The sequence below is a fragment of the Lissotriton helveticus genome, chromosome 3_1 (assembly GCF_964261635.1).
Source record: "Lissotriton helveticus chromosome 3_1, aLisHel1.1, whole genome shotgun sequence".
NCBI classification, from domain to species: Eukaryota; Metazoa; Chordata; class Amphibia; order Caudata; family Salamandridae; genus Lissotriton; species Lissotriton helveticus.
The window spans coordinates 678,462,668-678,534,756 of NC_136061.1; positions in this window are offsets into that span (position 1 = coordinate 678,462,668).

Sequence of the window (72,089 nt, forward strand, 5' to 3'; positions counted from 1 at the left end):
GATGGCGGAGTGAGACGTAAGAGAGGCGAACTGCGGAGCGCTAAGCGACACCGTGAGAAGGAACCGCTAGTAAACAGCGCGCTAACTGTAACCACCGGGAAGCTTTGGAGAGGCAGTGTACTGCCGGCGCCAAGGGGAGCGAAGCGCGGAGCCACCGATAACAATAACAACAAACGAAACTGAAACAGGACTAAAGCTGCAAGAGTAAACAGAGCGGCCATTTTGAGTAAGATAACGCCGAACGGAGAAGAAAGGGAAAAAGAGCCTCCGCGACGCACCCCTGAATGCAGAGCAGGCATAGGCGGGTACGTGCGAGCAAGGGAGGAATGACTGGCTGATGCGAGTTGGAAGCATCGGGGAAGGAGCCGGCAACCGCCACTAAGAGGCAGCCGCCCTGAATGTGCGCCGACCCAGAAACAGAACAGAACAGACCAGACCAACGATAGCAATAACAACAACGCGTCCCTCTGGAAAAACAGGCGAAACTGAAACAGGACTACGCTGCAAGAGTAAACGGAGCGGCCATTTTGAGTAGGACAACGCCGAACGGAGGAAGAAAGGGAGGAAAGCGTAGCCTCCGCAACACACCTCTGAGTGCAGAGCAGGCACAGGCGGGTACGTGCAAGCAAGGGTGGCGAGAGTGGCTGATGCAGGCGGCAAGCGACGTGCAAGAAGCCAGCGACCGCTACTAAGCGGCAGCCGTCCTGAAACAGACCGGCCATCTTGAGCAGGGCTGATCGAGAGCAGAGATTAAAGGTGCACACACCGGAGCCCACGCCGAGACAACCCCGAGCGCAGCACGAATACATGCAAGTACATGCTAGTAAGCGGCTTGAGTGACTTAAGGCGAGAGGAGATCTAAGGCGCGGCGTGCTAGCCACCATTAAGGACACAACCATACTGAGTAATAAAGCATACTGCACCAAACAAAGCAGTACCAGTATAGGCAAGCACAGGCCAGTAAGAGCGGCTTAAGTGATTGGGGGGGAGGTGTAAGGCGACAGGCGTACGGTGCGAAGGCCACCGGAAGCAGGCCTACATCACCATCCTACGAATATCAGGAGAGAACCCGCGCCCAGATGAGCAACCGACAACGCAAACAGAGAATCACGAGCCCTCTGACGCACAATCGAAACCAGAGTCCTGGAGCCTGGTAAAACTAGGACAATGACAATAAGGTGGCCAAGCAGATTCTCCCCAGGCGTACAACCCAAGACCAGACACAAGGCCTCAAGAAGCAGCGAAACAACCCTAACAAACCAGCGAACAGACCAACGGCCAAAGGGTAATTGGAAGACACAAATACAGAGGAGAAGCCTAGACAAGATGGCAGGCAGAGACGATAAAATAACCAGTGAGAGCAAAAAAATCAGGAAAGACACAACGGAATCACCAGTCAAAACTAAGAATACTACCTCAAACGAAGCAGCAATGGAAACCGTGCTCAAAAAGATCACTGAAGCCAATGACCTAGCCAAAGCCACTAAGATATCCATGGACAACGTCCAGTTGGAACTAACAGCCATAAGGGCAGATCAAAACAGAGTGGTCAACAGAGTGGGAGAAGCGGAAAGGAGAATAGGGAATGTGGAGGACAGAACAACGGACAACCAACGGGAAATACACCGCGTAACCAAAGCAACTAACGACCTACAGAGAATGTTCGCGGAACAAGAAGACAGAAGCAGGAAGGGCAACATCAGGATCCTGAGGATGCCGGAGGACGAGGAACAGTCCGCGGGGTCCTGCGCCGTGATGCTGGAAACTTTGATTTCGAAATTGACAGGACTGAATTTCGAAAGGAAGGCCTTTTGAGATTGACAAAGCCTACAGAGTCCCAGCAACGAAGCAACAACACGCCAAAGAGCCGAGGCCGATCATATGCAAACCAACAAGATCCGGACACACGGACGCCATCTTTGCGTTCGCCAGAAAGGGCCAAATGGTGAAATGGAACGGGCATAAGATCATACTAACGCAAGACTTCTCAAAGGGCACAGTTGAAACAAGGAAAGGCTTCCTAGCCCTCAGAGAAAAGCTCAAGAACGCAAACATCACATTTCGGTTCGCAGGCCCAGCCAAGATGCGCATAACAGACAGGAGAGGTACGCGTATTTTCGACGACCCAGCTGATCTGCGAAGATACCTCCAGGAACCGGAACCGGAGGAAATGGAGGCCCTAAGCCCAGGAACGGCGAAGGGGAAGACGTCCTCAGATGGCTCAGAACTAGGTGCGGCAGGAGGCCGCTAAAGAGAAGAAAAAGACAAAGAGACACGCCAACCTCAGTGAACTAGAACTAAACTGATCGTACAACACAGCTACCTCATGCATCTAACCCACCGCGGTGACACCACCAACACTGTGTTCACCTGAGGCACTCGCTACCTCAGTCACCACGGTCAGGGGCAGAACACCGGCGACACTGACTGGTCTACCATCTCAGTATTTCACATCCTCTAGAACCAGAACTCTATGAAGATACCTATGCACAACGTGAATACAGACATATCCTTTAACATACGAGAACTACGTCGAAGGAAAGGGGCAACAAGGACTCAGGGGGGGCGGGGCGGTGGGCAGGGAGTAATGTTGCTGTCACACGTCAACAGTATTTTGGCAGAGGGGAGGGGGAGGGGAGGGCGGGCCGGGGGGAGTTTGGAGGGGGGGCAAACAGCAGAAATGTATGCAAATCCGTGGAGGCTTTCTTTTTCTTTCTTCTTTCTATCCTATCACCATTCCCACACACCCACTAGGGACCAAAGGGGGGGTCAAGCCAGCACACCAAGTAGGAGACAAGGCTACACTACGCACTGGATACGAGGCAGAGACTACATAATAAGCGCGAATGCAGGCGAGGAACACACCACACCATGACTTCACAGCCAACACCCGCACAACCACAACTAACATCTGACATTAAGATAGTCTCCATGAACGTCAAGGGCCTCAACCACCCCATAAAATGCCGCAAGACACTAGACCACCTAAACAAACTCAAGGGAGACATTTTTGTCCTCCAAGAAACGAGGGTAAATGAAGAAGACGCAAAACGACTCAAGGCACGGTGGATAAGCGAAGTGGTCTGCTCAACAGCAGTAAACAAGAAGGGAGTGGTCATCACCATCATTAGCAAGAAAGTGAAACTCAAAATACAGAACTATAAGACAGACACAGAAGGAAGGAGACTAATCACAAGCATTAGGAAAGGCGACGACAACATACACCTGGCCAATATCTATGGCCCGACCTCAGCGAACAAACAGTTCTGGGAGGAGGTAGAAGGCGAACTCAGGGAAATACCTCTTGGGGAGATGCTGATAGTTGCCGGAGACATGAACCTGGCGATGGACAACGCCACAGACAGACACCCGCACAGAGCCAGTCACACAGTAATAGAACAAACCACCCTGAAAAATCTGTGCGCCAAACTTGCACTATCGGACCCATGGAGACTACAGCACCCGAGCACAAGGGAATACACCTTCTATTCACACCCACCCAACTCATATAGCAGAATTGACTACATACTCATGTCCTTCACACACACCCACCTCACAAATGAAATGGAGATCGGACCAATAACAATATCAGACCACGCACACATAACCCTCTCACTGAGCGGGAAACACAACAAGAAACCAACCCGCAACTGGCGCCTAAACAGCGACATCTTAGAGACCCCCGCAAACATAGCTGAAATAGAAGAGGCAATCAGGGAATACTTATCGTTTAACGATACCCCAGATACCGACACCACGACCCTATGGGAGGCACTAAAAGCCACGGTAAGAGGGAAACTCCTTTATATCAAGGGCAGGATGAACAGGAAAAGAAACAAGACAATACAATACAGGAGCTAGAGGATCAAATCAAGGAACTAGAGAGCAACCATGTCGCGAACATAACAGATAGGAATACGCTCACCACACTCACAAAGAAAAAATACGAACTAAACAGGATACTCAGCGAAAGAGCAGGCAACTGGATCAGCAAATACAAGGCAATCAACCTATGCGCTGCAAACAAAGCAGGCAGAGCACTGGCAGGATACCTCAAAGCCAAACAGAGGCAACACTCAGTGGTAGCGATCACGGACAATAGCGGCAGAACACACACGAACAACAAAGGAATCCTAGACACTTTTAGGGCCTTCTATAAGGAACTATACACAGCAGACAACTTGCTAGCAAGTGACGGTGGCGCCAGCATGCTAGACAAACTAGACCTGCCCAAGCTAACGGAAGAACAAAAAACAGCACTAGAGCAGAACATATCCAGTACAGAGGTGGAGATGGCAATAAAATCCTTAAAACAAAACAAGGCGCCAGGGCCAGATGGCTTTACGGCAACCTTCTACAAAAAATTCCAACCCCTCCTAAAAGACACCATGGTCAGGGTCTTCCAAGCATGCGCCACCAGGGGAAGCACGACAGACTCAATGACAGAGGCAAACATCATCGTCATCCCTAAGGCAGGGAAAGACCCGCAATATGCAAAGAACTACAGGCCTATCTCACTAATCAACGTAGACTGCAAGATATACGCCAAGGTTATGGCATCAAGACTAAACACTTACCTCCCCCACCTAATACACAAATCACAAGTAGGCTACCTCAAGAACAGTCTCTCATAAGATAACACCAGACTCCTCTGCCATCTCATAAACCGCACAGCCAACAGCACGGAAAAAGCAGTAATCATTGCACTGGACGCCGAAAAGGCTTTTGACAGAGTCTCATGGCCATTCCTCAATAAGTGCATGTGCAAGTTCGGTCTAGGGGACAAATATAGAGGGATGGTCATGTCACTCTACCAAGACCCCCGTGCACGAGTAGTGGTCAACGCATCCACATCAACAACGTTTACCCTACAAAGAGGGACTAGGCAAGGTTGCCCCCTCTCACCTGGACTGTTCTTACTAGCCCTAGAACCACTCCTCCACATGATCAGAACCAACCCGCTACTAACTGGAGCTCGCGTAGGAGTTCATGCTTTCAAGCTAGCAGCATACGCGGACGACATCCTTATCACTACCCACAACCCTAAATCGTCAATAGAAGCTTTAATGTCCACCATTGAGGAGTATGCCCAAGTCTCGGGCTACAAACTAAACCGAGACAAATCGGAATGTAAACCGATGAACTGCCACACCACCAGGGAGGTGTTGGGAGAGTCAGGCCTGGCATGGCAGACAAAACCGCTGAAATACCTAGGCGTCCTCTTCGACAGAGACTTAATTACAACGCTAGCCAACAACGAGGAAGCTATGCTTAAAAAACTGAAAGGCAAACTGGAGGAGTGGACCCCGAGACATATAAGCTGGTGGGGTCGCGTAGAAACGATAAAAATGATGATCACACCCATGCTAAACTATCTGCTGTGCATGCTACCGCTCACGCTAACTGCGGACTTCCACTGCAAGTTAAACAAGGCACTCAATGCATTCCTATGGGAGGGAAAAAGCCAGAATCAGCCTCTCAAAACGAAGACTGAAGAAGGAACTGGGAGGGCTCAACCTAACTAATTATAAGGCATTCCAAACGGCTTGCCTTGCGAAACAAGGTATACACTGGATCTCCCCCACACCAGACTACTCGCCAGTAAGGATGGAGGTGGAGAGGAACATCCTGGGGGGGGGCAAACCCACTAATGGCGCTAACGGCCAGCAAACACACAGAAACAAAAAACGCCATCATCAGGAACACCAAGACAGCCCTTCTCAGAGTAGACAAATAATTGGAGGTCAGCATCAAAAACTCCAAGTGGGAATCCTTGTGGCACAACCCCAAAATAACATACAGAGGGACAGTACTAATGAATGAGGGGTGGTGTAGCAAAGGAATCACAACACCGTCACAACTAGAGCTTAACAACAACCCACTCACTTTTGAGACGTTGCGGGAAACACACTCACTGCACAACGGAGACTTCTACACCTTTCTTAGCACCAAAGCAGCAATCACCAGAGCCAACCTTTCGAAACAAAAACCCTCAATATTACAGTACACACAGAACTTAAACAAAGTGGGACACCAGACAGCGCATATCTACAAACTCATCACCCCACGCACTACAACGCTCAACAACAAGACGCTAGCATTCTGGGAGCAGGCATACAGCAACCCACTCACCGAAGCAGCTAAAGCCAGACTATGGTCATCGGCCTCAAAAAACAAGGTGACACCCCAACTTGCCCAAACGAAATACTGGTTGTTGCACAGGTTACATTGGACACCAGCCAAACTAGAGACAGTGGGAGCTAGGGATAATGACACCTGCTGGAATTGCCAGAAAGCAAGGGGAGACCTGGCTCACATTCTATACGACTTCCCCAAGGTCAGAGCATTCTGGGGCAAGGTCCATGACTTTATAGACACACTCACGGGCAGCCACTCCACAGGCGGCCTACCAGGCATTACCATGGCCTTCCTGGATACAACACTCGATTTGAAAGAAAATAGCGACCTGGTAGATGTCCTGCTCACTGCCGCGGCCAAAACTGTCCTAGGCAACTGGAAGGACACGGGGAAAGCCACTTTCAAACGCTGGTTTAACTGGGTAACCTTCCTGAGAGGGGCAGACAATATAACAGCAAATTACCAACCAGCCAACCATACAGCAAGAAGGGGGATGTGGTCGGCCCTAGACGCCCACCTGAAACAATAACCCCCCCCTCTTCTTCTTTTCTTTTCTTAGTATCCACGGTCACTAAGCCAAGCAAACGGATCAACTGCATTATTTTGTATATGCAAATTACATTTTCAATAAAAACCTCGCTACCTCAGTCACCACGGTCAGGGGCAGAACACCGGCGACACTGACTGGTCTACCATCTCAGTATTTCACATCCTCTAGAACGAGAACTCTATGAAGATACCTATGCACAACGTGAATACAGACATATCCTTTAACATACGAGAACTACGTCGAAGGAAAGGGGCAACAAGGACTCAGGGGGGCGGGGCGGTGGGCGGGGAGTAATGTTGCCGTCACACGTCAACAGTATTTTGGCAGAGGGGAGGGGGAGGGGAGGGCGGGCCGGGGGGAGTTTGGAAGGGGGGCAAACAGCAGAAATGTATGCAAATCCGTGGAGGCATTCTTTTTCTTTCTTCTTTCTATCCTATCACCATTCCCACACACCCACTAGGGACCAAAGGGGGGGTCAAGCCAGCACACCAAGTAGGAGACAAGGCTACACTACGCACTGGATACGAGGCAGAGACTACATAATAAGCGCGAATGCAGGCGAGGAACACACCACACCATGACTTCACAGCCAACACCCGCACAACCACAACTAACATCTGACATTAAGATAGTCTCCATGAACGTCAAGGGCCTCAACCACCCCATAAAACGCCGCAAGACACTAGACCACCTAAACAAACTCAAGGGAGACATTTTTGTCCTCCAAGAAACGAGGGTAAATGAAGAAGACGCAAAACGACTCAAGGCACGGTGGATAAGCGAAGTGGTCTGCTCAACAGCAGTAAACAAGAAGGGAGTGGTCATCACCATCATTAGCAAGAAAGTGAAACTCAAAATACAGAACTATAAGACAGACACAGAAGGAAGGAGACTAATCACAAGCATTAGGAAAGGCGACGACACCATACACGTGGCCAATATCTATGGCCCGACCTCAGCGAACAAACAGTTCTGGGAGGAGGTAGAAGGCGAACTCAGGGAAATACCTCTTGGGGAGATGCTGATAGTTGCCGGAGACATGAACCTGGCGATGGACAACGCCACAGACAGACACCCGCACAGAGCCAGTCACACAGTAATAGAACAAACCACCCTGAAAAATCTGTGCGCCAAACTTGCACTATCGGACCCATGGAGACTACAGCACCCGAGCACAAGGGAATACACCTTCTATTCACACCCACCCAACTCATATAGCAGAATTGACTACATACTCATGTCCTTCACACACACCCACCTCACAAATGAAATGGAGATCGGACCAATAACAATATCAGACCACGCACACATAACCCTCTCACTGAGCGGGAAACACAACAAGAAACCAACACGCAACTGGCGCCTAAACAGCGACATCTTAGAGACCCCCGCAAACATAGCTGAAATAGAAGAGGCAATCAGGGAATACTTATCGTTTAACGATACCCCAGATACCGACACCACGACCCTATGGGAGGCACTAAAAGCCACGGTAAGAGGGAAACTCCTTTATATCAAGGGCAGGATGAACAGGAAAAGAAACAAGACAATACAATACAGGAGCTAGAGGATCAAATCAAGGAACTAGAGAGCAACCATGTCGCGAACATAACAGATAGGAATACGCTCACCACACTCACAAAGAAAAAATACGAACTAAACAGGATACTCAGCGAAAGAGCAGGCAACTGGATCAGCAAATACAAGGCAATCAACCTATGCGCTGCAAACAAAGCAGGCAGAGCACTGGCAGGATACCTCAAAGCCAAACAGAGGCAACACTCAGTGGTAGCGATCACGGACAATAGCGGCAGAACACACACGAACAACAAAGGAATCCTAGAAACTTTTAGGGCCTTCTATAAGGAACTATACACAGCAGACAACTTGCTAGCAAGTGACGGTGGCGCCAGCATGCTAGACAAACTAGACCTGCCCAAGCTAACGGAAGAACAAAAAACAGCACTAGAGCAGAACATATCCAGTACAGAGGTGGAGATGGCAATAAAATCCTTAAAACAAAACAAGGCGCCAGGGCCAGATGGCTTTACGGCAACCTTCTACAAAAAATTCCAACCCCTCCTAAAAGACACCATGGTCAGGGTCTTCCAAGCATGCGCCACCAGGGGAAGCACGACAGACTCAATGACAGAGGCAAACATCATCGTCATCCCTAAGGAAGGGAAAGACCCGCAATATGCAAAGAACTACAGGCCTATCTCACTAATCAACGTAGACTGCAAGATATACGCCAAGGTTATGGCATCAAGACTAAACACTTACCTCCCCCACCTAATACACAAATCACAAGTAGGCTACCTCAAGAACAGTCTCTCATAAGATAACACCAGACTCCTCTGCCATCTCATAAACCGCACAGCCAACAGCACGGAAAAAGCAGTAATCATTGCACTGGACGCCGAAAAGGCTTTTGACAGAGTCTCATGGCCATTCCTCAATAAGTGCATGCGCAAGTTCGGTCTAGGGGACAAATATAGAGGGATGGTCATGTCACTCTACCAAGACCCCCGTGCACGAGTAGTGGTCAACGCATCCACATCAACAACGTTTACCCTACAAAGAGGGACTAGGCAAGGTTGCCCCCTCTCACCTGGACTGTTCTTACTAGCCCTAGAACCACTCCTCCACATGATCAGAACCAACCCGCTACTAACTGGAGCTCGCGTAGGAGTTCATGCTTTCAAGCTAGCAGCATACGCGGACAACATCCTTATCACTACCCACAACCCTAAATCGTCAATAGAAGCTTTAATGTCCACCATTGAGGAGTATGCCCAAGTCTCGGGCTACAAACTAAACCGAGACAAATCGGAATGTAAACCGATGAACTGCCACACCACCAGGGAGGTGTTGGGAGAGTCAGGCCTGGCATGGCAGACAAAACCGCTGAAATACCTAGGCGTCCTCTTCGACAGAGACTTAATTACAACGCTAGCGAACAACGAGGAAGCTATGCTTAAAAAACTGAAAGGCAAACTGGAGGAGTGGACCCCGAGACATATAAGCTGGTGGGGTCGCGTAGAAACGATAAAAATGATGATCACACCCTTGCTAAACTATCTGCTGTGCATGCTACCGCTCACGCTAACTGCGGACTTCCACTGCAAGTTAAACAAGGCACTCAATGCATTCCTATGGGAGGGAAAAAGCCAGAATCAGCCTCTCAAAACGAAGACTGAAGAAGGAACTGGGAGGGCTCAACCTAACTAATTATAAGGCATTCCAAACGGCTTGCCTTGCGAAACAAGGTATACACTGGATCTCCCCCACACCAGACTACTCGCCAGTAAGGATGGAGGTGGAGAGGAACATCCTGGGGGGGGGCAAACCCACTAATGGCGCTAACGGCCAGCAAACACACAGAAACAAAAAACGCCATCATCAGGAACACCAAGACAGCCCTTCTCAGAGTAGACAAATAATTGGAGGTCAGCATCAAAAACTCCAAGTGGGAATCCTTGTGGCACAACCCCAAAATAACATACAGAGGGACAGTACTAATGAATGAGGGGTGGTGTAGCAAAGGGATCACAACACCGTCACAACTAGAGCTTAACAACAACCCACTCACTTTTGAGACGTTGCGGGAAACACACTCACTGCACAACGGAGACTTCTACACCTTTCTTAGCACCAAAGCAGCAATCACCAGAGCCAACCTTTCGAAACAAAAACCCTCAATATTACAGTACACACAGAACTTAAACAAAGTGGGACACCAGACAGCGCATATCTACAAACTCATCACCCCACGCACTACAACGCTCAACAACAAGACGCTAGCATTCTGGGAGCAGGCATACAGCAACCCACTCACCGAAGCAGCTAAAGCCAGACTATGGTCATCGGCCTCAAAAAACAAGGTGACACCCCAGCTTGCCCAAACGAAATACTGGTTGTTGCACAGGTTACATTGGACACCAGCCAAACTAGAGACAGTGGGAGCTAGGGATAATGACACCTGCTGGGATTGCCAGAAAGCAAGGGGAGACCTGGCTCACATTCTATACGACTTCCCCAAGGTCAGAGCATTCTGGGGCAAGGTCCATGACTTTATAGACACACTCACGGGCAGCCACTCCCCTCACGGCCTACCAGGCATTACCATGGCCTTCCTGGATACAACACTCGATTTGAAAGAAAATAGCGACCTGGTAGATGTCCTGCTCACTGCCGCGGCCAAAACTGTCCTAGGCAACTGGAAGGACACGGGGAAAGCCACTTTCAAACCCTGGTTTAACTGGGTAACCTCCCTGAGAGGGGCAGACAATATAACAGCAAATTACCAACCAGCCAACCATACAGCAAGAAGGGGGATGTGGTCGGCCCTAGACGCCCACCTGAAACAATAACCCCCCCCTCTTCTTCTTTTCTTTTCTTAGTATCCACGGTCACTAAGCCAAGCAAACGGATCAACTGCATTATTTTGTATATGCAAATTACATTTTCAATAAAAACACTTTGAAATTTAAAAAAAAAGAACTCCATGAAAGTGCATACATTTTCCAGCAGGAGACTCCCTTGTAGGGTAGCATTTGTTTGTCTCCCATTTCTTTTGTCGGTGCTTCTGTTTGTTTGTCTCTCCCTCGCTCTAATTGGGAAACGAAGGAGTTGACACTGGTCATAATCAGACAAGCACTCAGAAGAGCCCCAGGACCAGTTAACCTGGGGTTGCTGTTGATTTGCATCAGGTGAGTCGTAGCAGGGAATTCTTTCATTGCTGTTTGTTTTGCTTCCAGTCTCCTTATCTCAGCTGATTGGCATCTGTGTGCATTTTCATGTGTGTCTGGCAGATCAACGGGTGACTGCCTGACTGTGTGCTTCACAATTAAGTCAAGGACTATTAACACAACATGACTGGATTCTCCGTTGTTCAAGATGTATAAAGTGACTCGTTTTGTTCTTCTCTTCAACAAAATACATGTATGGAAGTTTCAGCTCAATCGTAAATCTCCACAGTGCCAACAAGGTGACCTAAAGTTACCGAGCTCCAAGCATAGGCAAAACGTTGTGAATATTAACGTTTAGCTCAATAAACAGTAGTTACAACATATGTGCTTCTTGAACAACGCCCATAGCTACTTTGCTGTTATAGCACAACCATTGTCTGGAACAAAATGCTGTCTTTTCCCAATATGCCTTTGACAATAATCAATCAACCTATTCTTCAAAAACAAGACTCAAAGTTGGGAATCATTCTTTTGGAGGTAGGGGTTCAAACCTCTAGAACATCACTATTGAATTATTAAAAGGAAAAACAGAAAACAAATTGTAAAAACAAATAAATTAGCTTAAAGTACAACAACACTTGAAAGTATGAGCTTATAAATTACAACTTAAATCTAGATGTAATACTTTCCTTATACAGATATAATTTTCATGTACTTATGTATCTTTATATTTATTACTTTACTGCTAATTCAGCATCTCCACTGCACTACTCTATATCTCACCCTATACCTCTCTCAATATATCTTCTAAATATATAGTATATAGTATCCATGTACTTATGTAACTTTATATTTATTTATTTACCACTAATTCAGCATCTCCAAAGCACTACCCTATATCTCACCCTAAACCTATCTCATTATATATACTCTACCTCCACTCTCTGACTCATCCCAAAACCCCATTCTACTATCATGACCTCTAAACTTATCCCTCCTGTACTGCTCCTTGCATCATCTCAAACCTCTTTTATTAATCAGATCTCCCGAACAAGCCTTTCTAAACCCTTCCTCATGTATTCCCCGTAGACTCATCCAATACATCATCTCTCTCCCTAATCCACTTCTAGAGACTCTTCCCTCCTCCATCTCTCCTTTACTCATTCCAAACCTCCTTCTACTGCTATGATCTCCAAATAAACACTTTCCTGACCCTTCCTTCTTCTATCCCTCCACTATCCTTTTCAATCAAGCTAACAGACTCACATGTCCACCGCTCAAATTAATTTAATATTTTCCTATACTAATTCACCACTAATCCTTTTTGGGTTCCGGGGTAGTGTGTTACTCACCGAAAAGCGATTTGATGCCTCTTCAGGAGTAGTAAGCGCTATATAAATTCAACTATAGTTATCAGTTCTGAAAGTACTCGCCAAAGTGGTTACACCATTTACCACTTGGGTGTGATTTTTTACTGGGAAACATTTGGGAGTTATTATCTCTTCACTTGGGTATTTATCCGGACTGATTAGCTTATGTATTTTATTCTTTGGAGTTTATTTTAAATAATCATCAACAGCTTCAAAATATTTTATGCCAATATTATCATTCATAAAATCCTAAAATACAAAAACACTTCAAATGATAAAAATCAACAAGGCTATAGAAGTACCAAAGTTGCACATAAGGTGACTTGCGCTAAACAAAAGGAACTGAAAGAACAGGGATTAGTCTATAAGGTAAAACTCAAGCTACACATGTTCTATAGTATTGGAGGCATTTCATCGCAATGGAGCATCATCATCTCCCAATGACTTTCTTACGAGCAGAGATATGTTTAAAAAAGGTGTACCCGCAAAACATAAAGGTATAGGGGCAGATTTACAAGCCCCTTGCGCCACTTTTGCATCAATTTTCCCATGTTAAAATTGATGCAAAAGTGGCGCAAGGGGCTTGTAAATCTGCCCCATAGTTTTTAACATCAGTAGGATTACAAAAGCTGTTCTGAAAGTATTGTGACACAGGGGGGCATATTTACAAGCCCCTTCTACAAGACCATTTACATCTCTCCAGAACGTATTTATCAGATATACCTGGAACCCAGCTATGATAACATTCAATTGTAAGAGCTGTTCCATTAAAATATAGGCTCTGAAAGAATGATTTTATAATTCAATTGGCTCCTCTTCTGATCTGAAAGTATCCAAAATACAACGTGTTAGTGCTTTCTGTCTAAAAATTACCTTACTAAAATCTAACCTAATAACGATGTACCATCTAACTGGTATATCACACAGGGCCTCCTCACACACCAGTTTAATAGCTGTGGCATGTACACAATTCATCAAACGTATATTAGAACATTATGCCTCTTCAACAAATTTATAGGCATTGTCATTTGATTGTCGCAAATGCATTAGACCATACTGAGGTCCACAGGCCAATTATAACAAGTTAATTTTATCTGAAGTAAGAAAGTGCTATCTCTTCATGTAAAATTAAACAAAAAATGTTGTTTGGTAAGCTTAAGAGTAAGTTAACAAAATTGTGTTCCTGCTCTAGCAAACCTTGGGTGTCCATAAACCCCACAACTCCGTCCCATTAAAGATAGTGGGCATACTTTTTATATAATAAATCTTTATCTTGGAGGAGACAGGAACAACACCGTGCCTGCTAGTAAAAGTGAAAATGCATCCATTTATCTTAGTCTATTTAGTGGACAAAGATGCAATTAATGGATTCAGTGGTAAATGTTCATCAAAGGTGATGCCGAGGTAAGAGAAAGATTTTAGCCCCTCATAAGATATTGTCTGCTTCAATAGTCTTCATTTTTGTATTTTTGGCTCCAAAGACATAAGCTTTGCCAAAATTGTTCATGAATTCCACAAACCTGTAGACCAACCTCAGCAGCATGTGAAATTAAAACTGCATCATCTGCATGAAATAAAACCTGCAATGATCTTCTATCTACTATAGGGGGACATGAATACAGTAAATCCACACCCTTATTCAAACTATTAATGTACAAGTTAAACGGAAAAGGTGCTAAAACATATCCCTGTGTACTCGTCAGTATGAGATAAACAATGTGCTGCACTTGCGCTTTTGCCCACAGAAGAACAGAGGCTTTCCTGAATGCAACCTAGCGAATGTACACACTTCGGGTCTACCCCCCATCAAGAATATAATGCACCATACTGTTAATCATCCCCCATGCCAAAGGCCAAGGATAGGCCCGAAACACCAGATGAATCCCACATTTTCAGATTTACATTTTTAATAATAAGCAACAAGAAATTCACCCTCTCTTCCTGTAGATCAGGCCCTCTCAAAATCCATAATGGATTTTAGAGATAAAGTTGCCTTACATGACCCCCTCAATTTTTGTAGCAGAAATATTTGCAGTAGTTTTAGCAAAACATTAAGGATGGAAATGGCCATCTAGCAGCATGGATCTGTATAACTTCCCGAAAATATAAACAATCAGCAAAAGGTGCTAGGTTTCTGGAAAGATTAATATATTGCAGAAAGCAATGAGGACCCTCATCAGGTAAGAGGCCCAAATCTCCAAATAACCAATATATGGCTCTATGGAAATGCAATAAGGACCATATCTTTTATCAGCGAGGCTATTTGTCATTTCCAGATTAACTTCCTCGGATTACTGTATACCCCTCCAGTGATCCTTTTGAGTTTGTTGGAATAGTAATTAGTGGCAGTAGTGATGCTAGTGTGAATAACATTAAGAAATACTCAGCGTATTTCTTCTCTGATATGACCATATCCAAACCACATCTGTACCCCCTTGTCTCCCTCTTTCCAACCGCAACCTTCAACAAGCATTGGAAATGCAATAGGTCTCGCATTAGAAAAGTTGGAGCTATTGGTCTTGTAAATGACAAATATTTTATTTATTTGTTGGTTTTTAAAACAGCTAAATTGATAGCTTTGTCATTTACAATGCCAATAGTTATAACTTTCGCGAATGTGACACCTATAGCATTTGGAATGCAACACTGAAGAGAGGGTGCTGCCACAGCACTTAGTCATTCAAACTAAAACCTCCCTCCTCTAGATTTGCTTGGTGTGTTTGGACCATGGACGCTGCGAGCATTGGAGGTTCGGGCACTGTGGCGGTGGTGTGTGTGTGTGTGTGTGTGGGAGGGTCTCTGTTTACATTTAGGGAGGAATGGAGCGGGAAAGTAGAGACTGACAGCGAGGTATGAGAGTGAGAGAAGAGAGTGATTGGGAGAAATGGGCAAAGCTAGGAGAGAGAAATGAACAAGCATTGAAAATGCAATAGGTCTCGCAATAGAAGAGTTTGACATTTTTCGTTTTGCATATGGATGAGTGGCGTTGCGTGGATGAGTGGCGTTGCGTGGATGAGTGGCGTTGCGTGGGTGAGTGGCGTTGCGTGGGTGAGTGGCGTTGCGTGGGTGAGTGGCGTTGCGTGGGTGAGCGGCGTTGCGTGGATGAGCGGCGTTGCGTGGATGAGCGGCGTTGCGTGGCTGAGCGGCGTTGCGTGGCTGAGTGGCGTTGCGTGGCTGAGTGGCGTTGCGTGGGTGAGTGGCGTTGCGTGGGTGAGTGGCGTTGCATGGGTGAGTGGCGTTGCGTGTGTGTGTGGCGTTGCGTGTGTGTGTGGCGTTGCGTGTGTGTGTGGCGTTGCGTGTGTGTGTGGCGTTGCGTGTGTGTGTGGCGTTGCGTGTGTGTGTGGCGTTGCGTGTGTGTGTGGCGTTGCGTGGGTGAGTGGCGTTGCGTGGGTGAGTGGCGTTGCGTGGGTGAGTGGCGTTGCGTGGGTGAGTGGCGTTGCGTGGGTGAGTGGCGTTGCGTGGGTGAGTGGCATTGCGTGGGTGAGTGGCGTTGCGTGTGTGAGTGGCGTTGCGTGTGTGAGTGGCGTTGCGTGTGTGAGTGGCGTTGCGTGTGTGAGTGGCGTTGCGTGTGTGAGTGGCGTTGCATGTGTGAGTGGCGTTGCGTGTGTGTGTGGCGTTGCGTGTGTGTGTGGCGTTGCGTGTGTGTGTGGCGTTGCGTGTGTGTGTGGCGTTGCGTGGCTGAGTGGCGTTGCGTGGGTGAGTGGCGTTGCGTGGGTGAGTGGCGTTGCGTGGGTGAGTGGCGTTGCGTGGGTGAGTGGCGTTGCGTGGGTGAGTGGCGTTGCGTGGTTGAGTGGCGTTGCGTGTGTGAGTGGCGTTGCATGTGTGAGTGGCATTGCATGTGTGAGTGGCGTTGCATGTGTGAGTGGCGTTGCATGTGTGAGTGGCGTTGCATGTGTGTGTGGCGTTGCGTGTGTGTGTGGCGTTGCGTGTGTGTGTGGCGTTGCGTGTGTGAGTGGCGTTGCGTGTGTGAGTGGCGTTGCGTGTGTGAGTGGCGTTGCGTGTGTGAGTGGCGTTGCGTGGCTGAGTGGCGTTGCATGGCTGAGTGGCGTTGCGTGGCTGAGTGGCGTTGCGTGGCTGAGTGGCGTTGCGTGGGTGAGTGGCGTTGCGTGGTTGAGTGGCGTTGCGTGTGTGAGTGGCGTTGCGTGGTTGAGTGGCGTTGCATGTGTGAGTGGCGTTGCATGTGTGAGTGGCGTTGCATGTGTGAGTGGCGTTGCATGTGTGTGTGGCGTTGCGTGTGTGTGTGGCGTTGCGTGTGTGTGTGGCGTTGCGTGTGTGTGTGGCGTTGCGTGTGTGAGTGGCGTTGCGTGTGTGAGTGGCGTTGCGTGTGTGAGTGGCGTTGCGTGTGTGAGTGGCGTTGCGTGGCTGAGTGGCGTTGCGTGGCTGAGTGGCGTTGCGTTGTTGAGTGGCGTTGCGTGTGTGAGTGGCGTTGCGTGTGTGAGTGGCGTTGCGTGTGTGAGTGGCGTTGCATGTGTGAGTGGCGTTGCGTGTGTGAGTGGCGTTGCGTGTGTGAGTGGCGTTGCATGTGTGAGTGGCGTTGCATGTGTGAGTGGCGTTGCATGTGTGAGTGGCGTTGCATGTGTGAGTGGCGTTGCATGTGTGAGTGGCGTTGCATGTGTGAGTGGCGTTGCGTGTGTGTGTGGCGTTGCGTGTGTGTGTGGCGTTGCGTGTGTGTGTGGCGTTGCGTGTGTGTGTGGCGTTGCGTGTGTGAGTGGCGTTGCGTGTGTGAGTGGCGTTGCGTGGCTGAGTGGCGTTGCGTGGCTGAGTGGCGTTGCGTGGCTGAGTGGCGTTGCGTGGGTGAGTGGCGTTGCGTGGCTGAGTGGCGTTGCGTGGGTGAGTGGCGTTGCGTGGTTGAGTGGCGTTGCGTGTGTGAGTGGCGTTGCGTGGTTGAGTGGCGTTGCATGTGTGAGTGGCGTTGCATGTGTGAGTGGCGTTGCATGTGTGAGTGGCGTTGCATGTGTGTGTGGCGTTGCATGTGTGTGTGGCGTTGCGTGTGTGTGTGGCGTTGCGTGTGTGGCGTTGCGTGTGTGAGTGGCGTTGCGTGTGTGAGTGGCGTTGCGTGTGTGAGTGGCGTTGCGTGGGTGAGTGGTGTTGCGTGGGTGAGTGGCGTTGCGTGGGTGAGTGGCGTTGCGTGGGTGAGTGGCGTTGCATGGGTGAGTGGCGTTGCGTGGGTGAGTGAATGGTTAGCTGTTGCTTATGCGACGTATAGCACTTAATACTAAAGTAGGCAGACCTTCTTAGCCTTTGTGAGAATAATAGCAAAATAAAAATAAAAACCAGATCAAGTCAAGGACGCAAACGGCACCATGCTATTGTTTATTTACCCAGATGATATGCATAAAAATGTAACTTGTGAGCACGTTTCTCTAACTCTCCAATAATCCCATTACAACACTTTGTACAAATGAGATTGGGACTCATCCTTCCGAAGTCGAGAAAAATGTGCAACGCTGTGTTGAAGTTAATTTTTTTAATTAACAAAATGCAAATAATGTGGAGAGATTTCAAGTGATTCAGGAATGGGGGCCCTTGTAAAGAGAAAGTACGGCCGGCCTGGGCAGTGATAGGGGAGGAGGGAGGAGAAATGCGAGTCACGGCAGCAGCAGCCTTTGATGTGCCTGCCGGCCGGCCGTGAATAATTAGGGGGTGAGAAATGCGCTCGGAGGGCTGCCTTTGATGTGGTAATGCGAGGCAGGCAGGCAGGCGGCTGGTGGCATTGTGCACGCGCTTTTTAGGGCTTGCGCAAGCGCAATGACCTAAAAAGCACATGCACTTGAAGGAATCGCCAGTGGAATCGCCAGTGGATAAACACTGGATAAGCCCCTATAGAGCTTCGCCAGCTATGCGCTGAAGCGCATCAGCAGGCGAGCCCTAATGAAAAAGGGGAGGCAGAAAAAATAACACGGCCTGGCGGCCGTGAGAGAGAGGGGAGGTGCTGTCGGCTGGGGAGGGGGAGGAGAATGCGACGAGCATTTTCGGGCACTGTGGCAGTGGTGTGTGTAGCTGACTGACATCGAGGTATGAGAGTGAGAGAAGAGAGTGATTGGGAGAAATGGGCGAAGCTAGGAGAGAGAAATGAAAAAGGGGCGGCTGAAAAAATAACACGGCCTGGTGGCCGTGAGAGAAAGGGGAGGTGCTGACACCTTGTTCGGTACAATGCCTTCCCATCTCCCCCCTCTTTTGTTACGGGACATGCCATTTAAACCCCATTCACAGGTGTGAAATGGGGTTAACAGGCCATTAAAAAAAGCACAAAAAGCAGATCACGAGCAGCAGGAAAGGGGGTAGAGAAACCGTTTGCCACAGATTAGGTGGAAAGCGGCGGTTCTGCATACCAATACACCGGCCCTGTTTACTGAACACCGGAAATGGGAAGCGATAACTCGGCCGACCAGAATTAAATATGAAAGCGCGAGTGCTCCTGCCTGAAGCCAGGCGGGCAGAAACCCTCTCCCTGAACAGGGCGATCCGGCTGCCCGTCACCTGAGCGTTCGCACAAGATGGAATGTCACAGAAAAATGTACCGTGCAGGAAAACGACATTCTGTTGTATCCTGCAGGTAGTGGTTGATGTTTATTCAGTAAGGAAACCTGTATGGTCAAATCTGGGTACATAGTGGCGGGTGGTGTCACAATCAGAAATGATAAAGTGTTCTTGACACTTATAGCATTGACATCATACGAGTGCCACTTACACAAGTTATATGATTTGTATCCATAAGCTACGCAGAGAAATCACGCAGGATTGGAGACTGCTGAACCAGGGCACCTTGGGCCCTACATTATACACCCATCCCCTGACCCGGAAGTAAAACAGCTACTCATTTGGGGTGCAATGGGTCCCAGGGGCCCCGGGCCTACTATACCCGCTGCATTAGAGGAGAGGATGAGGCATAACGACCAGAGCTGCTGACCTTGGAACTGCGGAGCCAGGTTCGAGGCTGGCGTCAGCTCAACATCCTGTGATTCTGTGTAAATCACTTAATCGCCCCGTGTCTGCAAAAAAAGCAACATGTCTTTTTTGTAATGTACCTGGTGCTCACGTAAAGCGCTCCAATACATAGGGGTCGAGTTACCGCTGTATAACACGCTAACATTATATGTATATATATATATATTTGTAGCTGCGCCCATCGTTGGAAGGGCTTAAAGGTTTATGCCCACTGAGCTCCTAAAGAAGCCACGATACATTTTACTATATTCGCTTTTATTTACTATAGATGCATACATGATTTGCTGCAACGTACAGAAATACCGCTTCTAGGCACTGTGCCTACACCCGGGGGTGTTGGAATATTTCACGAGTTTCTCTTCAGCACTACCGGTAAGCAATACAATTTTCATCCATTATATGTCAGGAACCTTATACTGAACAAGGGGGCAGGGAGAGAACAGACGAGTGGAGGGAGGGAAGGGGTGTGCGGTGAGAGAAAGGGGAGAGCGGATAACTCAGAGGTAAGGGACAGAGAGAAGTAGAGAACGGAAAAAATATATAAAGGGGAGAAAGAAAGGAGTGAGACATATAGTGAAGAGAGTGAGGCGGGGGAAAGGAGGAAACACTGGGAATCGAGAGGGAAAGAAGATATGGCGAGGCAGAGGGAAGGGGAGAGAAAGAGGTGAAGTAAGAGGGATAGGGAGAGACAAAAGGAAGACAGACTGCAACAAACAAGATGGAGGGAAGAGATGGCGAGGAAGAGGGAGGGGGGAGGAGAAACACGAGAGACGGCCTGCGGCCGTCAAAGTGAAAGTACGAGGAGAAATGCGACACGGCGGGCAGGGGAGAGGGCGGAGCGGGGAGAGCGGCATGAGAACTCAGAGGTAAGGGACAGAGAGAAGTAGAGAACGGAAAAAATATATGTTATGTTATGTTACCGGGATTTATTGAGCACACAGATGCCCCAGCAAAGGGGCGTCCTGGCGCTGGTACAGAACAGAGATCCGGACAGGAGTGAGAACCACAACACAACAGAACTAAGGGACTAAGGGGAAAAGAAAGGTTTTTACAGCCTTCCTGAAAGCGAAAAGCCCATCGATAGCACGTATGTGGACAGGCAAGGAATTCCATAGCTTGGCGGCAAGAACTCTAAAAGAGTGTCCGCCAATCCTGGATCTCTTAAAACGAGGCACTATGGCTAAATGAAGACCAGAGGACCTCAAAGAGCGCGCTGGGACATAGGGGGAAATGAGATGCTCCAAAATCTGAGGGGATGAGTGTTTAAGAATTTTAAACGTCAGAGTGAGAGATTTAAACATTATTCTCTGAGCCACCGGAAGCCAATGGAGATTGTGGATGGTTTTCCTGGCTGAACAAAATTTGGGTAGGCCAACCAGAGCCCTGGCGGCCGCGTTTTGAACGCGTTGGAGACGGGAAAGCTCAGCCTGGTTGACTCCAAGAAAAAGGGAACTGACATAGTCTAGTTTAGACAAAATCATGGCTTGCACAATGAGTTGTCGGGTGGGAGCGTCGAAGAATTTGAAGGTGAATCGAAGTTGACGCAGAATCCCAAAACACGTTGCAGCCGTCCTTTTTGTGTGGACGGAAAAGCTCAGTTGGGAGTCAAACCAAACCCCAAGATTTTTTACTTCAGTGACGGGGGTAGGGGTAGGACCAAGCTCATGCGGCCACCAGTTATGGCCCCATAAATGAGTTTGTTTTCCTACAATGAGCACCTCGGTTTTCTTGGCATTCAATTGTAGGAAATTGTCATTCATCCAGTGAGCCACAGATATTAGTCCCTCACGGAACTTAATAGCCTCGAGATCGGAAGCCCCACTAATGGCAACCGCCAGCTGAGTGTCGTCATCGTAGGACACGATGGATAAGTTCCCACGCTTGGCGACATCAGCCAGCGGTTGAACATAGAGATTGAATAAAGTGGGGCTAAGAGCCGATCCCTGCGGAACACCCTGGGCAATCGCATGTGGTTTGGATTCGAACGGGGGGGTGGAGACCCTGAAGGAGCGATCAGATAAAAAAGATCTGAACCATTCAAGGGCCAACTTATCCACCCCGGCCTCAGCCAGACGTTGGAGTAAAATGACGTGGGAGACAGTGTCAAAGGCGGCACTTAGATCAAGTAGCACCAGTGCCGCCGTATGACCTGAATCCACCAACATGCGCAGATGTTCAGCCATATACAGGAGCGCTGTCTCGGTGCTATGACCGGGCCTGAAGCCATTCTGCGAGGGATCTAAAATATTTGCAGAGTGGAGATGGTTAACTAAGATGGTATTGACATGGGCCTCAGTCAATTTGGCAGCCCACGGGAGAAGGGAAATGGGGCGATAATTTTCAGATTTTAGAGGGTCAAGAGCAGGTTTTTTTAAGATAGGGATTACCTGAGCCTGTTTCCATGCACAGGGAACAGAGCCCGAGGACAGTGACAAATTAATAAGCTTACAGAGCGGGGGAAGACAAAGAGAAGCAGATTCTCTAAATTGTGCAGGCCGCAAAGGATCTTTAGGGGAACCCGACTTCACTCTAATGACAAGTTTGTTGAACTCCTCCATGGAAAGCTCAAGAAGATGGGATAGCGAAATAGTAGTGCTAGCAGTAGCGATGGTAATCTGCCGAGAACCAGTAGAACTAGGGAAGGCTCGATAGATACCCTCCACTTTACTAATGAAAAAGGCAGCTAAGTCCTCACAGTGGGAAGGAGAGCAAATCGCAGCGGCAGAGGTTCTACAAGTAGTGAGCTCTTTAAGTGCCTTAAAAATAAGTTTAACGGGATTGGTACTGGCACTGAACTCACGAGAAAAATAGGAGGCCCGGGCCCTACAGATAGCTCTGTGATACTGCTTGATGGTTGCAAGGTACAGAGTTTTACTGACCGGATTATATGACTTGCGCCAGGCTCTTTCGGCTTGTTTACAGGATTTTTTTAACAGCCGAAGAGAGTCGTCATACCAAGGACTGGAGTGAGAGCGCCGTTGTTTGGTCTGAGTAGCAGGAATAAGCTTGTCCAACACACTAGTCAGCCAATTACAATATGAGTCATAGCCAGATTCAACGTCAGTAAATGGGGCCAAAGGGGCATCGCCCAGGAGCTGATGGAAATCACTAAGTTTCAATTTTTTCCAAGGGCGCCTGAGAATGGCAGAAATAGGAGCAGCTACAGGAGGTCCTTCAAACGAGAGGTGACATGCAATTAGATAGTGGTCTGTCCAGGCCATAGGCCTAGGGGGCAGAACTTGGACCGATGAAAGGGAGGTAAAAAAAGGGTCCAAAGTGTGGCCACCAATGTGTGTACTATGTTCAACATTGAGATGGTAGATCTTAAATAATGCAGAATCTGGTGGCTTACAAGAGACAGAGCCGTGAGTAGGGATCGGGGCGGCTAAGGGAAGTGTGAAGGCACAGCCGGGGCACCTAAAAGGGCCACATAAAGGATGTAAAGAGGTCTCAGAGCAAGGAGGGAGGGTCGGGCGAAGACAAAGTAGGGCAGTTTTAGAATACATGCCAGACGGAAGCTAGAGGCAAAAAAAACGTACCAGACGAGGTGCAGAGCCCTGCCCTAACGCTTCCTCAGCGCTGACGGGCGCAGACGGGCAGGACTCTGGCACGACTCAGGCGCAGTGAAGGCGCGGGCCGCTGCGCGTCACCGCTGCGCGCTAGGGCAGAGTTTAAGAAGGGCGGGCGGAGGAGGGCCGCAAGGCTAGAGCGCTCGGTCCGGCGCCTCTAGAACGGCGCGTCCTCACCCAAGATGGCGCCTAGTAAGCTATCGGCAAGCTAAGAGCCCACAGAACCCGGACCCGCAAAGTAGCGGTGCAGGAGCCAATTATGGTGCAAGTGGGGGCCAGGAGTCCCTATTAAAATCAGGGAACAAAAGTCAAAAGAAGAAAACCAAAATAGCAAAAAGCGGTAAGTTTAAAAAGCGCAAAGCGCTATGCAGCGAGATGTTGCAGCGTGAGGGTCTCAACACACTGTATGTCCAACAAAGAGTTCTGGCGAGCCAGGCGATGACCAGCCTTAAGAAGGGCGGGCGGAGGAGGGCCGCAAGGCTAGAGCGCTCGGTCCGGCGCCTCTAGAACGGCGCGTCCTCACCCAAGATGGCGCCTAGTAAGCTATCGGCAAGCTAAGAGCCCACAGAACCCGGACCTGCAAAGTAGCGGTGCAGGAGCCAATTATGGTGCAAGTGGGGGCCAGGAGTCCCTATTAAAATCAGGGAACAAAAGTCAAAAGAAGAAAACCAAAATAGCAAAAAGCGTTAAGTTTAAAAAGCGCAAAGCGCTATGCAGCGAGATGTTGCAGCGTGAGGGTCTCAACACACTGTATGTCCAACAAAGAGTTAGACATATAGTGAAGAGAGTGAGGCGGGGGAAAGGAGGAAACACGGGGGATCGAGAGGGAAAGAAGAGATGGCGAGGCAGAGGGAAGGGGAGAGAAAGAGGTGAAGTAAGAGGGATAGGGAGAGACAAAAGGAAGACAGACTGCAACAAACAAGACGGAGGGAAGAGATGGCGAGGCAGAGGGAGGGGGGTGGAGAAACACGAGAGACGGCCTGCGGCCGTCAAAGTGAAAGTACGAGGAGAAATGCGACACGGCGGGCAGGGGAGGGGCGGAGTGGGCAGAGCGGCATGAGGGTGTGAAGCAGCAGGGGCCTGAGACGCGGCCGCCTTTGATGTGGTAATGTGAGGCAGGCAGGCAGGTGGCTGGTGGCATTGTGCACGCGCTTTCACATGCACTGCAACAAATCGCCAGTGGAATCGCCAGTTAGGTAAACTCTCGATAAGCCCCTATATATCGAGCTCCCGCTCAATGCGCATGCGCATTGAGATAGGTCGCTCGACCTAAAAAGGTAGTGAGTCATTGGAATAGCATGTAGCCACCAGTAAGTCAAATGTCAAGGCAAAAATAAAGTTTATTTAGACCATTTGATCTATAAACCACTGTTCATACTTTGTCATATAAAATCTACATATCACAAATTCATATTCTTAACAATAAAAAATCATTTTATCCTAAAAACTACATTTATAACACTTTAAAACACAAAATTCATTTGGATTATAGAGCTATTTGCTACTTTTAAGCCTCCAGCCAATCAGGGAACTTATAGATGCCCTGCATAAATGTCCCGATGGCTATCGCAATATCTAATTTTTCCATATCAACTAAGAGCTCCCGTGCTTGTGAACGCTCCTTAACATCATATTTTAAAAATATCGGGCGAAGGAACTGTTTACATAAGTTTAAAAATATAAAACAATCCAATAAAATGTGCTAAATATTACATTTCATTCCTAACTTACAAACAAATTTGCCATCAGGATGCGTTAAAACTGCTTTTATTGCACTATTTATAATAATTGGGTTAATACCTATACTTAACTTAAGTACTTCTATTCTTAACCAACGGTTTGGTAATAAATCTAAGTATGGAAAGCTTAAGTCTTTCTCCCAGCCTGAACTCATAAATTTTACGTCTCCCACAAACAGTCCCTATCCACCAAATCAAAAGCTGCGCGAAAGTCCACGAAGCAGAAAAACAATTTGCCCTGCAGCTCCATGGACTTCCTCGCTACGGCCCACAATGCGAAGCAGTGATCAATAGTAGAGTGTCCTTCCTTAAAGCCGCCCTGCTCTATTGGAACTATTGACTGCCGCTCCACCCACTCCTTTGATCTTCCAAGGATTATTTTTGAGAAGACCTTTTCGCCAATGTCCAGTAAGTTGATCAACCTATAATTCTTTGGGTCCTTCTTTTCCCCCTTTTTATGCAAGGGTCTAATTATGGCCGCTCTCCAGGATTTGGGGAAGTGGCCTGAATCCAGAATTGCTACAAACATATGAGATAAAAATCCTGCCCACCAATCTATCTGAGTTTTAATTAAGAGGGCGGGAAGATTATCGGGGCCTGCTGCACGTGATAAATTCAACTTCTTAATTGTTTCTATTACTTTCTCTACGGTGAAATATGATTTTAACCCTTCTACACACCCTGTCCAAGTTGATTTAATCTTCTCTATTTCCAAGGTCCTTCTTGCTTTATACAAATTACTTAAGTAATTTACCCATGCCGCCTCTTCCACAACACAGCTCATAGTTCCCGGCGTCCTTCCTACAGCATCCTGTATCAGCCTCCAGAACCCTTTTATGTTTTTATTTTCAATTGTCTCTAAAAGGTTTGCCCAACATTCTTCTTTAAAAATCCTTTTCTGCTTCCTTACTAACGACTTATATTCTTTCTTCAGACTGAGTAGGAGCTCCAAATTCCCAAGATCATAACTATTCCTCTGGCGTCGCTCTATTTTCCGAATAGCACTTTTTTTATTCTGACATTCTGGGTTAAACCACCTGGGCTTTCCTTTGCTAGGCTGTGTTTTTACCTTAGCCTGTTTTTTATCTTTTAGATACACTCTAAGACACTGCACCGCCTGTGCTATTATATCCTCATACCATGCTACCTGATGACCTTCAATACTATCCTTCAGTACATTTTGTTGAAAGCATGCCAATTTTTCAACATACTCTTCCGTCAGTCTTGTAGTCAGACGCTTAGGGCATTCCACATTTTGGGGGATCACCCTTTCACATGTACTTATTGACCCACCTACAACTTCACAAAACAAGGCATTATGATCGCTGTCCCTGCGCTTAATTACCCGGAACTTTTTTATTAATACATAGTTCCAGGCCTGGATAAAAATATAATCTATAGGACATTGTTGATTTCCTACTCTAAAGGTCTGTGTAGCTGGTCGATCTGGGTCCTTGCCATTTAAGCATATTAAACCCTTCGAACCCAAGAACTTCCCAAGGGCTTCATCCTGATTGGAGGTTAGACACAACGGGAATTCTGCTGATCCTATATTGTAGGCACTCAACATGTCCTCAAACCAGCAATCTATCCTTCCAAAATTTAATTTGTGGTTAAAATCTCCCATTATCACCAATGTATCCTTCCCGTACGTTTCTATTAGGTCAATTATATCCTTTTTAAAGAGCCCTAGTTCTGTTCGTTTTCTTTTTGGGAGCCCCATTGAATATATACATTTATGATAATCAAATGGGCATCCTTCCCTTCAGTGCCTGGATGACATACCTTACAAACCAACAGCCATTTGCATAGTGAGCTAATTAGTTTGGTCTCTTTCACGAACCTGGTTGAGGCTAGGGTCATAATACCCCCCGATGGGCGTCCACATTTTTTCTTTTTGCTGGCTGGTTTATGAATTTGAACAAACCCTTCAACTACCTGGGTGTTGCCGCATAGCCATGTCTCCTGTAAACAAATAATGTCAACATACTTTGCAACCTGGTTTAAACTATCCACCTTTGGTGTTCCTCCCAACTCGTTTATATTCCATGAGATTAATTTCAGGCTATGCGGCAACTCAGTAACCTAGTCGATCTCACTGAGACACCCTGACTCATTCAGTCCCCATGAGCAAGTACTATTGTCCAAGCCCCAGTTACCCCATTCTTTATTAGGCTTCGAATTCTCTACAGCTATGGTAATATTAACCTTCTCCCCCGACCCCCAGTTACCCATCTCACCTGCCTTCCCCCAAACCTGCATGAAACCTCAGAAAGCCTCCCTCTCGCTGTTTCCCTTCATCTACTTCTACTTCCGAAATTATCCTTATACCCTCTTTTAAGATTTCTTTTTCAGCTTTCTGAATTTCCGCTTTAACAAGCCCTGCGTAGACTAGGACCTTTGTATATTCAGCGCCATTGTTGTCACTGCAAAACCCTACCTGTCTTAGATCCTTTGTACCAATTTCTTTTAGGGTAGGGCATTTTGCGAACGCAAATAAGAGATGGGAACGATTTAGTGGAACTACCTTTCTTTGTTTTCTCCTTCCAATCGCTTGATCATTGGGTTTAAAGTAGATCCACATTTTATTATTATTGCTTTTGTCTGAGGTTTTTAAATCCCAATCTCCACTTCCCTCCTGTACGTTCTTTCTAGGGAGTGCGTCTACTATGCTTCCTCCAACTACTACGCTTCTTAGGGGTACTTTCCCTCTTAACTTGTTACTAATGATTTTGGAGCTCTCCACCTCCCTAGGGGGTTTACGCGTGTCTTTTCGTGGTGCCCTTTTCCTTACTACTTCGCCAACAGCACCTACAGGGGCGGATTGTCTCCCTATTTCCCTTCTTTCTCTTTTATTGTTTTTCCGCATGTCATTTTCTTTAGTTGTTGCCCTAGCCTGCATATCCTTGTCCTTCTCTTTTCTTAGCGCCTTCTGTCTTCCCTGTACATGAGATAAACTTTTATGGGAGTATCTGAAGTTCTGATGTCTAAACCAAGAAAAATCTCCCGCCTCCTTACCAACATTGGCCATCTAGAAATGTAAACGTCATTCTGGGAACCACCCTCCACTGTTGGCTCTATGTTCCCTTCAATATGGCCATCTATTAAAGGGTCGTGAACTGTTCTAACCATTGTAGGCATCTGTCCCCTTATCCCCTGTAGTTCTTCTATCATTTTCTTAAACTGTATTTCGTGATTATTTAACAGGGTATTATTTAGCACAGAAACCTCTAGCAGTCCTTGCAGCTTTTTTTGTAGCATCAGCATAATGTCCAGCATAGAGGCAGAGGATGAAGTTGTAATATCCAAGCCCAGCGTGCCATTCCGTAATATTTCATTTAGGGAGTCTAAAGGTTTTGGGCTTTGATTTTCTACATGATCCAAGCTTCTGTCCAATAAGGTTCTTGCCGCAGGGTTTGACATATTAGAGCAGTCCCCCACATCTTTGGACCCAATCTCTCTACCGACCGAACCTTCCTCCTCAGCCCTCAACAAGGAGAAGATGAGAGTCTTGGTTCTATAGGCAGGAACCTGTGACTTAGATCACTCTGTGTAAGGGAGGAGTCAACAATCTCCACAACCTCCTCTACACTTACTAGCTCCTTATTAATCTCTTGCGTTTGGGCTTGGCCTTTTCCCGGTGTGAGTGTTCTCTTAAAATGCTTCCCCACAAAGTCCTTTATTGATTTGGACACTAGGCCGCCATCTTTCTCACAACCTTGTAGTTTATTGCCAGTGGTGGATCTCCTAGCGATTTTTTCCTCTCCCTTTTTTCATTTAGCACGGGGGAATTCGCTGCCGCCTCTTCGGGGCCTTCTGCGACTGGTGCCGCGTCGAACGCATCAGCTTTTTCCAATTGGTCTAAGCATATTTCCCTTGGCTTTGCCTTTCTTGGTGCCATTTCCAAGATTCTCGCCTGTTCCGTAGATTTTGCCCAGGCCAAACAGGATAGCCTTGCAATATTCTACTGCAAATTCTCCAGCTCACTTTGACTTTACCTCCCTCCCTTTTTCTTATACTTCCTGAGTCTTTCCTACTCAAACACTGGTCCAAAATGAATTAAACAATTTTTAATATAAAATCTGTAGCCACTTACCTTCCTTATGTGCTGACTGGCTGGCCGTGGTTTCTTCTTTGTGCTGCCTTTATCACTGCCTTACTCACTGACTGGTTATTCCTGTTTACTATGGCAGAATAGGCTTATGCCTGCCCAGACCTCACAGGGGCCCCTGGCGCGGGCGTCACCCCAGGGATTTAGGCTTCCTTTTGCACGTTTCTATATTCGCTTTTCCTCCCCCGCTCCCCAGCCCCACCTGGCCCACTAGTACAAAATCAAAGGACCCAGGGTGGGGGGGCGGGACCCTCGGCTGCAGTGGTGCTTTCCTCTCGCAATGCCGCTGAGGCCCAAGTGCACTCTGTGCCCTCTCTCTGTCTGTCTCGCGTGCCGTTCGGCACCTTCCTCAGAGATTACCCGGGGGGGGGGATTTAATTAAAACGCGGACCGCGTTCCCTTCGCTTTGCAGCTCCGCGTCTCACTCGCTCCCTCGCTCTTGCTCCTGCTCTCCCCGTCGAGCGTCAAAGCATCCAGCGTCCAGCGTCACGTTGCCACGTCAGCCACAGCACAGCAAAGCACAGAAGGGTAGCCACCAGTACCTCCCAGACCTCCCTATTGGCATATATTTGCCTCCTTGTACTCTAGTCACTTCCCCACTACATGTGCTTGACCATGAGAGAACACATTAAGGCTTGAATTAACTCACACCTAGCCTTGGAGCAGATTAGAGTAAACCAATCATTAATCTGGCACTTGGGACAGCTTCTTGTTGTTAAAGTTCTAGAGATGTACTAGGTTCTCTAAACCCCTGATTGTATCATCACCTGTATCAACAGTCTGCTTTCTCAGATCATTCCTCTCTGACAGAGATCAGTCTGTTTCCTTACATGGTTCCATCTCTACCCCTTTCTCCCTACCTTGCGGTGTACCACAGGGATTATCCTTGAGCCCAATGCTTTTTAACATTTACATCACATCTCTCACATATTTGATCAGATTATTTGGTTTCTCCCTGGTGTCATATGCCGATGACACACAAATCACCATCTCAATCTACAATGATATGCTTGAAACAGCAGTGAGATTTCACAAATGTAGGATGGAGATAGAAAGATGGATGAAACAAAACTGTCTGGATTTAAATTCAAAACTGAGGTTCTCCTTTTCGGCAACAACCTACCTTTTGGTCCCAAACTGGTAGCTACAGAATCTAGGGACCCTCCCAACTCTGGTTGGGAAGTCAGGAACTTGGGCGTCCTAGTCGACTACAAACTGACTTTCATGCACAGGTGAACTTGCTCACTTCCGACGCTTTCAACAACTTAATAAAAATTAAAAAAATTCTTCACTTTATTATTCATGAACTCCAAAAAACAGTGGTCATTACCTTAATCCTATCAAAAATCGGCTACTGTAAAGCCCTCTATCTCAAAATGCAACAAAGATTGCTAAGAAAGCTGCAGACTGCAGAACACAGCTGCAGTAGCTGCACCTCCGTTAAGGCAGAGGGGCTTCACCCTACGCTCTCTGAGCAGTGTAAAAAGGAAAAATAAAATGCTAATAACACAACGTTATTATCATTTTATTTTTCAGTGGTGAGCCAGGGTGGGGTAAGGCTGTGCTATCCTGACGGACAGCAGCAAGCAGCAGAGAGGAGGAGAGATGTGCAGCATAAGCGCGCATGGTGGTTTGGCCAAACCGTCATGCACACTTAGCATTTCTCCACCCGGCTGTGTTACACAGCCAAGTGGAGCACAGTCCTAGGCTCCCAGACACAGTCGGAGCGGAAAACCAGGCCTGTGGTACTATTACTAGCATGATAGCAGCATCATGATTGGCTTAAGGGAGTCTGGGAGCCTGTGTGCTGCCAGGAGTCAAGAACAGAAGGGGACGGAGGAGAGGCAGCAGCTGTACACAGGTAAGTGATCATTCATTTTTTATTTAAACTTTTCAACACCCTCTCACACACCACCATCACTGCTGCCCCCACCTCTTCTGGCCGCCAGCAGCCGCCACTGCGCAGCTGACTGAATGCTTAGTAGGATTCCTAAGTGCCAGTCAGCCTCCCAGGCTCTACACTAATTTCACTGGCTCCCCCCCCCCAAAAAAAAAGTATCACCTTCAAAGCCCTACATGGCACCGGACCTGAATATTTTAAAAAGAAGCTTCAAATGTACACTCATGCAAGAGCACTATGCTCTGTCTCAAACAAAAATGTATTTTTTTTGTTTAAGAGAATTTCATTAAAGGTTTACAAGAAATAGTACAATGGAATACAAATACTAATTGAAAGCAAGAAATACAAAATAAAGTCAGAGATTAAGTAAATACTAAAGAGGACCAAAGGAATACTAAAATGATGAGGTGAAAAAAAGAAAGAAAAATATTTTGAAGAGAGGAGAGAGGGAGAAAGAGAAAAGAAGATAGAGAAGAGGGAAAAGGAAAGAAGAGAGGAGAAAAAAAGAAAAAAGAGAAGAGGAAACTTGAAGATAACAAAAGAAAGGCAGCTAGAAAACAGGGGTAGAATTAGAAAGATATGTAGTAAAAGGTAACCAAAGAAGGTCAGATTTAATTTTGTTAGAGAGGGAAAGAGAAGAGACAGTAGAAATCCTATGTTCATCACAAACAAAATTCCACCAAGTTACTATAGAAATTTTAGAAGTATCTTTCCAAGAAGATAGAATAACTTTAAAAGCAAGTGCAATAAAAAGGTCAAATAACAAGGAAATATGAGATGTGGCATTGATATCAGATGATAAAGATCCTAAAAAACATTTTGAAATGACAATGGAATAGCACAATGAAAAACTTTCATACAAATATCCCAAACTGATTTCCACAACGAGGCAACATTAGAACATTCATATAATTGATGCAGAAGTGTACCTTCAACAGTAGAACATGACCAACACAGCTGGGAAGAAGAAGGAGAACATTTAGAAATACAAACAGGAGTAATAATGGCTCTATTATAAATAAAATACATGGACTGCGTAATACGTGCAGCAGGAGAAATTTTGAACAATTTAGACCACAACTTATTCCAAGTGAAAATAGAAAAGGAAATAACTAAATCAGTTTCCCAGGCAAGTTCAATAAGGGATTTAGGTCGTTCATCAACATTAGACAGCAATAACTTATAAACAAGAGCAGCCTTAGGTCTATGAGTGGGGAAAAGCGAGAATAAAGGAGAAGAAGGAGTAAGAGAGGGTGTATCATCAGGTATAACAAAGGTGGCTAGATGAGAAAGTAAAGCATTGGAAATAATGGTATATTGAGCAAGGAAAGAGTCTGGTATATTATAGGTAGCCTGAAGGGTATGAAAAGGGATAACAGTACCAAGATGTACCAGTTGATGTACGTAGAGGATACCCTTTTCTTTCCAATACTTGAAATAGAAAGATTTACCCTTATATTTAAGGAATTTATTAAACCATAAAGATGAATATAGAAAAAATTGAAGTGGTGTAAAACCAACAGAAAAGGCATTATATAACAGGTATTTGGAGTATTTTAAGATAGGAGTTGTGGACAGAAAGGTACTGTTGGACATGAAGACTACATCCTGGAAAGAAAAATCCTTAAGGAGGGAGCGTTCATAAACAATCCAGGTTGGAATGGGAATATCACCAAAATCATAAGCTAATGCAAAAGATTGTTTAAGTAAAAAAGCAGAATGATACAATTTGAAATTAGGAAAACGTACCCCACCTTCTCCCTTAGGACGACTAAGCTTGGCAATGGCAATACGAGGGTGCTTGTTGTTCCACAAGAATTTTGAACATATCGAATTGAGTTGAGAAAAGTAAGAAAGGGGAATTTTAACAGGGAGCATGGAAAGTGTGTACAAAACATGAGGAGAGATCATCATTTTTTATGGTGTCTAACCTACCCCACCATGATAAAAATAAGGGAGACCAATTAAGTAAGAGTAACTTAAGTTTGGAGATTAGTGCAGTGAATGTGAGCTTAAGGGTATCATGTGTGGAGGGGCGAACCAGATGCCAAGATGTTTAATTTTGGAGGGACACCATGCAAATTCAGTATCATCAAACATAAACTGGTAACAAGAGGAGTTCAAGGGTAGCACTTCAGTTTTGGAGAGATTCAATGTATAACCTGAAATGCTGGAGTAAAGCCGTACTTCATTCAAAAAAGGAGGAAGGGAGTTAATGGGATTAGACATGTAAATTAATATATCATCAGCATAGGCAGAAATTTTTGTTTCATGGGATTTATGCTGAAAACCTTTAATTTGTGTATTAACACGAATACGTTCTAAAAAAGGTTCAAGGCAGAGGATAAAAAGTAAAGGGGAGAGAGGACAACCTTGTCTGGTACCTCTTGATAAAGGAAAGAATTTGGAAAAGTGAATATTAACAAAAATACTAGCTCTGGGACAAGAGTAGAATAGTTTAATAAAAGAGATAAATGAGGGCCCGAAACCAAACCACTGGAGAGTAGCAAACATGAATTGCCAGTTGATACGGTCAAAGGCCTTCTCGGCATCTAAAGAGAGGGCGGCAAGGGGAGATTTATATTTTTGGCAAAAGAAATAACAATAGCGAACATTCTTGCATTATCTGAGGCCAATCTACCTTTGACAAAGCCTACTTGATCAGTTTTAATTAATAGAGGAATTATATTCTCAAAACAGGTGACAAGAATTTTTGCAAAAATTTTACAATCATAATTTGTTAAAGAAATGGGACGATAATTCTTACAGTAAGAGTGGCCTTTGTCCGGTTTAGGGATGATAATGATCCATGCATCCATAAAGGATCCAGAAGCCTTAGCATCAGAAATAAAAGAATTAAACAACGCAAGAAGTTGTGGGACAAAAATGGAGGAAAAAGTAGTGTAAAACTCAGCGGTAAGTCCATCAGGACCCGAAGCCTTGTATTTTTTTAGTGATTTTATTGCATTGAGTATCTCTTGAGAAGGGATATCAACTTCTAAAGCATTAAATTCGTCTGGCAGAGAAGGTGGAGAAGGAAGGCCAGAAAAAAAATTATGTACATTTTGAGTAGAGGGGAAGGTATCATCCGAATAAAGAGATTGGTAGTACTTATGAAAAACATCAGCAATATCTTCATCCGATTAAACCATTTTATTAGAGGATTCATTTAGGATAGGACTGATCGTTTTACGTTCTGATTTGATCTCTAGATATTTGGCTAGCATACGACCGGCTTTATTTTGACCACCATAGTATTTTGATTTTATTTTGAGAAGAATGTTACAAGCTTCAGTCGTAGCTAATTTATTGAGATCCGACTTAGCTTTGATCAACTGATGTAGGGCAGATGACGATTTAGAAGTAAAATAAGTATGTTCCAAGTCCTTAATATGACTAAGTTGAACCTCGTATTTTTTCCGTGTTGCCTTCTTTTTATGAGAGACATAAGAGATGGTAAAAGCACGGAATGTAGCCTTGAAGGCATCCCAATTATTAGGAATATTAGTATCTATAGGGTTGTTGAAAGTAAAAAATTCATTAATATAGCCTCTTTAACAAAAACAGGGTCTGATAATAAAAACGTGTTTAATTTCCACCGACTAAATTGAGAGGAAGTAAGGGAAAAATCAAATACGACATGAACAGGGGCATGGTCAGAAATAAAAATAGAGCCTATATCAGAGGCTTGAATAGACGGCAACAAAGATTTACTAACAAGAATATAATCAATTCTAGACCTCGTATGATGCACATTGGAATAAAAGGTATATTCAAGCAAATCAGGATTACAGGTCCTCCAAACATCATATAAAGGACGAGAGGTGATGGCAGACTGAAAGGCTTTGTGTGTTTTGTCTGGGTTAAATTTAGATTTTGATAACCTGTCAGGAAAGGGGTCCAACCATTGTTTAAAATCACCAGCAACAATCACATTAGGACAATCAAGTGAGGAAAGTAACATTTTGATATTATTCCAAAATTGAGGATGAGGTTTAACCGGGCCATAAATATTCAATAAAACAAAAGTTTTATTGTGTAAGACAATCTTTGCCATCACCCATCGACCATTTTCATCAGCTTGAGTAGATAAAATTTGCACAGACAAGATTTATGAAATAATATGGCAACACCACCTTTTTTGTTGGAAGTAGAGGAGTGAACAACCTGACCAACCCATTGTCTCTTTAACTTAAGAGATTCAAATTCAGTACAATGCGTTTCATGAAGGAAAACAATATGGGAATTAATTTTGGATAGATGAGACATTACCTTTTGACGCTTAATCGGGTTCCCAATACCACGAACATTCCACGTAACAAGTTTACACATAATGGAGGGTAAGGAAGGTAGTACATGAAGGGATGTGAAACACTTCAGGAAACCATCTGAAAGAAAAAACAAACATGTAAAGAGAGGATAGACAAATATTGTTACAAAGAATACCAAAAATTCCAAAAATTCCATGAAATAGCTAAAAAAGAATGACATTGCAGGACATGAAAAACTACACTTAAGAAAAGCCCAACCAGTAAAGAGACACACCAATTGAGGAGAGGCACACAAAAAGAGAATAAGAATGATAGGAGAGGCAGAGAGGAAAGGGAGAGAGAAAAGAAAAAGAAGTAAGAAAGAATAGAAGAATAGTAAGATAAAAGTGAACAGATCAAGGCAAGAGAGCCTGGCCTGAGGAGAAGAGAAAAACCAAAGGAGCAGGAGCATGGATACACCGAGGAGGAAGCGAACCCCCACGAGCAACACAGAGGGTAAAAGGGGAATCAGAACCTCGAGAAAACAGAGAGTACATAAGGAGAAAAGAGTGTAGAGGAAAAATATAGAACACAGAACTCATGACTGTCCAGACCGGAAAGGTGACAACAAGGAAAAAGAAATATTAATCATTAGTGCCCATGCCAGAAGGAGATAAATTCAGCAAAAATGACTGGAGTTTCTGCGGGTCATCAAATGAGCGAGTACGACCATTATGCGTAATTTTACAAAAGCATGGATGAAGGATGCCATACTGGATATTCAATTGTCTCATCTGAGGACGAAGATTCAAAAATTCTTTGCGTCGAACATTCGTTGCTGTAGAGAGATCTTGAGAGATAAAAATATTGTGACCAGACCATATAAGACGCCGTTTAAGTTTAGCAGCCTTCAACACAGTCATTAATTCAGTAAATTTGAGAAAAAGCATAATAATACCACGAGTTTAGAAGCATTAGGTTGAAGACGACCTAAACGATGGGCTCTCTGGATATTAAGAGGATGCGCCGTAGGTTGAAGTTCTAGAAGGTCCATCAGAAATTTCTGTAAAAAAGACACCAAGTCAGACCCCTCAACATTTTCTGGAAGACCATAAAGGCGTAGGTTATTCCTCCGATTACGATTTTCAAGGCCCTCAGTGTGGAGTTTCAGTTTGTGAATCTCTTGTTCTAATGAAGGGATCTTGGAGGAGACATCTTGGATATCACTGACACGCTGTTCCAACTCTAGAACTTTACCATCCATAACAGCCAGTTTTGCTTCAATTTGATTAAGTTTGCCATTGGTAGCAGACATAAATGGTTGAAGACCACGGACTTCTTTTAAGATAGAATCCAGGACAGGATTTGGAGAAGAAGTGGGAGACGGAGGGTCATTTTTTGGTCTCTTTACTTTAGTTCAAGTGACAGAATGCTTCGAATTGCCAGACTCATGAGACATGTTTAAATCTTTAATTGAAAGTATTGGCACAATCAGTCTCCTTCGGGAAAAAAAAAACGCAGAAGAAATAAGTAGGCGTAAGTATGAGGTAAGTACAGGAAGGACAGGAGGCAAACAGAGACGGAAAGCTGAGAGACCATGTAGTATAATCTGATTGCCTAACAAAGGAAATAGTGACCAGTCACGAGGAGAAACATATCTTCCAAGTGTGTTGGAGCAATAGGCAGAAATAAGTACCATTCAAAGTATACTCCATATCATTTGCGTGGCAAACAGAGTAACAGGAACTTCATAATGGAAAAAACAAGCATTTATGTTGGAAACTCAAATTAGCGACCGGTGATATCACTGTTGGAGTGCAGAAGTGGCTGAAGACAGAATTGCCATTCATTAAAGCTTAGATACATCACGTTTTACACCACACTGCTGGAAATTGAAGAAAAGTGGACACGTAATATGCTGAATGCAGTAGGAACTTATTATGCCAGCAATAGCCACCAAACAAAATAAACTTGGTAATAGACCAATAAAGAACAATGGACATTCACGCCATCATTCAAAATGGCGGCCGTTATCACCACAGAATCGAAGATAGGGGCAGCTGAGGAGAAAATTGCCCGCAAAAAAAAGGACTTCAATATCGTGTTTTACACCACATTACAGGTAAGGAAGAGAAAGTGTATACACGATATATCAAATGCAGGAACCGTTCCAAAATCCAGCAATAGAAGTGTGCAGTCAGGAGAAAGGACGCGGGCTCAGCGGCACAAAATGGCGGCCGCCCGCATCCAAAAATGGAGAAAATTACCGGCAAAGAAAACAAACGATTGAAGGTCAGCCGATATTAATAAGGCATTTGCCTCCCGGCATCTTCCGACGTCTGTAGGTGGAACCAGGAACCTCTACAGATCAGTTTGAGGTCCGTAGGAATCACCGAAGGCTCGCAGCACCGCTTAGCTCACCGGGGAAGCGCCATCACTCGCCGGCGCGTAAGCCACGCCCCCCTCAAACAAAAATGTAATCTTTCCCTGGTGCAGGCTGGCAAAATGGGGTGGAAGGAGCATAATCGTCGGCACTGCTAAACTCTGGAACAGCCTCCCTCTACACCTAATATCACAAACCACCCCGCTCAGGTTCAGGAAGGACCTAAAGACCTGGCACTTTACCACCCAATCTTAGTTCAGTCATCCTTCCCTCCATAACTCTGTAAGCTCCTTGATTCCTCAGCGCCAGGACGCCTTTGTGCATTCTAGTGCTTTACAAAAATTAACATTAACATTCTCCAGTATTTTCAAAATTGCATGTAACTTAGTCTTAGTTCAAAGGGAGTAGTTTTTTAAAGGAAGTTAACAAAGTCAAATCCAGTGACAACATGATAGACACCATTGGCATTACTTTCACATTCTTCATCTGAGCTGAATAAATAAGGTCTATAATCGTTCTCAGGAGGTGTTTGCTCCATTTATTTGTCCAATTTAGCTGTGTCACCTCATTAGGGATAAGATTGCAGCTGTGAAAAGGTAAACCAGTCTAGAGATGTCTATGTGGACCTTTCAGGTGCATGTGGGATGAACTGTCTCATCTAAAGTGAGCCACAGCTACCCGGTGTGACATTGATCCTGGTGGCTCGCCAGCCTTTAGTTTTTTTTCTCTTTGTTCCCTTGCCAAATCCTTTCCTCACATCCACGACCCAGGGAAATGGTTTCCTCTTTGAGAAGATGAGTACAGGAACTCCCAGCAAGTCATGTTTGGAATCCCTGCATACCGCTTTCCTCTCTCCAAACATGGAGCCTTGCAGCAGTGACTTAACAGAAAGCCACAGAAAAGGAAGAAATCTGGCCTTTAAAGCAGTGTGGAGCTTATCTAGACCAGGAACCAATCAGAAATGGCCACATAAAGGATGGATTATGTCAGACCTCCCTCTACCCTAACAGATGTTGGCTTAGATCCAGTCATGGAGGAATTGGGCCACTGGCCTCTACTTGAGGTCAGACTCTTTATACCAGGGCAGGTTGAAGGATGTATTCAAGATGCGAGGCTTATTCTACTCTATTTCTTCACAAAAACTACCGGGGGATGGGGAGAGTGTAACAGAAAGAACCTGGCATGTTTATCCAATGAGCCCCCAGGAGGAAGGACGAATGAGCACTTCCCTTATCCCAGAGGAGAATATCCTGTATACGCAGACTGAACTATTTGATCACAAGAGAAAAAGGACATTTCTCTTTCTAGCCCTATGAGACAATAGTGGTTTCTGGCTACATTTTACAGAAAGATTGTATGTGTATACATTGTTGTGATTGGGAGTAAATCATATACACTGCCTTCCTGGCCTGCTGTGTGGTTTCTGAAAGGAATCCACAATTTAGGGCTCAGCATTTCTTCATGTATAGCTCCAACTACTTTCTTCAAAAGTTCTGAATCGTGTTAACTTTCAACACGGATTGATTGCATTTGATTAACACCTGGGGAGATATCACCTTCCACTTAGCCATCCTTGAAAGGCTACTGTTTACGGCCAGCAGGTAGAACAAGATCAAAGTCCAATGAACATGATGACAGTACAGATACAACCATAAAAAAAGATCATCCCAGTGTTTTCCAGCTGCAGACCAGCGTGCCGTAGGCCGCTCACCGATGGCTTCTTCTCGACACCCTCGGTGTTCTTCAGGTGCAGAGTGATTATGCAGATGTGAGGCTGGTCGAGGGGTTACCACTAGCCTCAGTAACTGAAGCATTAGTAGAGTGGCCCACATTTGTTGACCGCTGCTTGTTGTGCTGAAACTAAGATCTGTTATGCTGTTGTTTGGGTTCAGGGCATTTCGCTCCTTCTTGAGCTGGTTTGAGATCAGGGTAGAAGCATAGCTATCAATAATGAAGCAGGTGCAGTGGCACCGGAGCCCATAGGTGTGCATGGCCCACTGGGACCTAAACGTAGCTGTTTAACAACCAAACAGGGGTTAAGGACTCATTTTCTTTCCTTGAATTGGGCTTTAAGAGTCCTTTGTCACACCACTGGCTGAGGGGGGACTGAGAGAGAAAGGTGTATGGGATCTGGAACAGAAGCAATGTAGTTGGGGTCGCTCCTTGATTTGCATCTGCAGGTTATTGATCTTGAAGTGACTAAGCGATACCCTTGGCCTCCTCCACCTCTCGTGTGGATGCTGGTTTTTGCTACCTTTCCAAAGACTATAGGCCCCGAGTACAAGAGCAGCGGTGAGGCGATGTTAATTCACTCTTTCTTGCTGACTTGCTCTCATTGGAGAAAAGGCTTTGTCTTATTGTTGAATTTGTTGATAGAAGATAGTTCCTGATCGTGACAAAGATCCTACCATAAGGAGGAATTTCATAATTCAAAATGATTGCAATAACTTTGGAAAACGTAATATGACAAAGTGCAGGCGAGCTATGAAACATGTAAGCTGAAACTAGGAGAGTGAGAAATGACACTATTTTATAAGGTTGTTGTTTTTCAGGTCTCGCCTAGGCAGTGCTGGCGCTGTCTCTTCTCCACCCATATTTTTCATTGGCTTGTGTCATTTTCCTTTGGAAATGTTGGCTTCCGATTTGTTAATAAGCTTATTAGTCCCTCCTTAGTACCTCTGTGTCTTCTATTGTTACTTCCCATGAATACTGTCCCATTTACATGTGTCTTTACTCAGGAGCTTTCATTAGCAGCTCCGAGACCTATTTACTTAATTAATGTACACAGCATGAACTGGACTCCAGCTTCAGTAACGGCGGCTGCTTCTTCACATTTGTATTTCTTTTAACCCCTTGCGTGCTGATGACAGCCCCGGTCCATCATGCATCACAGTGCTCGTGTGCTGATGACGGCTGGGGGCCGTCATGAACCCGCCCACTCTTCAAAACGTCCGCACAGGCGCAGAATCGCGCCCGCGCCCAAGGGGTTAAACATTCTCCCTGCACGTAAATCTGCTTGGAAACTTCCTCCTTTCCCCATCTATGGCCTTCGTGCGCCATTTTTTTTAACAGGAGGTTTGTGCCATACATTTTAAATACACTCTGTCCCTCCCTCATCATTCGCTGTACGAATGAAGGAACATTTCCCAACAGTACATCTTAGATCACCTAGGGGAAGAAAACGTTTTCCAGTTATTCCAAACTCAGGCCAACCAGTCTGCGAGAGCTTACATGTTGACATGGTTGCATACATGCATATCCTGTTTACATCCTGCGTGTGTGCATAACTTGTTTTTTTCATACGCCCCATGCTGTGCTTTCACGCTGATGGAGGACATGCCCATTTCTTTAGACGAGCCGTGTCTATAGAAAGGTCTGCTGCCACTAATAATGTAAAACCGCGGGATGAGGCACTTTTGCAAAAAAAAAGCATTTGTTTGCCAACTTGACAAACAAATGCTTTTTTGGTATAAGTGCCCCATACCGAGCTTTCACTTTGATGGCGGTCGACCCCCTTTCTTTAGACGAAGCTCATCTAAAGAAAGGGGTGCTGCATCTATTAACGTGAAAGCGCAGCATGGGGTGCTTCTACACAAAAAGTATTTGCAATGCATTAGGTCTCACATTTGCGAGAATTTAAGCTTATGTCATTTACAATGCCAATAGCTCAAACTCTTGTAAATGCGAGACCTTTTGCATTGCAAATGCTTGTGATTGATTATTATTTAAAATACACTTCCAATAATAAGCTAAAACATATTATAAATATTGATAAATAAGTAAGTTATAACTTTTGTCTATTTAACACATCCCAAAATTCTTCCATTTTTCATTAGAGTTATGTTTGAAAGTACACATCCACTCAGGATCTCAGAGGAAATAAAGGGCCATGGTCTGTCTGCCCAAGCCATGTGGCAGCTCCTGCATCAGGATGCCAAGGCTGGGGATGCACTCTGCATGATTGGTAGAAGAGTTAGTGATTTCAGGGCCTACAGTGTTTCTGAGGAGGGGCAATGGCTCATGACGGTATCTTGAGCACTGCTGTTTCAGTTTTCAGTTATTTACTTTAAGGGGTTTTGTTTCCCCTTGTCTTTTGTTTCCTGTGTTTTGAAATCAGTTTGTTTTCTGGATTTCATTAGAATCAATCAATGTGTGTTGGTCTGAGAGAACAGGCAGGAATGCCAGCTCCGTTTGAGATTTCAAAGCCCTGCTCCTATGTCAGAAGACTGTAGCGAGGGACACAACCTTACTGTCACCGGAGCATCACTATTTGTGGCACTCGGGTGGCCCAGCACCATTATCCACTTTGCGTGGCTTAATGCCACCTTGAAAATATGACCCTTTCCGCTGCAGTCCTCTGCATGAAAGGGGTGTGCAATGGGTGTTGCTGCGGGTGTTCCACCGCAGCACCCATTGTTTTTTACGCTGCCTCAGATTTACATGGCTGAGACAGTGCCAAAAACAAATGCCATGGAATAGAAGGCATTAGAATGGCGATACAAGGAAAAATTATTAATTTCTCCAAATTTGTTGCTCTTTCCATGTGTGCTGCATTCTGCAGCTCACATGGAAAGTGCATAGAAAGTGCAAATCGCCATTATTGATTGTTTATGTGCAGGAAGGTGTCCCTTCATAAACAATCATCCCGGTAGTGCAGGCACCCTTGCAACATGGCGTCAGTGTGCCTGCACTGGTGCTAGCAGCTTTTTTTGCACCTACACAGTGGTGTACCATATCCTTGTGAATACGGCGCATCTCTGAGTTTTCAAAACGTCAGAGCACTGCCGAGCGCAGCTCCGTGCTCCGACATCTCATTGTAAATATGGCCCTACATCTCGCAGAGTAGGCTGCATGGTACTTCACTGTAAAAGGATGATTCTGTTCCTGTTTGTCTGAGACAAGCGACTGGTTTGTGGTGTTCACTTTCCGAAAAGTAGTGCTGTGCCTTTGGGTCCCCCTTTTGTTACCAGTTCCTTTTCAGACTCCATTTGAAAAATGTCTTGTTGCATTACTGAACTGGCAATCTCAAGGGTTCAAGAACTGGATTGGCATCGCAGGAGACCTGTACGGAAGGGCGTTCTCGTGATTTTTGGTAGCAGTGGTCTTGCTAGTCAGTAAGGCTGTAACAGACTGCTTGTCCAAGATACGTTGCTTTCTTTTATTCTGAATATTAAAACAGGAGCCAGTTTTCTGTATTTGGCTATTCTTTGTACATATTTAATTAGCCATAATGTACCTGAGCTGGTAACGATGTGGAGGGAATTCACTTGGCCTGAGACGTCTGGGTCTTTCTGAAAACGCTGCAGGGCACCTCCTGTCATGTGGTAGCTTACTACTTATTTTTAGACCTCTTTCCTTCTTTCAGTTTTTAGGCCATACAGTACATATCTGTGTCGTATGATTAGTGCCATTGCAGAAGTGTGATGCAGAGGTTGACATTGGCCTTGCTGAGCGCGCTGCACAGCAGGAGACACGCTGGTTATAGGGACCATGGCCTTGCTGAGCAGGCGGTATGGGCCTTGCTGACGTTAATACTTCTATTATAAGCCTGTTCTATGTGCTAAAAGTGTAAAGATTGGAGGTGCTTTCTTTATCATTTTTCTTTCAGGTTTTCAAAAAAGAAATGTCTTATTAACACGGAACATGCTTTATTAAATCATTCACCCTGTTTATCCATCGGGGAACAAGCACAGGGGAAACCTGTACAGGTGCAGGGACTGTGAGAAGAGGTGTAGTCACTCATCCATGACCACATTAGGTTGGCATGGTCTCTCAATGAAGGCGAGCTCTCATGCCCATTAGGGCTGTGACATTTTGTGGTATACTGAATATTAGCACTGAGAGATCCTGTCTTAATAATTTATACAGTAGTTGATTAAAATGTGATGTGAGAAATGTGTAATCCTCACTTGATATACATGATGGTGTAGATTGTCTCCAAGTATCCCACATAATGTAGTGCTCATCTGCTTCCTCGTAAGGTTTGTGCCATGTAAATACCAATGCAAATATAAATACATACATCATGGTGTATTCAGAAATCGAGGCATTGCTTGACAGGCCATCTCATTCCTCTCTGAGGCACCATCCCTACACTTCTATGGGCCCCAGGGGGATATGCCATTCACTCAATATCCTTTTACCCCACTCATTTAGCTATGAGAGTCTGTTTCAACAAAGTTTCGCTTTCTTTGAGTGCAGTGTTGTTTTTGGGGATGTGGCCTCTTTGATTCTCTCGATGAGGTAACTTTTGTGCGTGTGGTATAATGTTGATTTTCTTGTAGGTGTAGCACTGTTGTTTTTTTGCCTCCATTTCTTCTGTTATCTGCAAATGACCATTAGACTAATAACAGGTTATTGGCTGCATACCAGTGTTTGTCCTCGATGGTAAATGGTTGCATGTTGTTATGTTGGTTTTTAGGTCCAGCCAATTGGAAAATGTAGCTGTCTGCTCTCAAAGACTCATTGCCACTAATGCATTAAAATATGCACATACTTCCTCTGGATTGGATACCTTTCATGTCTATTTCATTTCCCTGCTTCTCTATGACTTTCCTCCCTGTTCTTTGTTTGTTCTTCCACTGGAGCTTTTCTTCATTTCCGTGCTCTGAATGGATCGTATGTCATTGCAGTACTTGCATTCCTGGAACTACTGTTTATTCTTTTTCTTTCATCACTCCATGCGAGTTCATGTGCTCTCTTCCTCTCGCCTGATATGCTGGAAGGGGTGCAAAAAGTGTAAACATTCAGGAAAACATTGCCAAATGGGATGCATGCGATGCAGCGCCCACGACAAAATTAAATGTATTTATTTGTTTGTTTACTTACTCCAAAAGGCCGTATTCTGTAGTTTACTACCCCCCACCCTGCTCCTCCTATCCACCTCACCGCCCGCAACACTCCCTACATGAGCCGCTACTGGGCAAAAGTCAGGAGTTTTTTTTAGGACAGAAGGTCAAAATTCAGGACAAAAGGTAAGTTTTCCAGACACCTCAGAGGAAGTTGTGCGAAAGTATATAAGTAAGTAAATAGACAACCACTTAAGTACAAGTCAAAATAAGTTTATATTAGGTTGAGTAATTGTGCACTTCATGGTTTTTCGGTATACGCGCAGCTTTGAGCAACTGTGCAGGTCTTTTTGTGGTATTTGATATGATAATAAGCTATATATATGTTTACTGCAATGTGTTTTCAGTCTGATATTTTGTTTACAACTCATGGTCCTGAGCAGGCATTTTTGGTGAGAGAAGCGGTCGGGAAGATCTGCTCGGATAGACTATGTTACTAGTATCTCATATCTGAGGGCAATTGTTGGCAGTAAAGCGACAAGCATAGGTCAATCAATCAATGAATCAGGGAAATGGGAGGCGCGTTACACACCTGTAAGGGTCTCAAGGCGCTGGGGGGGAGGAGAGGTGCTGCTCCAGTCAGATGAACAGCCAGGTCTTGAGGGTCCTCCTGAAGATTTGAAGAGTTGGGGAGCATCTGATGTTGATCGGGAGCTTGTTCCAGGTTTTTGCCCCAATGTTCTGGCTCTGTGGATGCACGGGGTTTCGGCGAGGGCAAGATCGGCGGATGGGTGGTTTCTTTTGGGTATGTGGAAGGAGATTCTTTCGTTGAGATATTGGGGTCTGGTGTTGTGGAGGCATTTGTAGGCGTGGGTGAGTATCTTGAAGGTTACTCTCTTCTCAACGGGGAGCCAGTGAAGGTCTCGCAGGTGTTGGGTGACGTGTTTGTGTCAGGGGGATGCTGAGGATGAGTCTGGCTCCGGTGTTCTGTATGGTCTGGAGCTTGCGGAGCAGAGATTTGTTGATCCCGGCGTAGAGGGAATTTCCGTAGTCCAGTCTGCTGGTTATGAGTGCGTGGGCAATGGTCTTTCTTGATTTGGGGGGAATCCATTTGAAGGTTTTGCGAAGGATTCCGAGGGTGTTGAAGCAGGTGGAGGCAACGGCGTTGATCTGTCGGGTTATGGTGAGGGAAGAGTTGAGTTTGATGCCAAGGTTCCAGGTGTGGTCCGTGGGGGTGGGGGCTGCCAAGGGCAGTGGGCCACCAGGTGTTGTCCCATGCAGAGGGGGAGGGTCTGAGGATGATGACTTATGTCTTCTCCAGGTTAAGCTTCAGACAGCTGCTGCTCATCCAGGAAGCGACGTTCTTCATTCCTTCCTGGAAGCTGAATCAGGTGGTGAGGGGGTCGTTGGTGAGGGAGAGATTGAGCTGGGTGTTGTCGGCTTAGGATACTATGCTGAGTCCGTGCTGTCTGACGATGGCGGCGAGGGGGACATGTAGATGTTGAAGAGTGTGGGGCTGAGCGACGATCCTTGGGGTACTCCGTAGTTGATCTCTGTGGGTTTGGAGAGGAAGGGCGGGAGTCTTATTCTTTGGGTTTTGCTGGTGAGGAAGGAGCGGAGCCAGTCAAGGGCATTTCCCTGTATGCCGACGTCGTGGAGTCTGGCGGTGAGAGTGGGGTGGGAGACGGTGTCGAAGGATGCAGAGAGGTCAAGTAGGATCAGGGCCACGGATGTCTCCTGTGGTGCGAGCAGTGCAGTCTCTGTACTTTGGTTGTTGCGGAATCTGGATTGGGAGGGCTCGAGGATGGAGTTCTGTTTGATGAATTTGTTAGTTGGATGTTGACGATATTTTTGGTAACATTGGCCGCGAAAGGGAGGCGAGCTAAAGGGAATATTGCTGTGATGAACCCACCATAAGGAACGCATTAAGAGTGTTTCAGCAAGTGGAACTCAAAATATGGAATCTGACTTTGCTTATGGGGGCTTCGCAGAGAGTTGTACTAGCTGACGAAGTCGAAAAGGTGCTTTTCCCTGCAGCTTTCTTAAAGAAGGCCCAGTCGATACACTATACATAGTTTATTGTTGGCGGCTGGCCTAGTGCTACAAACACAATAAACATCTCAATCACAGCTCATGACACTATGAGGCTTTCCCTAAAACCTTACACCTAATAAAAACATGCAAACATTTACAATTGTTAGTGTAACATTCAAGCACATGGGTGTCACTCAAAATGTCATATGCATGATATATAGGTGCTCTTCCCTGCAGCTTTCTTAACGAAGGCCCAGTCGATACACTAAACATAGTTTGTTGTTGACGGCTGGCCTATTGCTACAAACACAATATATATCTCATGCACAACTCATCACACTATGAGGCTTTCCCTAAAAACTTACACCTAATAAAAACATGCAAACATTTACAATTGCAAGTGTAACATTCAAGCATATGGGTGTCACTCAAAATGTCATATGCATGATATATAGATCCCACACATAAGCACACAGCAAATACAGAATAGTAACACAAAGGCAAGGGAGTAGCCAGAAAATTAAAATTCCTCTCACTTTGAACTAAAGCTCTTATGGTACCAAGAAAGCAAAGTAAGTCATCACAACCGTCCCCAGAAGGGCTCTCTTGTCCAAGGATCTAGCCATTCATCCTTCCACCAAACCCCTGATATCCAGCATTTCAAATTTACATTCTGTCATCTATTAATTATTTCGCCCATCATTCAGTCTTTCATCATTCATTCTGCCCTTCCATCTGTGTGCCCATCCATATCCAACCATTTTCAACCATTTGAAAACCTATCCATCATCTATCCTTCCATCCATGATTGTATTCATCCATCACTCCATCCACCAATTCACTCATCCATCTATCCACCCTTTTACCCAATCCATCCTTTCACTCATCCATCATCCATCCATCCTTTCACCCAATTCATCCATTCTCTCATCCATCCACTCTTCCACCCATCCATTCATTTATCCATTCACTCATCCATCCAAAAATATACCCAATCCATCCTGTCATTCACTCATCCATCCAACCATTTACCCTTTCCCCACCCTGTCATCCTTTCACTTACTCATTCATCCACCCAGTCACTCATCCGTCCACCCATTCACCCTTTAACTCATCCATCGATCCTTTCTTCCAGCCTACCACCCTCCCTTTCACTCATGTATGCATTCTTTCACTCATCCAAATTTACATCCATGGACCCATTCGCCCATTCATTCTTCCAATCATTCATCCATGCTTTCACTCATCCATCCATCCTCCCTTTCTCTCTGCATTCCCCTTTCACTTAGCCATCTGTCCTTCCATCCACCCTTTACCCATCCATCCATGCATCCATTTACTCATCCACTCATGAATCCATCCATTGACAATATCACTCATCCATCCTTTCACTCATCCATCCATCCTTTCTCTCATCTTTCCACCCTTTCACTCATCTATCCATCCTTTTGACCATCTACCCTGCCTTTCACTCACTCATCCATCCTTACAACCACCCTTTCACTTATCCATCCATCCAACCTTTCACTTATCAATTCATCAATCCATCCAACATTTTTCTCAGCCATCCACCCATTTACTCGCCCATCATCCACCCTTTCACTCATCCAATCCATCCTTTCACTGATCCATCCACACTTTTACCCATCCATCTACCCTTCCATCCATGCATCCATCTATTTAGCCTCATCCATCCTTCCACTCACTCATCCATCCATCCTTTCTCTCATTATTCATCCATTCACCGTTTCACTCATCCATTCATCTTTTCACTAATCCGTCAAGTCATTTACCCATTTCTTTCCTTACTCATTCACTTTTCACAATAATTATCAGCTGAGCCTTTGTCTCCTGAGTTGCTGGCAGAAAAGGCCCATCAAGAACTTCAACCCCACTGTAGTTCCTAAAGTAAGGGGTGGGGTGGAGAGGGTTTACTATGCTTCTGCACTTAGTCAATCTTAAAACTTGGAAGACATGAGTTATGCATGATGCATAGTGCCAGGACGTGAGGTGACTGTGACAAGGGGTTGTTTCCAGGGCTTTAAGTGGGATGAAAAAACTGGGGGTCTCTCCAAGGGACATGTCTGATATAATAAAGGGTGTGGCTTAAAACACCTAAGCTAAAAATATGAGCTGAGCATAATGTGCCACCCGACTGGTATTTTGCTGTTTCTATCATTACATCCAGTAACATTAGACCTACAACAAGGCATGACTATTGGCTTTGTCAATGGGTGTTAGTTGCATAAAATAAACAAAAAAACAGCAACTATGGCTTCGTTGTATATTATATTAAAAATGCTTCAGCCCTGAAATGATGAAACTGTGAAACAACTATAACATCTTCTTTTTAACTTCTTTTCCCGGCTTCTTTTCATGAACTGGCACATAGCAGCATGGGCGTTAGTGTACATTTATTTTTGTACATTACTTCCATCTAAGAGAATGCCCTGCCCTAGACTGAGGCAGGAGGAGGCCCACCACAGACTTTGACCGCCCATTGTCATCCTGTATGTGACAACAAGTCGCATACAGGATGACAATGGGCGGGGTGGGGCTGCTCTTGTGCTCCAAGGATGAGTGTGTGGCGGCCCCATCAGGGAGCTGAAGCTTCCCGCAGGGAAACAGCTCTGCTCCCTGCAAGGACCAAAATTATGGACAATAGGTGTCTGTTAGAGGGATCATCACGGACAACGGACGTGAGGTCCAAATTACGGATGGTCCATGAGATTTACGGACAGTTGGTCACCCTACATTTAGCACTCGTCACACTCTGCTCCCTGTTGCTCCCTTCTCACACTCTGTGGCTCATCCGTTGCTTTCCTCCAACCCGCCCCCCCCCCCCCCCTGCCGCACCACCCACTCACAGATACAAACTCAGGCATGGCTGTTTTTCTAAGTTTCTTCTTTGTTATCATCTTCCTACTGATTATTAAGGATACGAGCGCTACTGACACTGTGGGTACTGCCTAATTTACAATAGCTGTGTCGGTCGCTCCCCACGCTCCCCGGACATCGGTATCCCTGAACCCTGGTATCGTTACGATTTAAAAAGCAATTGCCGCCACCTTATTGCAGTTTAATATTTCATTGCGCTAATTTTAATTTACTCTGCCTGTAGTGTTGAACTTTGCAGTAGCGCGTGATTATTAAGGATACGAGCGCTACTGACACTGTGGGTACTGCCTAATTTACAATAGCTGCACCTTCGCCCACATTGCAGATATATTTTACCTGATTGTGCCGACCTCGGCGTGTTATTGTTTATACTAGTAGCCATTTTGTTGTTGTGCCTGCCAACCCGCCCCTCCACCCCGATCACACCTCCCTGCGGCCCCTCCCTCGCCCCTCCCCCTCCACTATCCATAAATGCCAGATGCCTCAACGCGCAGCGTCCACGCGCTGCGGCCTCGCCGAAGGTGCGCCAAAGGTAAGCCCGTCTGCGCCCGTCCGCGCCTGTACCGCGCCCAGCGCCCGTCCCCCTGCTCTATGCCGCTCCCAACCCCCCAGAATAACTTATGATGCCGCTACTCTCCTCGCCCTCAACGCCGGACGCACCCCACTTTGCTGCGAAGCTTCCCCAGGACGTACCCACGGCCCATTCACCTGCCTCTCCTGTAAGTTCAACTGCGTCAGGACCCTCACCAAACACACTTCCTCCACACACAGCTCCGAACCCAACGACTTGAAATGCATCCTACTGAACACCCGCTCGGTCCACAGACATGCAACCGAACTCTGGGACCTAATCGACACTGCGTCACCTGACATCGCCTTCCTTACTGAAACATGGATGAATGCATCTTCTGCCCCCGACATCGCCATAGCCATACCGGACACTTACAAGATCATTCGAAAAGACCGCACCAATAAAAAAACTGGAGGAGGCATCGCCATCGTCCATAGAAACACCATCAAAATTACAACCAGCTCTGACGTAAATCTTGCAACCGCCGAACACCTCCACTTTCAGATCCACACCGACCCCAGGACCACACTTAGAGGAACACTCATTTACAGACCCCCAGGCACCCGATCTCAATTCAGTGACGACATCACTGACTTCGTCAGCCCGCACGCCCTCGCCTCCGAGAACTACATTCTTCTAGGAGACTTCAACTACCACCTTGACAACATTCACGACAACAACACCACCACCCTTCTGGACAACCTGTCCAATCTCGGACTCAAACAACTTGTTGACACCCCCACTCACATAGCCGGACACACGCTCGACCCTATCTTCACCTCCAGCAAGCACATCTCCTTCGATCATACTACAGCCCTCCACTGGACGGATCATAGCTGTGTTCACTTCAGCTACAAAACAACCCTGACCCACAACCGTCCACAACCCATTCCCCGAAGAAAATGGAACAAAATCTCCACCGAACAACTCCTCACATCACTCAGCCAAAACATTCCCACCCTGGCAACGGACCCAGACCTAGCGGCCACCAACCTCAGGCAATGGATTACCCACAGTGCGGACGAACTAGCACCCCTGAAAAAACACCAGTCGAAATCATCCAGCAAAAAAGCTCCCTGGTTCAATGATGACCTTAAAAAATCCAAGAAGACATGCCGCACCCTGGAGAAGAATTGGAGAAAAGAACCAACTTCAGACAACATGGACTCCCTCAAGACAGCCACCCGCAAACACCACCAACTGATCCGATCCGCCAAGAAATCAGCACTTAAGAACCGTCTCGACAACAATTCTCATAACAGCAAGGAACTCTTCAATATAGTCAAAGAATTCACCAACCCTCCTGCAGCATCCAACGACATCACTAACTCCCAAGACCTCTGCGATGCGCTATCCTCCTTCTTCTACAACAAAATTGCCGACATCCACAACAGCTTCAAGAATTCTCCCAATGACCAACTCACCCCACCCACTTCAGATTCCACCCCTCCAACTAACTACCTCAACTCCTGGAACCCAATCACCATTGAAGACACCATTCGCCTCATGAACTCAATCCACTCTGGCTCACCTTCTGACCCCTGCCCCCACTTCATCTTCAACAAAGCTGACTCCATCATCGCTCCCCAACTCCGCGATGTCATCAACTGCTCCTTCGACTCCGCCACCTTTCCAGAAATATGGAAACACGCCGAACTCAGCGCCCTTCTGAAAAAACCAACAGCAGACCCCTCAGATCTGAAAAACTACCGACCCATTTCCCTACTCCCTTTCCCGGCCAAAGTCATCGAGAAAGCCGTCAATAGCCAACTAGCAGCCTTCCTTGAATCCAACAACTCCCTGGATCCCTCACAGAACGGCTTTCGAGCCAAACACAGCACCGAAACCGCCCTCATTGCGGCGACCGACGACATTCGAGCACTCCTGGACAACGGTGAAACAGTGGCCCTCATTCTACTCGACCTCTCCGCCGCCTTCGACACTGTCTGTCACAACACCCTCATACAACGCCTCAACAACATCGGCATACAAGGAAAAGCCTTGGACTGGATCATCTCATTCCTAGCCGGGAGAACACAGAGAGTCCGACTCCCTCCATTCTACTCAGAGCCCACCGAAGTCATCTGCGGCGTACCTCAAGGCTCCTCACTCAGTCCCACCCTCTTCAACGTCTACATGAGTCCCCTCGCCTCCATCGCACGTCAACACAACCTCAACATCATCTCCTACGCCGACGACACCCAGCTAATCCTTTCCCTCACCAAAGACCCCAACACCGCCAAAAACAACCTTCACGAAGGTATGAAAGAAGTAGCCGAATGGATGAAACAAAGCCGCTTAAAACTCAACTCAGACAAGACGGAGGTGCTCATCCTAGGATCATCCCCCTCAGCTTGGGACGACTCCTGGTGGCCTTCCGCTTTGGGATCTGCGCCCACACCCACAGACCATGCACGTAACCTTGGCTTCATTCTAGACTCCTCCCTCTCAATGTCCAGACAAGTCAACGCCGTATCGTCCTCCTGCTTCAACGTCCTTCACATTCTCAAAAAGATCTTCCGCTGGATCCCCCTCGAAACAAGAAAGACTGTCACCCATGCACTGGTCACGAGTCGACTGGACTATGGCAACACACTATACGCCGGAATTACAACAAAATTGCAGAAAAAACTCCAGCGCATCCAAAACGCATCAGCGAGACTCATATTAGAGATCCCGCGCCAAGAGCACATCACCGGTCACTTAAAAAACCTCCACTGGCTTCCCGTCAACAAAAGAATTACTTTCCGCCTTCTTACCCACGCACACAAGTCCCTTTATAATCTAGGACCCGAATGCCTCAACACCCGACTGTCCTTCTACTATCCCACCCGCCAACTAAGATCATCCAATCAAGCCCTCGCCGCAGTCCCGCTCATCCGAAAAACCACCATGGGTGGCAGATCCTTCTCCTTCCTGGCTGCCAAGACCTGGAACTCACTCCCCACCCACCTCCGCCTTACTCAGAATCACATCTCCTTCAGAAAAGAACTGAAAACATGGCTATTCGATAAAAAGTAAACCCCTCCCTCCAGCGCCTTGAGACCCTCTGGGTGAGTAGTGCGCTTTATAAATACCTGAACTTGAACTTGAAAGCTCCTGCTTTTCTCTTCCCACTATCTGTTGCTCCACATCCCTGCATTGCCTTATGCCCCATCCATTCCTCTTGGTGTCCACCATCTTGAACAATAAATAATATTTTTTTTTATTTAAAAAGAAAAACAATGGAGGCCGCATCATGCTGTATGCATGCATGCGTAGTGCCACAAGCACACAAATACAACATTGCTCTAGGTTGCTGTAACATTATGATACATACGCCTGCATGCATGACGATGCATGTGCACATATGTCATCACACTTTTTTTTGCTGATGCTGCACACAATAGGCAGAAAAGCATTGTCATTGCCAATAGGGCGGCATTGCCAGCCAAAAGGCAAGACCTATTGGCTTTGCCAATGCTTGTCACACCTGTGATGCTACTGTTGCTTGTTGTTTTCTGGCCTAGTGAACTCTCTGATGGATCTTATACCAGTGATGCTGTAACCTGGCAGAGCAGGACTCTATGTAATAAAGATTACCAGTAAGTGGTAACATTATGTGTTGGTACCCACAGCTTTCTTATTCCAACATTCGCACGCTTTTCCCTCAAGCGTGAGTGCTCTCCACTCCATACAAACACGCCTTGTATTGCATAAGAGTTCCTGCCAGAGTGTTGATTGTTGTGAAATTATTTCTTGCTTTGATTCCAAACTGCACCTCCGGAAAGCAGCTGGTTTATGTGCCGGTGCGGCTAGAAGTGAGCATGCAACTCCAAGAGCAAGTCAGGGCGACACTAAACGTTGAAATATGAATGTAACCCCTACACTGATAGTGACGGAATTTCACAGTGACACGATAAATGCCGTGCTTAATCAGCTGGTACAATTCCACAACAGTTCTTCTCGGACTTCTCCCGAAATGCTGCAATAAACTTCTCGTAGGAAGTGTAAACCCAGCCTGAAAGGGCGCTCTCTCCCTGCATTGAGTGTACGCAAGCTAGAACAGGCGCCTAGATTCTGTGTGCTATTTATTACAAACTAACCAGTGTGCAGTGAAATCCGAAACCCGAAATCGTTTTATTTCTAGGTAAGGGAAAAATGAGAAAGAGGCCGTATATCTATCTTGACGTCCATGGTCGATGTCTCAAGTCTGCCTACAAGGACCATTTGTACACAGCGGCGAAGAAGGAAGAAGGTGGATTTGCACTAGAAGTACGTGAAACTGGCAGTGCTACCAATGAAGTGTGTTATATTCATGAGTTAGGCCCATGAGGCGAAGCCCCTTATTTCTTACATTGTCCTCACAAATACCATTTTTCCTCTGTGACCTTTTGCACATATTTTCATGCACAACAATGTTGGATTAGTTTCTCTGAAGCTAAACTTGTTTTCACATCTAGCTTTGCACAGCATTATCACAAAAACTCTGAACATCATGTACACGATCTCGTTTCACACTACATACCAATGTCATCACTATCTTTATCCACGGGGTGACAGGGTTAGCTACATATCTATAACATCACCAATCTATACGGACATCACAAGGCTGCTTTCTATTATAAAAGATGAGCATCCAGATAGATTAGTAGAGGAGGTACTTCCGCTGACACCAAGGGTAATTGCATGCTGAGAAATCACCCCGCAGCGGTCTGGCATCTCGTGAGGGGCGTCCTGTTCGTGATCAAGACAGGGTCCTTCACTCCACCCCATCAGGCAATGGGGTTGGATCATCCCTTGGGGAGGTACACCTACACACACTCTAGGTAAACTTAGAGTAGGGTTCGCATAAGTAGGAGTACGCTAGATTACTGCCTTGCTTTATATGCCTACACATGTAAAAAAATGTCAGCACCATGATAGATCTATATCTACTATTTCCGCTTTTGGTGCTCATTCTCACATTTATCTGCTTCTGTCTACTAATCATTGCAGGGCATGTACTTAGTACATGGATAGTTTTGGTTCAATAAATATTATTGAAAAAGTCCCAATGTGTATTTTCTGTATATTTCTCTGAGGATAAGAAAGAACAAGTGACTGAGTGAAAGGTTCTGTATTGATTCCACAATCCCCGAGGGGTCAGGGTTGTCATGTTCAGTGGTTGCCAGAAAACCATTCGCTCTCTGGTAAGGTTCGGGGGGCGTATGGTGGCACTGTGTTATAGCTGGTCTATAGGCCAACATATTCTGCGGGGTGTCCGGAATCAGTCTGGACACTAAGCCCCTAGTTTATGTTTATGTTGTCCAAACAATGGGCAGATCCTATGGATTAGTAGGAACTATATGACAAGGGATTATCTCAAAAATGGAGAGGCCACCAGAACTACATGACTAATGGCTTGCAGACTTCTCACAAACTGCAGCAGGCGACTATACCAAAAAGCAAAAGTAAAAAGGCTGTAATAAACACAGTAAACAATTCTACAACAAGGTCTAGTAGAGGAAAATGAAACACTAACATTACAAAATAATCTGTGTATGGTATGAGTTTCACTCCACTGTGCTCACCTCACAAACCTTTAGCATTGTATATTTAATTTATAGAATGGATTAAGAACAACACACAGTTTGGAGTCTGTGTTAATCTCACTCGGGGCAGTAGTAGGTGACATTGGTCACCTCGGACTCACTTTGTATTCATCATCACACTATACCCACAGTTCTATCATAACTTTCTCCTTATGCAGAGGTGCCAGAGCTTCTGTTTAATGTCACAGTGTAACAGGTGGTGTGCCACCTTCTGGCCCTAGTTTCCTTCTGTCATTACTTCTTTCTTCATCAAATTTGCAGTTTACATTTTAGAAACATAAGAGACGTCAACACTTTCACTCTCCTGCACAACCTATTTCCACCAAGTGGTCAACCACTTACTGCTGTTCTGTTTTTTCCTGTATAAAGTCAAAGCTGAGCAAACACAACCTTCAGATGCTCTGTTCTTCTGGAGCTCGAAGACTAGTATCAGTTCCACAGGAAAACCCTGTATATGACTCCCCGATTTTTTCCCGGATTCCGGTAAAAGCCCGACCCAAGGTTCAGCAGACCTGCCAAATTCTAGTTTGTTTTTTAATGTATGAAGAGGGGGTGTGGTCTTAGAGAGGGCAGGGATTTGTGCTGAGCACTGCCCGTGAGGTTCTTTCCTCTTCCTCCACCTCCCCATCCACAAATGAAAAAAAAAAAAACTTTCTCATTCTGTCACTGATGGTCCGAGGAGATTTAAAAGCGGCTAATGACCATCAGCTGTGCAGATCCTCCAAACTCGAGCTGGAAACTCACTTTATGCAGGTGTTTCCAGTTCACCTGGAACGGTTTTATAGACAGGGTGCACTGACCCTGTTTGCCAGGCACAAACAGGGACACTGGGGCATATTACCAAGCCCTCGATAAATGCGTTAGCGACTTTTTGAAGTCGCTAACACATTTATTTTCATTTCGCACTATTCCCAATACGTCTCTAACCTGAGTTAGAGACGTATTCTTGACGTTATCTATGGCCCCGCGCTGGGGGCGATAGATAACGCTAATGGGATGCAGGGTGGGCGTTCCCACGTCCAACCACATGTAAAATGTGTTTGGAGGTGTTAACACCCTATCATCAAGGCAGGAGTTGGAGACCTGCGATAAACTCGTTTATCGCAGGTCTCCCAACGCCTGCTTTGATCAGGTGTTAGGCATAGAAAACATGGGGGTGTGGATCATAAAGCTGAATCCACCCCCGATATTATCAAGGCACACATTAGCGCGTGAAAACAACGAATGTTCCATATCGCCGACTATCGCCGGATTTGATTTCGCCTACGTGATGCACGTTGATAATTACGCGCTATCACGGCGCAAAAATCCGGCGATAGCCGGTGATATGAAAATGTGCGATGTGCGTTTTTTAACGCACATCTAGATAATATGCCCCACTGTTCCCTATTACAATTAGTTCCGATCCCCTCAGGACAGCCGCGATCTGAGGCTGCCTTGGGGGCAGTGCATTCAGTGAAATACGGAGCAGCTGCTGATACGTCATCCGGTGTTCCACAGCGCAGGCGGCAGCCACCTGCACTTTAAAGAGGTGAGTGACTGCACTCATCAGCATGGTGACGTCTGTGGGGGGTCCATGGACCCCACGTCCCACTTCCAGAAAGCTGCCTTATGGAGGTCCAGTGATACTGTGCCTCAAATATGTGACACATTGTTACTGCACCAACTTAGAGCCTGTTTACCATTTAGGGACCTGTTTACCATTTCAGAGGAATCCATAATGGGGCACGGATGCAGAGTAATTCACTCATTTGCATGGGAGCGTATATGTGCACCAGCTCTATCAGCATTACAGAAGTGGCTGCATGAGTGTCTGTGGTCCTTTCTATAATACCATAGTGCCCCTGAGGCATACGAAGCATACGCCTATAGGCCAATAGGAATGAATAGGTAGGCAATTCTTAATTGCGAATCGCAATTTGCGAGTCACAATTAAGGAATGTTTGGGAATCGCTATTTTAATAGCGATTCCTACATGCATAGGCTTTTGAGAGTCCTTAATTGCGATTCCTTAATAATCACAATTTAGGACTCGCAAAAGCTTTTTTGATGCATGTGCCCGCATTACTGCGCGCAGCGCTTGGCTTTGTAGGCGCTTCTTGCAATTTTAAATACCCGTTTTCTCTTCTTTATTTTAATTGTGTTTGAAAATTATCCCCTGATTTTAAAACTCACCCGCCGCATTCTTGCACCTTAATAGTGCCCTACACCGCTGCTTTGGCGGACTGCCCAGCGCGCCTTCCTCGAGCTTGAGCGCCATCTTGGGGGGATTCAGGGACGCTGACGCCTTTCATTGAGCACTCTAGCAGTCAGGTTGACTGGCTAGAGGCAACTCGGCGCACATATTTAAAAGCCTGAAAGAGGTAGGGTCTGCCTGTAAGGCACCGCATTACTGCGCGCAGCGCTTGGCTTTGTAGGCGCTTCTTGCAATTTTAAATACCCGTTTTCTCTTCTTTATTTTAATTGTGTTTGAAAATTATCCCCTGATTTTAAAACTCACCCGCCACATTCTTGCACCTTAATAGTGCCCTGCACCGCTGCTTTGGCGGACTGCCCAGCGCGCCTTCCTCGAGCTTGAGCGCCATCTTGGGGGGATTCAGGGACGCTGACGCCTTTCATTGAGCGCTCTAGCAGTCAAGTTGACTAGCTAGAGCCCTATATAGCTCCGGTATTATGGCGCGCAGCGTGTGCGCACTGCGTGAGTGCCGGAGCGCCGCCGGAGTCACGCCAGAGTCCAGCCCGTCTGCGCCCGTCCGCGCTGAGGACGGGCTGGACGGCTGGTCGGCTGGAAATGCTGATAGTGATTCCATAGGCTTCAGGTACTCTAACCACGACCTGCTAAAGCTAAAGCCATCTGTCCTTCCATGCCATTATAGTTCTACTCCTGAGGTTCTTTTAAATATCCCCCGTTGTGGCTGCTTCCAGGAGGGCCATGGGGTTTCTGGTTTTCCCTCGGCTCCTTGTCAGTCGGGACAGAGCCGTAACATGGGAGGTAGTGTCTTGAGGGAAAATGGCTTCCTTATCAATGCTCGTTCTTTAATTAAGCACAATGTCGCTTTTAGGGATTTTGTTCTGGACAGAAAACCCACTTGGGTTTTCATCACAGAAACCTGGGCAAAAGATTCCTCGGGTCCAGACCTAGTGGAAGCAGTTCCAGAAGGCTACTTCTTTGCGAGGCTGGATAGAGCAGGACGTACAGGAGGAGGGTTGGGCATCCTATATAGGGATAGTCTCCTATGTCACATTTCACCGCTATCTGACCCTCAGGATGCTGTTCAGGCCCTACACTTTTCTTTAAAAGGCTCCTTTGAGATTCCACTCACTGGGGTCCTAATTTACCGCCCCCTGGGTCTAGAACTGAGTTTGGACATACTATGCTAAATATCCTAGAACCATATTTTGGCTGCGAGCATCTTACGGTCCTGGGAGAGCTGAACTATCATCTAGAGAATTTGGAGTCCAGTGATACCATCTCCCTGCTCGATGCTCTGTCTGCCTGTGGGCTGAACCAGCTTATGAGGGGTGCCACCCATCAAGCGGGCCATACGCTTGATGGAGTTTTTTCAGACGATGTAAGGTTGACAGTTAATGATCCTTTCCCCCTCTCATGGTCTGACCACTATGCTGTTCCAATAGAAATGTCCTGTCTTACTATGGATAGCAATGCAAGGGGTTTAAGTAAGATGAAATCTCGGCGAAACCTTAAGAACATCTTTAATAGCACCCTTGCCCCTAGGATTCCCAGTATGACAATTTCTCAGGAGGAAGACGTATGTCTGGCGGTCTCTCAGCTAGAAAAGGCCGTCACTACTGCGCTTGATGAACTTGCCCCCGTCCGCATGCGTTACTCTGCCAGGAAAAAGCCGTCGGCCCCTTGGTTCTCAGAGCCATTAAGACTCCTCAGGCAGGGAGTCAGGAGGCAGGAACGTCTCTGGTTGGCCAGTTGGGATCTGAGGGAAAAAGAGGTTCATAAAATCCTATTGAGGGGCTATAAGGCAGAGGTAATAAGAGCTAAGCAACAATATTTTACTGCTTGTACCACCTCACTTTCCTCCCCGAAAGAGCTCTTGAAGATTGTTGATTCCCTGACTTCCCTTCAGATTCCTGATCCCGTTATTGGCTCTCAGCAGCTGTGTAATAACATTGCCTTTTTCTTCCAGGCAAAGATTGCTGATATCTATTCGGCCCTAGAGCTTCAGAAGGCCTCGATCTCTGATTCCTCTGGTCCCTCTGTGTCTGCCTTAACTTTAGCGGAGGATACTCCCTTGGGGCGCCTGGCCTCTTTTTCTCCTCTTTTACTTCAGGAACTAGAGAATCTTCTAACTAAGACCAGATCAGGCTCCCCCCTGGATCCTTGTCCTCTTAAGCTCCTCAAGCAGTGTAAGGAGACTCTTCTGCCCCCCCTTTTAGATATCATGAATAGGGCAATGAGGGTTGGCACTTTTCCTCAGCAATGGAAGAGGGCCGTGGTAAAGCCACTGCTTAAGAAGCCAACATTGGACCCAGGGGTACTTAAAAACGTTCGCTCTATTTCGCTGCTCCCTGCCCCTGCGAAGATGCTGGAAACACATCTCAACAAGCATCTCACGGCCTTTCTGGAAAACTCTGGTCATTTGGATCATTCGCAGCACAGATTCAGGAGGGAACATAGCACCAAGTTGGCCCTTACCATAGTGGTGGACAACATCCGCACCCGAGTTGATAAGGGCCAGACCACCCTCCTCATCCTGTTAGACCTTACGGCTGCATTTGACACCCTTTCTCCCTCGGTTTTAACATCTCGCCTGAGGGAGATTGGGGTGGAGGGGTCCGCTCTTAGTCTTCTGACCTCCTTCCTTGACCAGAGGGAACAGAGAGTGAAGCTTGGGGAGTTTCTATTTCCATCCCTGTCTGTGCACTGTGGGGTCCCTCAGTGGTCGTCATTAAGTCCGCCCCTTTTCAACATCTATGTGACCCCACTTGCCAGACTGATAAGATCTTTTGGGATGGAGGTAGTCTCCTACGCCGACGATACCCAGATCCTGGTCTCCCTCTCCCAGCCTGTCAGCGTGGCTGCCTCCAATTTTAGATTCTGTATGGAGGCAGTCGCTCAATGGATGATTCACAATTCATTGAAACTTAATGGTGAGAAGACGGAGATCTTGGTGTTTGGAGGAAAGGAGGATATCTGGTCGGCAAACTGGTGGCCCGTTTCTCTGGGTGCCTGCCCGGTACCTGCCGCTCTGGCTAAAAACCTAGGAGTCTTGATCGACCCTACCCTCAGTATGCGTCAGCAGGTGAATAGAACAGTCTCCACCTGCTGGGGCATAATTCACATCTTGGGGAAGATTAAACACTATCTATCCCAGCAGGCGAGAAAGCAAGTTGTGGTTGCACTCATAGGCTCCCGACTTGATTACTGTAATGCGCTGTATGCAGGACTCAACAGGGGGTTGCTGCAGCGTCTACAAATGGTCCAGAACGCGGCGGCCAAGTTTGTGCTAGATTTACCCAAACGTGCGTCAGCCACTTCCGCAAGGAAATCGTTACACTGGCTCCCCATTGAGGACAGGATTTCCTTTAAAATCATGTGCCTGACCTATGGCGCCTTAGCGAGAAATAGGTCAGCAGGGATTGGTGCTCTCCTGGCCCCCTACAGCCCTTCTAGAAATTTGCGTTCCGCCAACAAGTCTCTGCTATCAGTACCACGCATTCGCAGAGCTAAATGGGGTGGCAGAGCTTTTTCTACCATAGCACCAAAAATGTGGAACGCTCTTCCTGTGGAAACGAAGTCCCTTCCCACTATGCAGTCCTTTAGAAAGGCCCTGAAGACTCGGCTATTTGCTAAAGCATACCTGTAGTTCTGTTTTGCCTTTTTTGTGATTTATTTTGATAGGCGCCTTGATGCCTTCGGGATTTAGTTGCGCATTATACATTTTCTTTCATTCATTCAAGTGATATTGTGTGGCCTATTAATGGAGTGCACTATTAATTCCCTATTATCCCTCAATTCTATATACCCCCATACCAAACAGTTTTGTGTGCTGGTATCACCAAACACCAGGTACACCAGTGAAAGTCAAAGTCCCCTTCCATACAGAATCCTTAGTGCTTGCAAACTCCCTACCTTTGCTCCTGGACTCTGCCTCAAGCCTCAAATAAACAGCTCCTCAGCAGTTTCAGGCAACTGTTCTCCATTGCTGGTACCAGTCCCATTTCAACCCCTTATAGTGCACTAATGCAGTAAGGTACACTATAGTGAGCTTGACAAGAGGAGCTTGTTGTCATACAGGCCGGCTCACTATACTGTTTATGTGTGGAAAAGCATGTACTAATGCGTGTGAACTAGAAATTCCAGCAGCGTAGACTCCGCTCAACAATGCCATTACCCATAAAGCAATACATAGCATGATCACCCCCAGCTGGAAAGGCAGAAAGCACACCACAGCATCTCAGCCGTTTGCTTACTGAGGCACGGTTCGCCAATTATCCCACTCCATATCCCAACACATCCTTAAGTTTGGACATAGAGGTAATCTTAAAAGTAGGAGTCCATAGAGGTGCCATGTCACGGTGTACCAGCCCTGCAGATGTCACACGCATAAAGCAGTTGCGCTCTCCGTGGTGACCGGCACTATAACGTTTGGAGCACTAAGGACGATATATACATATTAGAATATGTTGTGTAGTTTTATTTTTTTATTTTATTTATGCAGTTTTCTGAAACAAGGTGCAATTACAACAACATATCCCCCCTCCCCCACCCTCCAGTTGTGCAGTATATCCCATGAAATTCCGACATCAATCCTCACAGTTACCAATGGTTACACAGCCAATTAGCCAACAACCCATTAAGTAGGGCAGGTGGCGATATAAGTACCTATATGCGCTTACTCGTGTCATACTGGCAATGCTCAAAAAACACCAGTGTCAAAGGTTACAGCAGCAGGCTCCCCATACAGGAGAAACACTCCTGACTCCCGAAGCCTTGTTACAAGTCTTAATAGCCTTGGTGATGTCCCGCCTGGATTTCTCTAATTCGATATACCATGGCCTTCCCAAATCCCAGCTGTCCAGGCTACAGATTGTTCAGAACCAGGCTGCTAGACTTGCATTCAAAATCCCCAGATGGCAGTTGGCCCAACCTTTATTATATCAACTTCACTGGCTACCAGTCAGTGAAAGAATAGCTTTTAAGGTCCACTGCCTGGTCTTCAAGGCTCTCACGGGTCCCTCCCCTGCTTTCCTGAAGTCCCTGATTACTCCTTACTGCCCCTCTCGCACTCTGAGGTCCACCCACCTCCAGCTCCTAGTTGTTCCCCGTGTCAAACTTACCAGATCTGGTGGTCGCAGTTTCTCTCATCTGGCCCCTAAGCTGTGGAATTCTCTTCCACTTTCACTTAAGACTTCTTGTTCCCTCCTCTCTTTTAGGAAATCCGTAAAAACATTGCTCTTCTCCCATTGCCACTAAATTCCTTCTGTCTAATCTCAGGATCCTATCAGCGCCAGGAAACTTATGGTGACAGCGCGCTTAATAAATGTCTCTTAACATTAACATTAACATTAACACTCAAAGTTCTAGGCGCGTCGGGCACAGTGTCCAGCCCTCTAGGTCCCCTGATGTTCTGCTACGGCAGTGCTACCAGTCCGAGTCGCTAGATAAGTGCGGTAGAGCCCCCAGGAGTTCTTGGGCCTGCTGGTAGGGGGAAGGAGTTCACTATAATTCTCTGATTGAGTGCAGCAATACAGCATGTCGTGGGCCCATCTCTTAGACGTTGGTTTTGGGCCTCCTATCCAGCAGCATGCCACTACTCTGCGCGCAATCAAAAACCCCATATCTACCATCTAACGGATCGCTCTCGGCAGCTTTTTGGTGTAGCCTAATAATGCTATCATGGGATCTGGGGGAATGTCAACTTCTGTGATCGTGCTAAGTTCTTCAAAAATCTTTATCCAGAAATCACTGATCCCCGGGCACAGCCATGCTAGATGCAAAAAGTCAGCATCAGGGGCATGACATCGCTCACAATCCGCTGTGGCGCGGAGGCCATACCTAAAAAGCCTAGGCGGGGTGTAATATATTCTATTTAGGAATTTGAAATGTACCAATTTATGCCGGCCATTCAGTGATATGTTTTTTTGTATTGGAGCAGCAGTACGTCCAAGTGTCATCCTCTAGTGTCATTTGCAAATCGGACTGCCAGGCCAAACGTGCTTTAGTGTATGTGTGTTCCCGGTGGGATTGTGATAAGGCATATAAGTGAGAGAGTAGCTTCTGAGGTGACGCCGCCTTTATTATATACGTGAGCTCGGGAACCTCCGGTGGTTCCATCATGTCCGCCCCCAGAAGATCTAAAAGCGCATGCCGAACCCTGTAATACTGGAATCGCGTCAAGAGCGATGGTGCATCAATTCCCGCCACCACTTGTTCCCATGTCTTTGCCACCCCGCCTTGAAACAAGTCCCCAGCAGTCGCTAGTTTGAGTTTCAGCATGTCGGCTATCACACCCTTTTCCCGCAACGGGGGCAACCATCTGGCCCAGTCAATGGGCATGATAGGGGAGTAAAGTAGTGCTCCGTTCTGCCCCTGAAGGAGGCTGTGCCACGCATGGTTAGTAGACATCAGCGAGTCCAGGCAGCCCGTCCTGCGATCAGTCGGTTCAAAGATCGTGTGAGGGAGGGAGAGAGGGCTGGCAAACAGGGTTTCCATCTTAACATGCGGTATGTTTCAGTCCCCATGCACCCACGTATGTAAATGTGCTGCCTGTGCCACTCGATAGTACAGCTCCAAATCCGGAGCACCCAGACCACCCATCTTGTATGGTAGCGTGAGTAGTGACCACTTTGCGCGAGGTTGACCACCCGCTCACGCAAGCTTCGTCATCAGCTGCTGCAGTCTCTGGAAAAATACTTTAGGGAGCACCATAGGGATAGTCATGAACAAGAATAAAAATCTGGGAAGCACCACCATTTTCATTATAGCAATGCGCCCCAGTAGAGAGAGTGGGAGTCTGCACCAGGCAGTCACATCATCCTCCAGCTTGCTATAAGCGGTTCCGCAGTTTGCACTGAATATGATCTCAGGGTCCGTATGTAGGCGAACCCCCAGATACCTAATAGGTTCTGTGGTCCAAGTGAGTGGGTACTCCATGTCAGTCGGCTGTGTAACAAGGGTCAAGGCAAATGCAAGTGACTTTGACCAATTGGCTCGAAGTCCCGACAGCGCACCAAATCTGACCATCTCTCTTAAAACCGATGACAGGTTGTTGTTCGGGTCGCGGACGTACAATAAGGTATTGTCAGCATACATTGATACCACTATCTTGTAGCTCGGAAAGCACATGCCTTCGTTGCCATGGTATTCCCTCAGTGGATTGGTGTCACTACAACGCATGCTTTTACATCGCATGCCTTTACAACGCGGTTTTTACATCGCATACCATTACAACGCATAATGCTTTTAGGCGCTGGATAGTGAATTATTTAATTTACTATTCCAACTCCAGTCCCCGTGGATAGCAGGGAAGGTGTTGGATAGTATATTAAATACATTCCCTATCCTAGAGCGCCCCCCAGCGCATTGCGTTGTAATGGTTTGCGTTGTAATGGTTGCGATGTAATGGTAGTGCGTTGTAAAAAATTCGTTGTAAGTGATGTTCCCCTCCCTCAGTGCGCAAGCCAAAGGCTCTGCCACCAGTGCGTAGAGGAGGGGCGAGAGAGGACACCCTTGCCTAGTTTCTCTGGTGATGTGGAATGAATCCGTCACCAGATCATTGATTCTGATCCGCGCTCGTAGTGTACTATATAGAGCCCCTATCATCTGCAAAAAAGGCTGACCCAGTCCCATGCGTTGCAAAACCATTCTCATAAACGCCCATTTGACCGAGTCGAAGGCCTTTTCCATGTCCAGGAAAACTGCGAGTGCCTCTCTATCCTGCCGCACATGCTTCATTGCTCCTAATACAGTGCGAATGTTATAAGTTAAGTTTCTGCTGGGAATGAAGCCAGCCTGCTCTGGCACGATCAGTCTGGGTGCCAGGAGCGCCTGCCTGGTGGCCAAAACTTTGGCGAACAACTTAGCATCCACATTCAACAAAGACAGTGGTCGATATGAGCTACAATCCTCCCTGGGCTTACCCGGCTTGGGGACGGTGACTATGAGTGCCTCCCTCATCGATTCCGGCATGGAACCCTCAACACATATATCATCAAAAAGAGTTGACAAGTGTGGAATCAGATGATCCTTAAAGGTCTTGTAGAAGCCTGCCGTGTGGCCGTCCGCGCCGGGGGCGCTACCGGATTTCATGCTAGACAGGGCGTCAGTTATTTCATCTTTTTCTATTGGGAGCATGAGGAATTCCCTGTGAGTGTTAGTTAGCACCGTGATGTCAATATGGCTCAGGTAATCCTCAATGTCCCCCTCTATGTCTCCCCCTCTAGTCGTGTACAGGTTTTCATAGTAACTTTTAAAAGCAGCAGCTATGTGAACAGGGTCCGTTATTGTTTCCCCATTGCTTGACGTTAACTCTGTTACCTGCTGACGTTTCCCCCCTTCCCCTATGATCCTGGCTAACAGCGAACTAGGTCTGTCACGCTCACCATATACTCTAGCCGTGGCATACTTTCCCATATGTTTTACTTCTCTGTCTGCTTCTTTGTGGAACTCCGTTAGTAGCATTTTGATTTCCTCGCCCACCCCATTGTCAGCGCACTCTCTTTGCCTCCTCTCCAGAGCCTCTAGTTGTTTCTCAATCTCAGCCAAACGCGCTCGGATGGCCTTCAGGACGCCCGAGTGTTTGGACATCGCCACTCCCCGTATGTATACTTTGAAGGTCTCCCATACAGTTTGAAAACTCTCCACCGATCCAATGTTAGTTTCGAAAAATGTATCAATTGTTTCCGCTATTTCCCCCTGAACACCGTATCTAGTAAAGAGTATGGCGGAAACCGCCAAGTGAACAGTGGAATAGACCGGCCCTTGGTCACCAGCTCCAGGAGCACCGGCGAGTGGTCTGAGAGCGTCCTAGGGAGCACACTGCATTTGCCTATCATGCCCAATTTGGAGTCAGGAACGAGCCAATAGTCTATCCTAGTATGTATGTCATGATATGCAGAGTAGTGGGTGTATCCTCCCTGTAATGAATTGCGGGATCGCCATGCATCCTCCAGGCCCAGGCACGTCATAGCGTCTTGCAGTTCCACTGCTGCAGCCGCAGGCTTGAGATGTGGGCCTGTTGATCTATCCAGGGCCGGGTCAAGAGTGAGATTCATGTCCCCCCCCCACCAAAGGTCTTTAGGGTCGTAGCATCGAAGTTTGTTCGCCAGCGCCTTATAAAAGTCGGGGGAGTCGAAGTTGGGGCCGTATGTGTTAACAATTACTAAGGACATACCTAGGCCAGTACATCTAGAGATTACATATCTGCCCTCCGGATCAGTTTCCAGTGTGTGTTGTGTTATTTTTGACTTTGGGTTACCCCACGTCATGACCCCCTGGCGTGAGTTGTAAAGCCCGCCACTGCCATGTTTCCCTCCAAACCTCGGCATTTTAGCATCGCGCTGTTGTTCTGTAGGTGTGTCTCCTGAATCAAAGCTAGATCTACTTGATGTCGCTGCAGGTAGCTAAGCACTTTGCGCACCTTCCTGTGGTCATTTAGGCCTCGCACATTCCACGTGAGCGCTCTTATTGCAATAGGACGCGCAGGCCCAGTGTCATCAGTCATGGCCCTGACTCAGCGTGAATCGTGTACGCCGTTATGAAGTGCGCTATCTGGGCAAGCAGTGTAGTATGCTCGCTGTGACCTTGTATCGTGTTCCAGTGAGGCGGGTCTAAGTCTGGTGTCAAGTAACTAGTGTCCCTGCACAAGAACAAGAACATTTCCCCATCCACAAAAAAAACCCTTCCCTCCCCCACCCACAGCAGACCAGCCCCAATTCGGCCTAGCATGATGTAACTTCCTCCCAGTAACAATACAAAAAACTCCCAATTGGCTCCTTTCGAAACCTTCAGTGCTTAAAGCGCTGGGGCAGAGGTCGCCAGGAAAGCAATTAACAGCTCTGCAGTAGTGCGCCACTCTAAACTGCCCCAGCGCCGCTACCACAGTATCGTGTGTCAACGCAATCTTACAGTATGCCTCAATGAGCCCTACAGAGACAACCATGTCTAGTGTTTCACATCTCACAGTGTCAGCAAGGTTAAACAGCCATGTGCATTGTAGTTTATGCGGGAGCTGGTTCAAGGCAGGACAGCAGGGCATCACCAAACTATTACCCAGCGCATACAGAATGAAAAGATCTCACCCAACTTCGAGTCCGCGGTCCACCCATGAGTCCCCTTGAGTCTCGTATTTGGATGCTGAGCGTCGGGCAAAGCCCGACGTAATGGTGACTCCAGTGGTTGCAACGTTGATCAGCCTCTCAATGGCCCTGCTTTCACAATGTGTTTCAGCGGAGCCGCTGTCTTATTCCTGGTCATCCAGATGGCTGCTATTATCTTGCTCGCCAACTTGGCTTCTCGGGCTGCTCCTCTGTTCCTTGGTCCACACCTTCAGAGACTTTTGGAGTTCTTTAGGGTCCGTGAAGATGTGCGATTGCCCCTGTCTGTTGATCCGCAGTTTGGCCGGATACAGCATGGCGTAATCCAGCCCGAGGGTACGCAGCTGTTGCTTGTATGGAGCAAAGCTTCGCCGTTCCTCTTGCACTTTCGCAGTGAAGTCAGGGTATAGGAAGATTTCCATGCCTTCAAACTGCAGCTTGCCTTTTTCTCTTGCAATCCGCAGCGCAGTGTCCCTGTCCCTGTAATTCAGGAGTTTGGCGATTATTGGTCTCGGGGGAGCTCCCGTTCGCGGGCGCGGACCCAAAGATGTTGTGTAGTTTTAATGTCAATGTATTTGAGCCGTTCTGTGAATGTTATTGAATTTTTCTGTTTAGTTGTTATATAAATATTTGATTTATAAATATTTTCTACATGTTGGTTGTTGGAAAACGAGGCAGTATCTGTGAGGCCTGCACAAATAACATGACACATTTGTCCTTCACTGGGAACCAAACACCCTAGGGCAGCGCCTGACTCTCAGAGGGTAGCGTTGCAGAGCAGTCTGAGGCTTACTCAAGGGAGGTGGTGTGGGCTAGTAATCGCCATTTGCAGGTGCGCAAAAATAACACTCAATAATTGATTGTCCAGTCTGTACTTTGCTTTATAAAAGTAAGAGTACATTTATTAAACACACACATCACTCAATACTATACACCAATTTACAAATATACATAAGCTGTTGGAATTACTTTGTGACATTGCATAACATCTCCACCCCTCCCGCAGGGGGGTGGGGTCTAGTACCACCACTCCCATGTATGCACATCATCTTGCCCCCAATGCGGTGAATTGGTCTTAACCTGGAGCGAGGGCCCTCCGCACTGGCACCATCCCAGTGGCGACCCCCCCCAGTACCTCAACAAGCATTAAACAGGTTACACCTGCCTTGGTGACACATGACCCTGACTGAGCATCTCCTACTGACCATACAGTATTCACCTCTTCATCTTAAGGGCTAACAGTCTGGGGTCTTCACCTAAGCGCAGCAGAAAGAATACATGTTTATGCACACTTTAGAATGACAGTACTCAGCACATTTGGATATCATTAGAATGCATTGCAATTACAGCCCCTAAAGGCATCACAGATAGAATCACCGGTTTAAGTATCTACAGTCAGACACCCTAGCAGGAATGTCTAGCCACTTAAATCCATTTTCCTTATGACATCACCTTGCACCAGCACTTCCATTTAACCAGGTGAAATTCAGTCCCTCTTCAAGAAATAACCATTAATAATCGCAGTTCAGTGCAATTACACCACTTCACCTCCAGGGGACGCCTTTCTAGACATCCTCCCTCCACAACTTCACTCCTTGATGAGATTGTCAAAACACCCTCAGCTGAAGAACCAAACGTTCCAGCCCAGAAGGTGTTAACGGCCAGTTGAGCCCTGGAGGGGTTGATTTCTTGGACTCCCCAAGACACTTGGGAGGGACTTTTCTTCTTTGGGCTGGGGGAGGCTGCGTTGCTCCTGCAGCTCCCCCTGCCCCTCTTTCAACAATAGAGAGTGACCCTGCTACTCTGGGGCCATCAGCACCCGAAACAGCCGACTTTCTAATGCCTTGCAAGGCATTCTGGGGTGATTTCGCTCCTTTTCCTGCATATGGGATGAGCGGCTCTCCCGCTGTGCTGGGGAGAGCCGCGCTGATCCGCCGGCGGCTTCGCCGCATCCTCAGGCCTCGTTGGGGGGCCCGGTCCCACCCGGATCCCCAGGTAAGGGTCCGCGGTGCTTTGGTTGGGGGCCCGGTCCCACCCGGGCCCCTGGCTCCTCCTTCTCTTCTCTGGGGGCCCTGGTCCCACCCGGGACCCCTACGGCCTTCCATGCTGGAGGGCAGTCCAGGGAGCCCACCCCTGGCTGCCCCCGCCGGCTCCCCGCTCGGCCCGCACCCTTGTGTGCGACCGCGGGAGCCGCCCTTCAGTTCTCGTCTGCCCGCGCCGGCGGGCAGACACGGAGACCAGCACGGCTCCCGCTGGCCTCGGGGGAGTGCAGCGGCACTCCCCCCTCCTTCCTCCTGACATCGGGGCCTGGGGATGGTGTCCCGGGCCCCTGGGCTCGTTCGGGGGGGGGCGCGACGGCGCTCCCCCTCATCTTGGCACCTCGGGGCCCGGAGATGGGGTCCCGGGCCCCGCCTTCTGCCTTCATCGCGGGGGGGGGGGGCGTCGGCGCTCCCCGGCTTCGCTTCGGGGCCCGGGGATGGGGTCCCGGGCCCCTTGACCCATGTTTGCGGGTGGGGCACAACGACGCCCCCCCTCAGCCTCCGGTTCAGCGGGGGCCAGGGTGGGCTTCTGGCACCACGCGGGGGCATATTCACGGGGTGCGCGACGGCGCACCCCGGCTTTACTTCTTTTGGGGGGCAGCCCCCGGGACCTGACCCACCCCGGGGGCATCTCTGAGACCGGCGGCGGAGCCCCACGCGCTACGTCGTCGGTCTTCTTAGGGGTCAAAGGTTGCCTACCTTCCGGGGCCCATTTCTCAGCCCCTGGGGGTCCGACCTGCCCCATGTTCGCGTCTTCTCGCTCCTGGTGGCGTCCCCCAGCCACTGGGAGCACTCTCCTTCTTCCTCTGGGTCTCCAAGAGGGTGCATTCTGCAGGGAGCGGTTTTCACGTGCTCCCTGCGCCTCTCTTCTCCCTGTGCAGAGGCCCCTGCTCCTGCGCACCGGTCCTGGGCTCTTCTTTTGGCGCTGTTAGGGGCCTGGGGGGCAATCAGGGGTTTCCTCCTTCCAACTGCCCATTGCACCAGGCTCCAGCACCTTTCGCCTCCGCAGACCACACCCCAGAGAGAGCTTCTCTTCCTGTGCAAGTACTTTTTAAAAGTTGAGTAGGGGGCTGGCAGGAAGTCTCTGTGTGTCCTATCACACAGCGACACATCACTTCCCTGCCCCCTCCCTCCTTCTTGTCCAGCCTCTGGGTTGTTCAAAATGGAGTCGTCAGTGTCTCTGGCCACATGGCCTCTGAAACCCAACTCCTTCCCCCTTCACTGCCTTCTCTCCTGGGTGCAAACTGGTGCCTGGCACCCAGCGACAGCAGTTGATGGATTGGCTTTAGCTCCACCTATCTTTTCTCCTTGGAGGGAAGATCTTGCTCTGGGAAGAAAGGTCATTAATCTAACCTGCCATGGCCAGACCCCAGCCAGGGACTCAGAGAAATATGACATTTCTGGACGACCCAAAAGCAGTACAAATATGACTTTGGACTTTGCAGAATACTCATTTTCACATCTGCTACACTGGACATTGGTGCGTGTCTGGAATCTGTAGGCTTTGTGGAAGTCATTTTAGCCATGGTTCCCACATCCCCATAGGGAAATAATGAAGTAAAAACACAGTAAAACACACTGACTTTCCCTGGCATGTTCCTTCCCAGGGTATAAAGCCTATTCCATGTCACCACCCAATTCTGCATAAGCTGGCCACGCCATTCACTCTGTAGCTGCTCCTGGACTGCGCACGCTAGGAATCTCCCCTGTGCAGCCCCTACACGTGTGCACACGCATGTACACCTGTGTCTGCATGTAACCAGCACGGTGTCCCATACTCCAGCTGCTGCGCAGCGGCCTGGTCAAGCCAGGGAGACACCAGTAAAATCTCCATGCAGTCTGCTTCATGATGAGTTCACTGTGGGTGAGTCCCAGATTATGAGGCTCCCCCACAGTAAAAGCTCAACAATTAGGTGCTCAAAAAGCGAAAAATCCGGGCGGCCCATAGTGTCAGAACCACCTTCTAACATTGGTCTAAATGATCAGTGTGATTTAGTGTTGTTTTATTTGTATGTTCTTTCAGCCCGGACGAAGTTCCAGCTGTGGCACGAAACGCATTGGCTGATGTCCAATTTTTTACTACAACTATAATAAAATATATTTTGGATACACTTGGAGCTCACTGACTTTATTCTGGTGCACCTTCCCTCTTATACAAATTTGCTTATCTGGTTTACAGTGGAGTGGAAGTGCGGTGAACTCCGGAAGCTGTTGCACAGACTCTCTAACCTTTTTTTGTACTTTGG